A 72,089-nucleotide genomic window follows, 5' to 3' on the forward strand; every position below is an offset into this window, starting at 1 on the left:
GTAGTTATACAACGTTATATATATATATATATATATATATATATATATATATACATATATATATATATATATATATATATATATATATATATTAAAATATTATATGTATTTTTTATTATTATTATTAAGGAGGTTGAGTGTTAGTAAAAACAACAATACAAAATCTTAAAGACGTCGCTAGTTTATCCCATGGAGAACGTTGTGAGGACGTCGTGGTAAAGTTCCATTTTTTCCCATCCGGTCCGCAGATAACTTTCCAGAAAATTGCATTACAAGTACTATCGTAGTAGTTATACAACGTTATATATATATATATATTAAAATATTATGTATTTTTTATTATTATTATTAAGGAGGTTGAGTGTTAGTAAAAACAACAATACAAAATCTTAAATAAAAGTGACACTTGACGTGGAGTGGCGGCATTTTGCACATATGAGCGGGTCGAGCTTCAAAATGAGTTTTAAATTCATGAGATTTTTATTAATGTAGCCTAATGTGTTAGATGTTTATTTATGTAAGAGGTTAGCTTCAGTAAAGTTAGCTTCATTCATTGAGAGAAAAGGTATGACGTGACGTCACGTGCGCCTTTTGGGTTTGTAGTCTTTGTAATTACGTATTTTCACAGTCTTATACCTCAACAGTTTTACATCAAACTGCGACTTTCTTGACTTTCAAATGTATCTTTTAAATTGACAAACATCATATGTGTAATTCAGGGCACAATTCAAACGAGATCAAAATATTTGTTGTCTTTCGCCATTGACTACCATACAATATTTTTCCGAAATAAGGTCCCATGGTGGTCAACCGGAAGGGGAGGGACTTAGGCTCTCTATTCATTTCAATGGAGCGCTGGCGACTTCCGGCGACAAGACTGACAGTGACCGTTGGCGACAGAATGTGGGCGTGTCATGCGACGCGAGACACAGACAAAAGTTCAGAAATTTCAACTTTATGCAAATGAGAAGCGATTTGCGCGAGCGACAACCAATAGAATAGAAGACTTTCAGTGGAGCTCAGCTCACGTCACCGTCTGGAATGCAGGCAAGAAAGAAGAGTTCGAGGGTGATTTCACTGTTTTATATGATTTGACTGTAACCATGCATGGATATAATAAAATGATGCATGGAAAAGAAACTGTCGACAGTCTCAGTGAGTTTAATTCATACATTTATAGTTCGAGTGTTGTAATTTTATGATGCAAGTTTAGCACTGCTGCAGTTCATTTTACAGTTTCCCCTGCATGTTGACTATTAGGGACAAGAAAATTGATTATTTGTCAAATTCGAATGACGTTTAGGTAATTTATTGACAGTATGAGTGAGTTTATAAATAATTATTGGTGATCAAAGATGAGTTTTAAGGGATATAATTATTGACTACAGCTGGACTTTAAAATAATATATAAAAAAATAAAATAAAAAAAAGGTAAATATACAAGTATAGTCTGCTTAACACACAATAATACTTTTTCATGATTTTATTGAACACAATGTCAGCATTCACAGTAGAAGGTGGAAAAAAATACCTGAGCCTTTAAATTTAATGGACTGATTGACTCTCACTTGGCGGCAATGACCTGCACCGAATGTGTCCTGTAAATGCGGTTCGGATCTGCACAACAGTCTGGAGTAATTTTACACCATTCTTTACAAAATTGCAGTTCAGCAGTATTCTTGATTTGTCTAGTGTGTGTTGTGCTCACTTGAGGTCATGACAAAGCATCTCAGTCTGTTTGAGGATTCCAGAAGGAGCATTTTCCTCTATTGTAGATGTTTTGTTGTTGATTTACTCCAGTACTTTGAGTCGTTGTCCTCTTGCATTACCTCAACTTCTGTTTCAGCTTAAATTGGCGGACACACAGCCTTACATTATCCTGCAAAATGTTCTGATAAACTTGGAAACATTTTTTTTTTTTTTTGTCGATGATAGACCCAGACCCTGAGGCAGTAAATCAGAGCCAATGCATAGCATTTTGTCTTTTCCCAAACAACTCAACTTTGTGTTATTTTCTGTCCAGATAAAATTCCGCTGCACCACTGTGGAACAATTTTGTTCTTTAAACACTAATCTTGTTTACCCTCGACAGAGATGTTTTCATCTGCCAGGGATTTCCACAAGTCTTTAACTGACAATCTGCACTTTAAAAAGTTTAACTATGATTTACTCAATTTTTTTGGTGAAACATTTTTACACTCAAAAAAACGGAGTAAATTTTAAAGCTGTGAAATCAATGAAATATACTGTATGAATTGAGTAAATGCAAGTAAAAAAGTAAAAGTAAATCTGAGTAACTGCATCTGGTACATTAAATAAAATTGAGTAGAAATAATTTAACATTTAAACATTTAAAAAACTTTGTAAAATAGTATTTCATACAACCACCAGTATACATGATATTGGCCTTTACTGTCGATGAGTACAGCAATACAGCATATTTTACACAGTTTTAACATGTATACAATATTGCCTACATTTAAACTCATTTAACAAACATTTTAGAAGTAAAAATTAAACATTTAAACATTCAGGTAGCCTAATTCAAGTATAATCAACCAGTCTGTTATCCAATTTCCACCTTATTTATTTTATTTAATGGCTTAGTTATTTACTAAGCCACGTAATTATTTAGAGTGTGAGATTCTTCTCAACATCAAGTACAGTGTGTTGTAATCTTGCAGTCACCTTGGTATAGGAAACCAACTAGCAACAGTTCTAAACTTTGTCCATTTATAGATGCTTTGTCTTACGGTGGAATGGTGAACATCAAGCCTTTTAGAGATACTGTAATCTTAAGTGATTTGAGCTCTCGTTTGTTCTAGGCAAGGCACCAACATCTCTATTCTTATTGATTGGACTCAAGGTTAGCCAACTTCTGACTCCAGTTAACTGTTGGAAAAGTCAATAGCCAACTTTTTTACAGTGTCTTCAATAAAGACATGAAACCTTTTTTGTGTTATTTGTTTAAGCTGACTGTGTTAGTCTTTTATTGTGACTAAGATCCAATTTAATGACCAATACATGTGAAAATCCAGCTAAATACAGAAGATTAACACCTTTTAGAGCCACTATTCTCTGAAATCATCTGCACATCATCACACACACACACACACACACACACACACACACACACACACACACACACACACACACACACACACACACACACACACACACACACACACACACACACACACACACCTGTCATTTTACAATGATCTGAAATAATTGATGCACTTGTGTATTTCTCCAGGAAACGTAACACACACACACATGAAGACAGGACTGCGCACATCCAATTACTGAGAAATTCATTTTTATTGTTAATATCCTAACTGGGGATAAGAGAGTATGAATCACATACTGTAGTGCTTGGCAGCAACTAGGTGGAGATGGAGTATTACGCTTCCATCACTTAAATGAAACTGTTGCGCTATGATACAAGAATCAATATTAATTTCAGGAAAGAACAGAGGCTTCAAAATAAAGGTTTGTAAGCCGCCTATCTGCTCTCTCCTATTGGTTCTTTTTATAAAGCGAAATAACACTCAATCAGCAGGGGAGAAAAAAGCTTTTCACTTCAAAACAAAAAGACATCAGTATATAAAGGTAAAAATATTTTTTTTTAAATTAAACATGGTGTGCTTTTCAACACTAACAAGCAACCCTCTTTGTCAGGTTAAGAAAGACTCTTTTGTTCTGATACAATGAAGCAGACACATTGTTTGCTGGCACTAAGTCAATTTATGTTGCAGTATGTACCAGTGAAAAAAACTGTTATTTAAAGTGAATACAAAACCCAAAACCAAACATGACACCTTTAAAGTGGCAGTTTTATTTTAAATGAAACCCAGAGGGGATTTCATTCTACCAAAAGTGAAATCATTTGTGTTTTTTAGAAAATATCATCAAAATGAAAGATATATGAAAATATAATCTATGAGCAAAACAAATTCTTTTTTTTTTCTTTTTTTTTTGTGATTGAATGCATTTAGGTAATACAATACATAAATATTTCCAACAACCCTCTAAAACATCATGATTCCCAACCTCCTAAATTACTTGTGTGAATGAATTTGTCTGATGTTCAAAGGGTGGCAGATCAACGTGACATCATCAACCGTCCCAATTAAACCGACAAATGTTGCTCACTTGTCACTAATATAATTATTTTGATATCTCTTGAGGTGCTGTTAACATATATCCTTGTGTTCAATCAACACCCTTCCAAGAAACCCACATGTACCTTGATGTGTTATAATCTGCACAATTGTCAACCTCCAATTGTTCATTATGCATCAAAGTTTCTAACAGCTCCTGAAATTTTATTGCAACTAGACTATATGCACATCAAACAGATTACAAACAACTTCAGCGCAGTGCTGTTTTTGCTATCCTCTCCTTAGATGAAGCAAAAAAGCCATTTATCACCTTTAAAAATGTCCTCATGCAAACTCATGATGTGTCAGTATATTAAGAACACTTTCAGTCCGCCCCTTTCTCTGAGAGAAGAGAGAGTGCGACGAGAAGAGAGGCTTACCTCTGAATCCCGGATGGTTGGTGAAGAAACTTTTTAGTGACATATTTAGAGCAATGAATGTGAGTGTGATTCAGCAGAGACTGAATCGCTTCCTTAGAATTCATAGGGCTTGCAGAAAACAATGCATTTGTAGTGCGGGAAAGGGAATTGGGGCCTTGTTATGGAGGAGGGAAGGAAAATATAGCCTCCAAAACACCCACGTGATGCAAGACAAATGTCTCTCTCTTTTTTTTTATTAATATGACCTATATATTACTTAAAGGAATAGTTCACAAAAAGATGAAGATTCTGTCATCATTTACATGCCCTCATGATGATTTAAACCTGTATGGTGGTCTTTTTCACATGGAAGACAAAAAGAGTAATTTAGCAGAGTCAAATTTATCACTAGTCAGTTAGGACAATTAGTAGATGCAGACATTAAATATGCATGATTTACGAATAATCAAATGTTTCGTTTGATTGACAAAGTTGTTACTGGCAGGAGACTGCGGCCCATCAAGACTGAAACCTCACGCCACAAAAATAGTTTCTATCCATCGGCAACTGGCCTCATCAACTCTGTTTCATACACGTTACATTAGTCACATTAGTCTGCTATGCTGCATCTTCAAAGTTCAAACTGTGACTTTTTGCACACATTACACTAATGTACAGTTTATGTACAGTTAAATTTGAAAATAGATGTCTATTTTTTAAAATATTTTGATTCCTTTTTTATTTATTATTTTTATGCACTTGTGCACCAGGACAGATTCCTTGTACAAGTTGTACTTGGCAATAAAAGCTGATTCTGATTCTGAAAGACTATCAATCTTTTAATGATGCATACAGTTACTGATGATTCAAATGTGCATGCAAACAGTTGAAAACACTTTAGAAATACTTGAAAATAAGACAATTCAGCATTTATAACTTCATCTTCAAGGCATCTTCTGTACGCTCGAGCTCTGAGGATCCTATCACTCCTGGTTCTTTGCTCAGTTAGTCAGATGTGCCCAATTTAGTGAACTAAATGACTCACTTCGACTGGATCAATGAATCAGTGAGTTGTTCACTCAAGAATAGCTACACTTGGATCAGTACAATTGAGACAAATGAATCATTCTGTGTAATTTGTGAACTGAATCAACATGATCATCGAAGATAAATGAAGTTTCAAAAGAATGATTCGATCATGAAGTGGACAGCTTTGTTACATTTCGGAGCAGGTTTAGATTTCTTCAGTTCGAAATAACAAGGTATAAAACATAGTTGATTTGGAATGTAGTGAAGTAAAAGTTTCCCAAAATGAAAATAATCTGGTAAAGTATTTGAAATATAAAAAAATAAAAAAAAAGTTTTTGTGTTGCACTTAAGATTGTAATATAGATTTGGAACAACATTAGGGTAAATTATTTTTTTCTTTTATTCATAGTTATTAACCCTAGTAAAATAAGATGTGTTTTTACCTTTCCTTAAGTATTAATTTTGAGTATTAAGTGATTCATGGGTTGGCATTGCAGGGTGACCTGTGTAAAACGATTCCTCTAATTAGAGAGACGTGGAATGTCTGTTCCAGTACTCTGTTGTAGGTCAGAATCTGCAAAGACCTCTTCAGACTGCTCACAGCCTTGAGCTTCTTCTGCAGAAAGCATTTCATCTTATAACAGACATGCTGTTTTGCTTGATTTTGCATTCTTTGTTGAAGAAGCGCCTGACTCAGATGGTGTTTACATGTTTGATGTGGTTTTGGTGTTATATGGAATTTAACATAAGGGATTTCTTTTTGAGTCTGTGCAATGTCTTTGACTGCATAGTAAAAATAAAAGGGTGAAATCCTTTGAAGTCTAAGGCGACTGCATCTATGAGTTTTATGAAGGATAAGTCATTTGGCAGGTGAGGCAAGGACACTGTCAAGTGTCAAATTTTCTGGGGGTAATACATAATAAAATAAAACAATAAAAAAAAAGATTTTTTCAAACTTTTCTCCATTAAAGATATCTAAACATCATTGACCAGCAAGAAAATACACAACATTAAGATTTTTTTCTTGTTTAAAGTCACAAATGTTTTAAAACTTAAAACAAAACAAAAAAACTAGTTGCAAATGGCTAGAGAAGAATAAACTTATTATTTTGGCTAAAATGTATCTCTTTTTATGATGATGTTATAAATGTAAAACAAGAAAAAAAAGAGAAAAAAAACTAAAATATTTAGAGATGTATGGCCTGTACTTCAACGGTCATGGGCGGGGCTTGTGCAAAAGTACGTCACATTGCCCCAGTCTGAGAACGGCTTGTTCTGAGACAGTGCTTATGATTTATGGGGATTGTAAAAAAAAGCACTGGGTGGATTTTTATCATTATAGGGTGGTTGTGTACACACACTGCCAACACACATTTATGTTCAAACACCATGTAAAAGTGAATTTTGCATAATAGTTGCCCTTTAAGTCTGACTGAATACAGAAAATGTAAGCAGTTTATCATACACTGAAAAAAATGTTATGTTGAATTTACTTAATTTTTTTACGTCAAGGGGTTGCACGAAATAAATTTATCTAAATCCAGATATATTTTTTAAGTTGAGTGTACTTATATTTTGTAAATTGGTTGTACTTATATTTTATAAGTAATTTCAGATTAATAATATTCATAATAATATTCATAATAATATTTAGCTAAACTATTTTAAGTTGAATTTACTAAATTTTTTCAAGAATCAGCCTGTGAATCTCAACAATGGTGACAATTATAAAGCATGTTGCAGTGCATTCTGGGTGCTACCAATCAAAACTCATTCATGGCTCCCATCATGCATTGCTGCATGAATAAATAATGAGCTTATGTTCAGAGGTGATCGGTTTCAGTGTTTCAGGTCAAATGACTGTGAAATAATGATTGTTAAAACACAACCAACACCATCAGATCACCTTTTCTCTTTGTTCATAGGCTGTTATAACTCAGGTACAGCAGCCAAACAAAATCTAAAGTTAATGGTTTCAGGGTAAAGAGCCCAACTAAAACACACACTGATCCCCATGATGGTAACTTAAAATTACGGTTGTAACATTACAGTTTTCTCCTTCAGTGATTCTGCTTGTTAACATCAGGTGTCTTCAATGTTGGCAATACAAAATAAATAGTTCTTAATCCATCTTTGACGTCTGTCTGTTATTCAGATATTTTTGTTTAAAAATTGTTAAATGGTTAACTTTTAAGGAATTAATTTTATTAATTATTACTCAATTCTAATGTGTTAAATTTAATTAATAATATTGCTTGTAATCTGCACAATTTTATTGAGTAGATTAGCGTATTCATTTGACAGTGTATATGGAAATTAAATTAAACTTATTTTTTTCTAATTACTTTTAATTGAATGAAATTAACTTGTTTTAAACAAGAGCAGTGAATTTGAAAATTAATAATAAAAAATAAGTAGGATTAAATAACACATTATAATCAGTGAAATTAACCAGATAAAAACATGTAACATTTACAAGGGGTCAGAATCATTTTTTTCAGTGTAACTTTGAGGTTTAGGTTCCACATATAAAACCATACGGAAGGGGGGCCGGTATGCAGAGTGTGTTCGAAACAGTGAATAATTTTACAAAGTAATTAGTAAAATTGACTGGACATTTTAAAAAGCTTAGTTTCTGCTATCACTACCCAGGGGGTACTATATTTTAAAAGAATATTAAAGTAAAAGTTATTATTATTATTTCATTATATTACTGTATTTTCCTATATTTTTGAGCAAATAAATGCTGCCATGGTGAGAATAAAAGACAAAAAAACATTAAAATGTTTACCAACCCACAATTAAATAAATGTTTTACTATAATAAAAATAAAAATGAAATTAAATATACAGTGAATCTATATAATTGATATAAAAATATGCTTAGGCCTGTGGTATGTAACAGGCCTAACTCTAATCTGAACCAAGAGGGGAAAAGGCAAAGAGCATTTATCACAAATATAATAACTTTATTGTCCAAAGTTTCCATTCGAGTTAGTTATAGACACAAGTTTATACAATATATTCAATAATAAATAAGAGATTATTTCAAATTCTCTTTTGATAACTTTTGACAAAGAGGTCTCATTAGCTCCTCTATCAGAGAGACTGATAAAAAAAAGTAAATCGAAATTCGGCTGGCCAATACAGAATCACTGGAATCAGCTGCCCTGTAAGCCACAGCTCTGTTGGATCGCTGTAGGGGGATGTCAGAGCACCACCACAACAGTTAGACAGAAAGACAGCAGGCACACAGAGCCTGTGGCTATCAAACTAGTGACAGAGGCCCGCAGGACAGTACGGAGAGGGTTGGAGGGGCTCGTTCGCCATGGAAGCAAGCAGCACAGTCTGGGGCAGTTAGTGAGGGCGATCTGAACAGATGTGTTCATGGGGCATCTGTGAGATGTACTGACTGTGACGTCCAGGGCATTGGCCTGGCAGAATTCCTGCTAAGTGCTGGTAAATATGTTTGGAAGGAGAGCCAGTAGGGTGACGCTTTTTTTAATGTGATGTTTATCCTATTTTTTCCCCCTCCTCTTAGTCCATGTACACAGAGGTTATAGACTTCCCTTGCTTGGATCATTGCAAAAACACTGTCAACAGTTGAAAGTTAAATAAAACTGGTCACGAGGCACTTTTTATATCAAAGAGGGTTTTTTTTTTTTTTTTTTTTTTTTGGTTCTTTGACTTAAGTATAAGACTTAGAAGTATAAAACAGACATTAAAATGCAATTGGAAAAATTACAATTCCACGTTTTTTCCTAAATAATGAACAGAAGAGTATGCATGAGGTATAGGAAAGGCACATAGCCAGCCTTGTCAAAGTGTCTTTCCCAAGCTACGTCTTCTTCATTTAAAGGGTCAGTTTACCGCAAAATGTATATTTTGCCAACATTTTCTCACCCTCATGTCGTTCCAAACCTGTTTGACTGACTTTCACTTCAATCCAGGGTCCCCGCGGATCCTTAAAAAGTCTTAAAATGTCTCAAATTAGATTTTTTTAAATTTAAGGCCATAAAAAGTCTTAAAAATTATATATTTTTTAAAAATGTCTTCTTTTTTTTCTCTTAAATTTTAGATGACACTTTGACTTAGACTTATCTAAATGCTTTCGAAATTAAAACTGTCTAATTAGCGCTCTTTTTTTAATTCTATCTTGGTGGATTTGCTTGTTCACGTGACAATTCGCGTCACTTACGGCAGTATATTAGCCTACGTCTGTCTCCTGCACGCGAGAGGAGAGAAGAAAACGAGTAAATGTCAGTTCAGTTGTAAGTTCATTCTTTATGTGCTTAGGAGTGTGCGATATTGTCTATGAACTATGATGATATTGTAATCATTGTTTTAACTACGTATGAGGCACTGCGAATGCGAGCTGACATCGCGTTTCTATCATGCTTGCTTTCACTGCGTGATGTGTCAGTTATAGATGTCCCCAAATGAGTTTTTGTCTTATATTTATATTATATGTTGTTATATTAGAATATCACATGAGCAAGAGTGCCGTTTTCCTTTGCACAATTGCAAATGTGCTATTTATTTTATACAACAGTTAAATTAACAATAAAGTTAACATTGTGAGTTACTTTTTGGACACAATATTGTCAATTTTCACTTTATATTGCCGACGAGAATTTCATAATGAAGCCGTGGTCCAACAGATGGATTTTTTTTTACTTAAATCCGCGTTTTGAACGAATAATTTTAACGATTCAATGAACAATCACTTGTTTTTTGAATGAATCAGCCGTTTGAACAAATCGGTTGACTCAAACAACTCGCTTATTAAGACAGCGACTTGCCGCCACCTACTGGTGGTTTCAGTTTCATATTTTCATTTTATCCTTTAATTAAAACGTTAAAATTATAAATCATTTCATATTTAAATATTGAATAGCTTTATTTATGCAATTGTAAATGAAGTGTAAATATAGTAATGCCAGTTTTGATGCTGCTTCTGTGTCACCTCTGCACTGCAAGGACGGATTTTAATTTGATGATTTAATTTGACATTGGTACTGTGTTATTCTAATATAATTTAATTTGAATGTTAGAATTTGACATAAAAGGTGATGCATACCTCCAAATACGTTTAGAAACAATATCCATATGATATATAGGTGAAAATGCCCCTGGAAATCAATTTAAGGTGGCAAATATTGCCCCTTAATAAAAATGTTAATTTCGGTCACTACTGTGAACTGTGACCACTGCATAGAATATAAAAAATAATATGAATATCTTCGTGAGTCTTCTGTCAACAACAGGCCTAAACCAGCCAGGGTACCAGTACAAAAATACAATCAGAAAAATATCATTTAATTATTATCAACAAAACTTTGAAAATATCTAGACATATTTTTGTCAATATTGCGCACCCCTAATATAATGTACGGTATTAATTTTGATTTCTTCAGGTCTTAAAAAGGTCTTAAAAAGCCTTAAATTTGACTTTAAAAATTGTGCAGATACCCTGTCAATCATATCAATAGGAATCCATACGATCAGGAATTTCACGTATGGGCGAAAGATTTCCCCATGCAGATTTCACAATAGGTTAAAGTTGGTCACACAAATTTGACATGTTGACCAACAGAAAGCTGCTTAGTTTGAAAGTGACTTCTGTGTGGACTGTACTTCATACATTGCTACACTACTGACAAATTCTCGCTATTGTGAAATTTAGCCAATTTTTTTTTCTAATGTGACTGCACTTTACACAGAAGAAAGTAAGTCATACAGGTTTGGAACGACATGAGAATAAGTAAACTATGACAATTTTCATTTTAGGGTGGACGATCCCTTTAAGTGCCATGCCTGAAATAAATAAACTTGGTGTTTTTCACAGAGCTCCTTAAAATGCTCTCAGTCCAGTCTGTCCTTTAGTGCCTCAGCATGTGCTTCGTTTTCCACCTTCTCCATGGCCTTACACTCGTGCTCTTTAAATATCCCAGCCAGCGTTTTGAAACGAGGACCCCAGTCACAGAGATTTCTGTAATCCTCCTTGGGTTCGAGAACCCAAGACTCAATGGAACTGAGGGACTCTGCCACCGAACCCTCTCCCTCATATGCATATGTAACCAGAGAGTCATACGGAGGTGTGGAGTTCTCTAGAAGACAATGATGGATGTAGGTTCTGATGTCCTCGCTGTCCTCTTTGGACACGCACGCACTAGCCAGATCAGGCTCATCGTCTGATCTTATTTTTTGCAGCTGCGCCGTCTCTTTGATGCCTTTGGGATTGCGTAACGTACCCATGTCGAAGGCCTGGGTGTCCTCTTCCCCGCCCCCCTCATCATCGTAGTGGATCACATTGTCCCGAACGTCCTCTTTGGATGACATCAGAGTGTCCTTCTTCTTGTGTTTTCTCAGGCCCATATAGAGCACCACCATCACTGCAAGACACCAGAGGCGCATAACTTGTTTTGTGGCGTAATGCACATTGACATACATACAGTACAGGACCTTTGAGTGACAACAGACTAGAGAAAAAAAGGGGTGGACACATGTTCCAGAGCCATTAGCTATTTTCTTTTTTTGTTCTGATGTGGGTTTTCAAAATGAGACTAAAGAGAACGGCAGCCCGAGGGTAGCCATAATGCAGTTTTGACATGCTGTCTGTCAACATCGTAGTGCCTCGGTTGTGTGAGAGGAGGGGAGGTAGTTTTTCTGAGCTTTCATCTCCCTCCTCTGAGGCAGACAGTACTCGCTCGCCCCACTCTGCTCAAAGAAAGATGTGAGAGAGAAAGAGACGGGTAGGCACAGGCGCAGCTGTGAGAATGAAAGATTAGACCTAAAAATTCAGACTTTCAGATGAAGCAGAAGGGAAAATTTGGATAAATCAACCTGCACGTGTTATTAGGGGAAGGTTTTCTCATGTTGTAATTTTCCAGTATTTTAGAACATACTATTTATTATCACATTCGAATCATTATTTCTGCATCAGCTCCCCCAAGTGGTTGCCATATAAAGGAATCTTTTTTTTTTTTCTGTAATGCTGCCAAATAAAAATATGAAGTCAAAGCACATCACTTCACTGCACTGTCTGCTACAGAATTCACTTACCTAGTACTTATTGCAATACAGTGCTTTTATTGCAATTCTTCCTCAGGCGTTTCTCAGTACTCCTGTTCCATTTTTTTTTTATTGTCTTTATTCTTTATTTTAGGGACCATAACCTGCCACATTCCGTACTTAATGTAGTGCATACTTATGTTTATATATGGGTGTTTCTTTAACTATGGACACTTTGGCTCAAAAACCATACTTTCATATCCTCACTGTTTTATTTCATTTGTCCACTAACAATGTCCTACAGTGTATTTGCATATATCACAAAACAATTGTAATTTTTTTTTCCAGAAAGTCATTAACATTTCCACATCTCACGTCTGTATTTAATAGCATGCTGTTATTAATGACAAAAACATGATATTTCCATAAGGGTTTAAAAATAATCTTTTGTTTTGCTGAGGCTAATTTTATAGCTAGCATTTAACGTATCTTAAATGTACAAAATGAAAAAAATATTTTCATGATTTGTAAATGACAAAACGTGCTTCATTGTAAATGAGTGACGTGAAAGCAAATGAAGTACAATACAAGTAATCTCTTAACAAGTTATATTAAAATAGTATTTATACAATTTCTAGATAATGTTCAAAAGTTTGAGGTCAATAAAGAAATTAACACTTTTATTCAGCAAGGATGCATTAAAAGCTTCAGTAAAAAAAAAAAAAAAACTGTTACAAAAGATTTCTACTTCAAATAAATGCTGTTTTTTTATTTTTTTATTTTTTATTTTTATTTTTTTTATTCAGGCAATCCTGAACAATTTTTTATCATAGTTTCCACAAAAATATTAAGCAGTACAACAGTTTTCAACATTGATAATAATAAGAAATGTTTCTTGAGCACCAAACCAGCATATTATAATGATTTCTGAAGGATCATGTGACCCAGAAGACTACAGCAATGATGCTGAAAATGCAGCTTTGCCATCACAAGAATAAATTACATTATAGAAAATTTTAAACTTTAATAATATTACACATAATATCTGCTGTACTTTTGAGCAAATAAATTCAGCCTGGGTGAGCATGAGAGACAGAATCTTACCAACCTCAAACTTTTGAATCTTAATGTATACTGTATAAAGGCATTTGAAAGTCATGTAAGTTCTTTGTGAAAGAATCAGCTAGTTTTAATAAAAATCCACCTCTAGGAGATAAAAGTCACAGAAGTTGAAGAAATACCCATATACTTATATTATTTACTTTTTGTTTTTATATACTTTTTGTAGTTTTGTTTCCATGATTGTCTGTGTCCTTGGGCCAAATAAAATGATAAATAAAAACAATATTGACTACAAAAACGTAACCCCTGCTTTTTTTCTTATGTATTCTATATTTAGCACATTAAATGCATTATTCTTTGTCTTGCCATAATCCACAATATTCTGTTGGACACAAATGTGTATAACTCACCCAGCAGAATGACAATGCACAGTAGTATGGCCATCAGAGCTCCAGTGCTGAGTCCCATGGGAAAGAACACTGCTTCCGCATTGCAGGAAAGGAGGGAGCCGTCTGTGTCGCAGGTACACACCCGCACAGACACCGTCCCAGTGCTGCTTTGGATCGGGTACCCGCTGTCCTCCACGACGACCGGTACCAGGTACATGCTCTGCTGTAGTCTCTGAAACCCCCCTCGCCTGGTCGCCACTCCAGCCGTGTTGTCTGAAAACCGAGAGACCGTCAAAGTATCTATAATGCAGATTTAGTGGAGGCTATAAACGATTCTACTTAGATAATCAGTGATAACCACACTCATGCTCTCAGGGATCATAACCTGCCATTCCAACATTTCTCCATGACAGAATAGTATGAATTCATGAGGTACAGACCCTGGCCTAATTCCAGAATTAAGTAGAAAAATGGATCCCTTTGAAGTGGAAATAAGTACAGAAAAAAGTGGTTCTGGTTAAGGGGATAACAAGCTAACGTGACTTACTCCTGGGAAAAGCATTATATACCTTTCTGAGAAGAGCCTCTGACGCAGCTGGAGTCCAAACAAAACTAGGATGCACAACACTTCAGGCTGTTTTTATTCAGTTTTAATGGTACATTTCTGCCAATAACTCTAATTTGCATAATTTACTATACATTTAATATCATCCTAACAGGAATTATTGGTTAGGTGGTAATATAGCCTTAAGATAAAGCTTTAGGCTGAAAAATTCCCTTAAAAAAAGACCCACAAGGTTTTTTTCTTCTTTTTTTTTTTTTAGCAAGGTACTTAATCCCAGGTTATTCCAGGAGGATTGTTTGCCCCTAAGTGTACTCTAAGTCACTTTGTATAAAAGTTTCTGCCAAATGACTTCTTGCTGACCACTCACTCAAGCTACTCACGCTAAAGCAAAAGCTTTTATTTCCCAATGTCTTTGTAGATAGGCAGTGCGAGATAGCCAGTGCGAGCCAAGGCTAACAACATGTCGGGTAGGGCCAAAAGACTTTGGACCTCAAGCACTGAGTTGTTTCCACTATCGGGCCGGTAGCCCCGCAGTGCTACCCAAAAACCTGCCCTTAACACGCCTCCATAGAAAAATGTCACACAACGCCACCGTTTTAACAGCTGACTGAAAACTAGACAATAGATCGCAAAATGAGCATGATAGAAGTGAACGTTTAGTCTTTACTTAAAGACTTAAGATTCCAGCATTGATATTTGACAAATGTTTTACAATAAAAATGTTACAGTTTTTTTAATTTGTGACAGGCGTGCACAACAATCATGGTGAATCAAACTGATAATTACCATTTCACATGAAAAGAGAACACATACCTATTCAGTTGCACCTGCTTCCATTTATTTACGATCACAGGACAAACAACTCCATTACGTGTTTTAAGTCCAAAGGCTTACACATTTAGAAAAATATTGATCAAATATCATATGGTAAGATCACATTTTCTTTAGATCGCATTTCTATTTCCACGAAATTATGCAATGTTTGAGCGATACCTCCTGTCTCACGATACTGTTATCCCTTCAGCAAGAGCAACAGAGGGAGCTCATGAGAAGAAAACAGGAGTTGTGAGTTTTACGAGTAAACCGGAGAGCATGCAATTTATGAAATGAGGATGCATTTCTCCGGTATCAACAAAGGCACAGGGAAGAAACAGATGAAACATGAAACCAATTAAATACACGATTATAATCATGTATGATTTGTCTACGTTCTTCAAGCAGTCTCTGTAATGTTCCATACACATGTGTATTTATTATCGCAATGGTTAGGAGTAGGCAACTTCGGTCCTAGAGAGCCACTGTCCGGCTGAGTTTCCTTTCTAACGGTCATTTCGTATTGCGTAGCTATACGCAGTGGGGAAACTCCTTTTCCTCGATTTACTGAAGCTTTTATGTAAAACGCATTTGCAGCTGCACAGCTAGCACACTGAGCGTCTGGCTTGCTCATAGGCCGTTCTGCAGCAACTGCACATCCAATGGCGCGGGCGCCTCTGACGTGTAACCAATGAGCATCATCACACGTCAGAACTCCCCAAGGGGGCGTGGCCCTAGCCTATAATAGCCCCCCGAATTCGCCATTATAGCAGATATCACTCCTTCAGCGACAACTTCATGTCTCTGACTGTTTTACTGAGCTTCGCCATTGAACAAGCCCTTCAGCCTGAGCGAGCATCTATTTCAGCGGACTACGCCCTTTCTGCCATTTTCCCCTGACGCTGTCTCACCTGTGGCTATCCGGCGACGACGATACATATCCTTTTTCTAGCAATTTAGTGTTTCTAATATGCCTGGTTCATCTTGTGCCACGTGCGGAGGTAAGCTGCACGAGGCCGATGGACACGCAAGCTGCATTTCGTGCCTGGGAGTTCTCCACGCAAAATGCACTCTCTGCCGGCAGATGTGTGCCACGTGCGGATGCATCTGCATGAGGCCTACGAGCTTATTACATCATGCGCTCGCGGCTAGCTCTCCTTTTGGACAGCAAACCGCCTCTCGCGCTCCCCCCGTTTTCTTCCCTCGTCGAGCCTCGATGGAAGAAGCGCATGGGTAGATGTTCGAGCGGCTAGCTCTCTTTACGACACAGGAGAGCTACCCCGCCCTCTGTTTTGCACGTCACACAGAAGCGTGTTTTCTCTGAAATGCTCTCTCATGCACTTGCCAGCTTCCTTCCCTCATTGAGCAGCGATGGAAGAAGCGCGCGGTCAGATGTGCGGATCGGCTTATTACGTCATGCGCTCGCGGCTAGCTCTCCTTTTTGGGACGGCAAACCGCCTCTCACGCTCCCCCCGTTTCTTCCCTCGTCGAGCCTCGACGGAAGAAGCGCGCGGGTAGATGTTCGCGTGGCTAGCTCTCTTTACAACACAAGAGAGCTACCCCACCCTCTGTTTTGCACGTCACACAGAAGCGTGTTTTCTCTGAAAGTGCTTTCTCATGTGCTTGCCCGCTTCCTTCCCTCATTGAGCAGCAACGGAAGAAGCGTGCGGTCAGATGTGCACGCGGCTATCTCTCTTTACGACACAAGAGAGCTACCGCTCCCTTACATTCTGTTCATCACGCAGAACCTTCTCCGTGATTCAGACACAACAGTGCGGTTTTCATGCCTGGAATCAACCACGCTGAAACCGTTCTCTCTCACTGCAAGAACAAGCTGCCATTCTAAGTATTATAAGAGTTCTTCTGTCAATCCCCCTCTGTCAGTGGTGGATTCTGAGACTCTCACGCCTCTCGGCTGGACTAAATCTTTTCACCAAAGCGAATGAGTTCACGCCGGCTCCACCCCACGTGACTCACCCTCTTTGGCAACGTCTGGGAAAGGGGTTGGTCGGGCTCAACGTTGGCCCCACCCCCCATCTAAACCCAGCAGGAGTGCAATTGGACGAAGCATGGCCAGCTAGTCATGTTAAATCACGATTCTAACAGAGCTATTGTGAAACATACTCAAAAAGAGTATGTTTCACAATCACAACACACAGGTTCACGGTCCCCCTTCACTAGGCGGCCCCCTCCCAGTTGTTACACTGACTTTTCCCCAGACAAAAGCCTGTATAGTCAGTCCAACACTCAGTATGTGCTCAAATCACAATGTAAGGGTATCAGGTCCCCCTGTGTTAGGCGGCCCATCCCAAACTGTGTATCAAACCCTAGCCACATGGGCATGGGCCTGGCAAGCCATCCCCGATGTGTCGAGTTGGGTCATAAACATTGTAAAGCGAGGCTACTCACTCCAATTCGCTCACAGACCCCCAAAGTTTCAGGCGGTTGTCAAGTCTTCAGTGAGAAGCAACGTGGGTCACGTGCTTCGCGCCGAAGTACAGAATTTGTTAGCAAAAGGGGCGATAAAATTAATCCCCCCCGCGCAAAAACACTCGGGGTTCTACAGCCGTTATTTTCTAATTCCGAAAAAAGACGGCGGTCTCAGACCCATACTAGATTGAGACATTTGAACAAAGCTCTCATGAGACGGCCGTTCAAAATGTTGACTATCCTCGCGCAAATTCGCCCGTGGGGACTGGTTTGTCACAATGGATCTGAAAGATGCATACTTTCATATTCAGATAAACCCTCATCACAGGCCATTCTTGAGATTCGCCTTCGAGGGTCAAGTTTATCAATACACAGTTCTGCCTTTCGGCCTATCCCTAGCACCCCGTACATTCACGAAGTGCATGGATACAGCGCTTTCTCCCCTGAGACATCAGGGAGTGCGCGTGTTGAATTATCACGACAACTGGCTAGTGCTGGCACAGTCGAGAACCGAGCTAATAGCTCACAGAGATTTGATTCTCGGCCATTTGAAATGCCTGGGTCTCACAATCAATGTTACCAAGAGCAAACTGATCCCCAGCCAGAGCGTAGTCTTTCTGGGCACAGTTCTAGACTCTGTGGCGATGACAGCGCGCTCTCAGTGCAGACGCTAACAGCCACGTTCAGAGCGCGATATCTGTCAAAACTGGCATCTGTCAAAGAGACGATATGGCACCCTCGAACCGACTTATGGGCCCTCCATGTATGGCCCCTAAACGGGTACCCAGAGACCTTCCTGGGAAGGTCCTAAATACTATCTCTGAAGCCAGGGCCCCGTCTACTCGGCGCCTATATGCTTTGAAATGGTCAGGTTTTTCCAGCTGGTGCTTGAAAAACTGTGTGAACCCAGAGTCATGTGAGGTATCTGTGAACTCTCCTTCCTGCAGGAGCTGTTGGACGCGGGCCGCTCCCCGTCCACACTCAAAGTATATGTGGCAACTATTGCAGCGCATCATGCTCTGGTGGCTGGCCAATCAATAAGAAAAAATGATTTGGTTGTGCGGTTTTTGAAGGGTGCTAGGATAATCAACTCCTCCAGACCCCCTTCTGTGCCCCTTTGGGACCTCTCCATGGTCCTGGGGGCTTTAAAGGGCCCGCCATTTGAACCGCTCCAGTCGGTTGATCTTAAACCTCTCTCGCTAAAGACTGCTCTCCTGTTGGCACTGGCATCTGTCAAGCGAGTAGGAGATCTGCAGGCTCTCTCAGTGAGCCCTTCATGTTTGCAGTTTGGTCCAGGTGGCACTAAGGTCATCCTCAAACCTAGGCATGGTTATGTACCCAAAGTGCTCTCAACGCCGTTCAGAGCACAGGTCATTACATTATTAGCTCTTCCCCTTCTGCTGAGGATGGGGAGGTTAATTTTCTCTGCCCTGTCAGAGCGCTGCGAATCTATCTGGAGCGTTCTGCGTCTTTTAGACAGTCAGAACAGCTTTTTGTCTGTTTTGGTGGCCGATCCAAGGGTGATCCAGTCACTAAGCAAAGACTGTCTAGATGGATTGTGGACGCCATATCTATGGCTTATGCCTCGGTGGGTCAAGTTTGCCCCATAGGTATTAAGGCCCATTCGACTAGAGGCATGGCTTCGTTGTGGGCTTGGTCATCTGACTTTCCCATTCAAGATATTTGTGCCTTCCACATTAATGAAATTTTATAACATGGAAGTGCCTTCTCTACAAGCAAAGGTATTTTCGGTATGATAAAGGCCCGACAGTGTCCAGTCTTGTCTACATTGTTACTGTGCATAACCATTCATACACATATATAAAACCCGCTTGCTGGTTATATTGTATTATGCTGATAGCCCCGACGGTGTCTGGGTTCATTAGTATATTATGTTGGTATTGTTACTGACACATATATATTTATAAGACCCGACGGTGTCCGGTCTGATATATATAATGGTTTCGGGCCTGTCTATTGGCTCAGGGGTCCTGAGTTCAGTGGCAACCAGTTACTTCTGGTGCGGCGTTTTGCATGGCGTCCCCACTGCGTATAGCTACACAATACGAAGTGACCGTTCGAAAGGGAACTACTCGGTTACTATCGTAACCTCAGTTCCCTGAGATAGGGAACGAGTATTGCGTAGCCGGCTGCACTATAGTAACCTGGTGAGTTGTCGCTTCAGTCGTGAAACCTGCTATAATGGCGAATTCGGGGGGCTATTATAGGCTAAGGCCACGCCCCCTTGGGGAGCTCTGACGTGTGATGATGCTCATTGGTTACACGTCAGAGGCGCCCGCGCCATTGGATGTGCAGTTGCTGCAGCACAGCCTATGAGCAAGCCAGACGCTCAATGTGCTAGCTGTGCAGCTGCAAATGCGTTTTACATAAAAGCTTCAGTAAATCGAGGAAAAGGAGTTTCCCCACTGCGTATAGCTACGCAATACTCGTTCCCTATCTCAGGGAACTGAGGTTACGATAGTAACCGAGTAGTTTTGCTCCAACCCTGAAAAAACTCACCTGCCTGTAGCCTTAGGGGCTGTTTACACAACACCGTTTTCAACAAAAACGTACAACTTTTTATTCGTGTTGGCCGTTCATTTACACGACAACAGCATTTTGGATGCCTGAAAACGCAAAGTTTTAAAAACGGGTTTCAAAGTGCAAGTTTTTGAAAACAGTCTCCGTGTAAACAACAAACACGCAAATCTCTGAAGACGATGGCGTCACGCACATGTGCATTACATGTTCAGTCTATAGTGTTTCACCGCTATCTAATGGCCTGGCAGCAGAATACAGCATTTTTAGTCATTTTCGTGGATCCGTGTGAATGTGGATCATTTTGACAATGGTGTCGTCTGTACGCGGAAAACTCGAAGGAAAGAATTTTAAGCATATTGTTGTCGTGTAAACGTACCCTTAGTAATCCTGAAGACATTGATTAGCTTGTTCAGGTGTGTTTGATTTGGAGCTAAACTCTGCAGGACAGTGGCTCTCTACAACCGACGTTGCTTACCCCTGGGTTAGCATAGGTAGCCTTTAGCATCACATATAAATATATTTCTGCCTCACACGGTGATCAGAATCTCCATCGGATCACAAGCAAGTTATTTCAAACTCTCGCTGGTGTCTGAAAGTGAGGTTTGAGCTGAAAATTGTTTTAAAATGTTTTAGGTTTAAATGTTGAAGTTAGCTGGTATAGCCTGGAACAATAAAATGGGAAATGAGCAGCGGTGTTGACCCTCTCCTTACTCAGGTAAACTCTGCCTTTGTTTATGACCACTCCTCAAGCCCCAGTTGGCCGGCTTTAGACCAAGGTATTCGGCGGGCCAAAAACTCCTGGCCGTTGGCCATGAGGAAGCCCCGGAGGTGACAGTGGAAATTCGACTGGCCCTGGCACACACTAGCACGCTCGCTTTGGCCCGACAGTGGAGACATGGCTAATGAGGGCTCTGGAATTAAAAATCCTATTCTCCATTGAGAAACTGATGTTTAATGATTTCATAGACTCATTTCAAAAGAGACCTATTATGAGCTCTATCAGTCAGTTTAAAACGTTTTTCATTAAGAAAAATAAATAATTTATATGCCAAGTTCAAGGTGATGAACTACATAATAATTATCCTGAAGACAAAGCTCCACCAATCAGAGAATCACAGCAAACTAATCAGGATAAAAGAACACAACAGTGACTGTCCTCTACTATGAAGCATTGTGATTGACATTGTGATTTTTTAAAGAAATACAGTAGAAATACAGTAAAAACAGTAATATTGTAAAATAGTATTACAATTACAAATAACTGTTTTCTATTTTAATATGTTTTAAAATGTAATTTATTCCTGTGATGGCAAAACAGAATTTTCAGCATCATTACTCCAGTCTTCAGTGTCACACGATCCTTCAGAAATAATTCTAATATGCTGACTTGGTGCTCAAAAAGCATTTCTTATTATTATCAATGGTGAAAACTGTTGTGCTGCTTAAAAAAAATTGTGGAAGGTGATAAATTTTTTTCAGGATCCTTTGATGAACAGAAAGTTCAAAAGAACATAATTTATTTAAAATAGAAAACTTTTATATCAATATAAATATTTTTTTACTGTGACTTTAGATCAATTTAATGGCTGAATTAAAAAATATATATATCGTTTGGTTTGTGGTTTAGAATTATTTATTGACGTATGTTTTATTGACTGATACATTTAAATAAGGAAAACGGTGTGCAACTTTAATTCTATCATATTTAGGTTTATGTAAAAAATTATGTTACAGATTCAAATTTGAAGCATCAAAGTCAGTTTAGACTACCCTCTTTGATTCAAGTGTCTAGCCAAGTGTTTGTTATGACCCAGAGGAAATTGAAAATACTTTTCATCCAAGCTTGAAAACACAGCAGGTGCCTGTTGGTTTGACGGTGAGGGCTTTGCTTGGCGCTCATAGCACTGAGTCAATGCGTCGAGATACGCTTGTCCTCGCCTGGAAGGTCGACTGACCCTGTCATGAGAGGTTTGTTACGCCTGGGCAGCTGGGGGATTTCTCTTGACAAGGTAGGAGTCATTAAAGCACACCTTGTGCCTGTTTGGCTGTGTAGCCCTGAGTAACCCTGTCTCTGTGAATCACAGTTGAGGATATTCATGTGCTGAGAACACTGTGGACTGAGCATGGAGCGAGGCTCACGTGGCGAATGGATCACGAGGTGATGTGCTGCTCTGGGATGCTACAACTATTCACGTCACAGCACTAGTTCGGTAGCTTAGAGTTGTTCTCCCAGTAGATACTGCTATATATACAATATGTACCTGTATGTTGTTTATCTGAATAATATGGTCTAAAAAAATCTAACTTTTAGTACGACATTTCACATTTCATCTTCCAATGCTATTCCAGGTGATTTTTATAAGGGTATCTACTATTAACATGTTTCTATAGAAGGTGTCTATAGATATTCAGTTGAAAATAACCTTATTGTATTCCTTTAAAGGGATAGTCGCCCCCCCCAATCCCCCAATCCCCCGGAAAAAAAAAAAGAGGACCAACGTTGTTTTGGACCCCATTAACTTTCATTAAATTAACTAAAAATTAAAACTGCTTCTTTAAATTATCTTCTTTCGTGTTCAGCAGAAGAAAGAAAATAAGTCATACATATTTGGAACAATATGAAGTGTGAGTAAATGACGGCACTTTTCATTTTTGGGTGAACTATCCCTTTAAATGACGAGTTATTCCAACTTACTTCCATAGTCCCTGATTGTGAAGTTTCTGTTCCTGGTCTGTGATGGGGATTTGAAGTAGAATCTGTGCTCTGCAGCTGGCATGTCTTTGTCTGTGGCACTGATGATCTGAATCACCTAGAGAACAGATACAGAACTGTGATCTGAATAAAACACCACAGGAAAGAGCTTGAATATTCGTAAAAGCACTTCTAGTGTTCAGAAGACAGCAGTAGTCATTTTGATTGACAGAGCTGACGTGCTTGACTCATCAAACCTCAAAGGGATCATTTGAGGTTGCTAACTGTCTTTATGACTCAACCACATGGGGCGTAATTTATGACTGGTTCGCTGTCAACTTCATAAACCTCTAATGACAAAGTCATACATTCTGAGAGAATGACAGGATTTAACATGGCAGAAAAAAAAAAAAATCTAGAATCCATGCTCTTTAGTTATTTTATATTGTATTATAAATTTGTGCAAATAAAGATTCAGTTTGTACTTTTTGACTACCGTAATTTCTGAATCACCAAACAGTACCGCAAAAGTAATGATTTGTTTCAAACAGGTTTAACACTTTTCCCATCTTTCATAGGTTGGACAAACAGATAGTCCCTCCCCCAAACCCATGCTATTGGCTCCAATGTTGCTGTGCCTTGCTGGTTAGTGTTTACACTTTTCGAGGGCTTATAGTTGTCTCTGCATATTTAACTGGGATAAAAAAAACAAGCATATATTGTTCTATAGCATTTTTTAATTGTTTTAATTTTATACTTACCAAAATTAAGCATATTTAAACAAATTAGATTTTTTTATTTATTTAAATATTTTGTCAGTATTTTCTTTCTTTTTTTTGGGGGGGGGGGGGGGGGGGGGGGTTCAATTTTCCTCATGAAAATTCCATCAATTCATCTTCAAGGGTTTGTGTTGATCAGTAGAAGATCACTTTAGTAGAAATTCTGAAAAGGCTTTGTTGTGTCATCTATTTCACACATTTCCGCATATAAGCAAGGGAACTACGTTTTCTGGTATAAAAGACTGAATAGGGAGACACTGATAGGCAGCGTTGTACTGGGAGTAGCTCTCTTTCAGCATGAAAGGAGAAGATCAAGGCACAGTTCTCTCACATTAATTCACTGCAGCACCCAACAACAGGCCCAGAAACTCAAACTGAAGCACAGGTAGATATTCACACACACACGCATACTTACCTGTCCTACTTTTGCATTTTCACAAACAAACGTCTCATATATAAAGGCAAGTTCTGGAGGAAACTCATTGACATCCAGCACCTTGATTGTGACAGTAACTTTGCTGGACAGCAGGGGGTTGTCTGAAAGATCAAACAAGGTATTGTCCATGAATAAGATCAGTGGAAACTGAAAAATATGAGACGCATTTCATGGAATACATTGTTGCAACAAAAAACAAAAGGAATTTGGCTGGATCGGATTTATATTTGCAGAAAACTTTGTATTTGTGGCTGCATTTCATTAGCAAATCAGCTTGATGTAAAAAAAAAAATATTATGTGCATCTCTTGACGAATCTCTTTAATTTTAGCTGGACTGAGCTTTTATTTATGATTTTAAAAATGAGCTTAAGCCTCTAGAAGTAAAGCACTGTTGTATTTTCATTCTACTCCACTAGATGGGGATGTGGTCTTTAGAAATGTGTTCAACCATCTCCATTTCAATGAACAGTTATAATATGCTGGTAAATCTGCTATGCTGGTCATATTGTATCTGTGTATCTGGATGAAACACAATCCACAATACTTACTAACTTTTGTTGCTACAACAGTGATGTTGTGTTCAGCGTTTCTCTCTCTGTCCAGGGCTTCACTGACAGACAGAGTTCCTTCAACAGGGTCAATGTCAAAGTGGTTTTCAGAGTCCTTTCTCCACTCAATAGAATATCTACAAACCAATGGATCAAAGACAACAACAACAAACAAATGGATCAATCACATTCAAGGATTATTATTAATATATATATATATATATATATATATATATATATATATATATATATATATATATATATATATATATACACATACATATACAGTATATTATATTATTATTATTATATATACAGTATATTATTATTTTTTTATTTTTTTATTACATGTGCATTTCTTTATTTAGCCGAACACAAAAGAAGGTAACCAGTGGTGCCCACTGATTTCCATTGTAAAAAAAAAAAAAAAAAGACACTTTTCAAAATATCTTTTGTATTCCACAGAAGAAAGAGCCATGAATATGCAAATTGGTCCCCGCCTTCACTCAATCACACCAGCTGGATACACTCTCTATAGTAAATTACTGTAGTAAATGCTATGGCAATTGTGAATAGGCTACTCGAGTATTCGGACGTGACAGCAATGACCAATCATGAAAACAATGATCATCGTGAAAAAAAAATATATATATATTTTTACTGATTGGTTAGGAGAGCATGCAGTCCAGACTGGCGAAATAAAGTGAAATGGATTTAATACAGTTAAAGGCCCACTGAAGTGCCTTGAAACGCACAGCTTCATTTGCTGTGTTGATGTAATTTCCACTGAAACAGGAAGACAGGACGGGACATGTCGAACAGCTCCTTCCCTTTCTTCAAATAGCCAATAGAGTTTAGTTTATATCACAGTTCAGCCAGAGCTGTTGAGCTCATTAAAGCCGCAGTTTCCTTCTAACCTCTAACCGTTTCTCCTCCTAATCTCCTCCATATTGCTTTAAAATATGGCATTCTGTCTAGAATTCATTGATTTCTAGATTTCTAGAATGAAAAAATGTATAGTTTTTCCCCAACACTGATAGTAAAATCCTAGTAAAATTACCCCATATAGAATTGATGAGTTCAGAAGAGTAGTCTCTCTCTCTATCTCTCTCTCTCTCTCTCTCTCTCTCTATTTATATTTATATTTGTATTTCTATATACTGCATGTCTATATTTTGCACAAGCTGAAACTAAATTATTCTCTCTTTCTTGATCTTTGTATTAATATTATGTCAATTATTTTTATCTAAATAATGATATTGTTATTAAAATAACTCTAATATCTAAATTTGATTAAATAAGATAAGATCATAAGATCGATCACTAGATGCATGATGTTGTAGAACAGTATTTATGCACTGAAATTCTGCTTACTGCCCGAGTGTATGAACACTCTTGGTCTTTCTGAACCTGTCTGCTACTTTTCAGCCCACTGCTGTGACCCTGTTCCTTAGTACAATCAGCCCAGTGGATCAGCTGAAAAAGAGGAAGTCTGCGCTTTCCCTGTAGCATCAGACCTTTATCAGGGTTACATTCCTGCTCCTTCCTTTCATTCTCAGGTGTCTCCCTACCTGCTCGCCTGAGGTGTCCTGCTATTCAAGCAAAACCTCAGTGAGAGTCTCAACTGGATTCTTCTAGTAAGCACTACTCAACACTAAACTTCAACTTAGTAACTTCATAAAATGAATTCTGTTTTCAAATCACCCCTTATCAAATATTCCATCATCTAGTAAAGTTCAGCAGGTTATACATTTTAAAGAAAGAAAACTTGACTTGAGGGGATCAGAATATAAACCGTTAGTTCTCACCATGTTCAGAAATGCATTATACCAGATCCATACTATTTTTGCACAGAATTGCATAATGTACTGTACTGTATTTCATGCGACACACAAGTATATCAACTACTATACAGTTCTACAGTGCCTGTCCACTTTTTTTTTTTTTTTTTTTTTTTTTTAAAGGCTAATGGCTTCAACAAAAGTATATTCCATTGATTAACAACCTCATAGCTCACAGTTGGTCTGTTGGTCTGAGTTTTCATTAAAAATCTATTCCCCATATGGAGAAAATGAATGGGATTTTTACTTCTGGAACCCATAAGATGTTCAACTTGTTAAATGTAACAGAAGCAATATAATTTTTTTATCGGGCTGTCCAAAGATATGACATTAAGATATGATATTGTCCCCAATAAATTAATTAAAATAACTATTTAATTACAAAACTGTATTTCCATCACTCTTTGATTTAAACGCATGAGGTCACAAAGGCAACAACAATACAGTATACTATACTGTGTAAAACAGCATTATGAGATATTGCTTTTACTCAACAGTGTAATAAACAAGAAGTAAATATTGAGTAACTTACATTTTACACACAATATTAACAGTTATTGTGTGTATTTTTGCTCCGCCTACAAAAGTAAATGCAGAATCAACCGTTGCGTCTATGAGCAACACATAGCATGCCATTCATGAACGAATCATTTTTTAAATGAATTGTTTGAGTAAATGATTAAATAATCATAAGGAAATCATAAAGTCACTGTATCTGGAACGCGCAAACACAGACAAGCACAGTGATATAAACAGTGAAATGCCCCTCTTTATCTTGTTGAATGTCCATCCCACGAAAGTCACTTTGTGTGTAACAACAAACTTCACACAACAAATCTGTATATAACAATAAATATTCAATACAAAATAATCACTACTCATAGCTGAAACAGATACTTAAAAAAAATTATTAAAATCCACAAAATGCAACATTAAATTTAAAGGGTTAGTTCACCCAAAAATGACTATTCTGTCAGTAATTACTCACCCTCATGTTGTTCCAACCCCGTAAGACTTTTGTTCATCTGGGCCTCTGAGTTAGGTCACGTAGTGTAACAGCGCAGCGCTTATGGGTTGTACGTCAGAACGTAGGCTCACTATTGGCCGACGCTGGTCATGTGTGTGATGCTGGCCAATAGTGAGCCTACGTTCTGACGTACAACCCAGAAGCGCTGCGCTGTTACACTACGTGAACTCACTCAGAGACCCACACAGGAGAAAATTAATTCAGAAAAAGTATTCTCGTCGCTTGATAAACTTAAGGTTGAGCCACTGTAGTCACTTGGACTATTTTAACGATGTCTTTACTAACTTTTCTGGGATGGCAGATATCGATTACATAGAAGCCTATGAAGGAGTGAGCCAGCTCTCAGATTTCATCAAAAATATCTTAATTTGTGTTCCGAAGATGAACAAAAGTCTTACGGGGTTGGAACACCATGAGGGTGAGTACTTTTTTTGTTAACAACTGTTTATTGAGTTTTCTTTTTTAAAGTCAAGAAACACAATAATACAAAGCAAAAAGCAACTATAGAGGGTGAGTAATTACTGACAGAATTTTCATTTTTGGGTGAACTAACACTTTAACAAAAAGGAAATGCACTGAGATTAAATATTTAACAAGAGCTGTGGTTTTCTAAATTGCTACCACCTCCATTTATGTACGTCCATGAAATATTCATATTATAACAAATGGTTTCATAAAGACAATGTGCTTGTGTCAAGATCTCAGATGCTTTAAACATGATCAACATTGTAGCAAACACTTTCAGGCGCATAAATCAAGAACTAAATAAAGCAAATGTGCCACATTAAATAATGTCCACGCTTGCAAACTGCACCAGAAGTTTGTCAGAGTGGATTGAATCAAAGCAATACACTCTGTTCAAAACAAGATAGTCAAATGTACTGAACCCACGGGACCACAGGTTTGTTATTGTTTTATGTTGTCTAGTATACTTGGATGTAAAGTGGTTTTGAGTTCCCACAGGATGTTGTCTACACATATACTACACATATATTAAAGGCGAGTAAAATGGTGTGTGCTTCGATTTGACCTACATCTTTGTGTGTGTGTGTGTGTGTGTGTGTGTGTGTGTGTGTGTGTGTGTGTGTGTGTGTGTGTGTGTGTGTGTGTGTGTGTGTGTGTGTGTGTGTGTGTGTGCTGCCCACATACCTTACAGGACTGTTGCCTACATCTAGGTCCTCAGCTGTGATGGCTCCGACGATGATGCCCACTGGTGTGTTCTCGTATGTCTCCATGCTGTAAGACAGCCGGCTGAAGACAGGAGGTTCCTCCACATCCAGAACATTCACTTTAACTGTGGCAGTGTCCTTAAAAGGTCCCAAATGTAGGAATCGATGATCAAGAACTGTGTTTGAAGCCTCTACTTTAAAGGTGTAGGCCTTTCTGGCTTCATAGTCCAAAAGCTGTAAAATGAATAATGAGACATCATCAGGTTAAAAGCCTTTTAATTTACTGATCTCTTTATTTTCTTGTCATTTGTGGCAGCAAAAAGTAAGTGATATCAAATTGTTTGTGGCTGTATATTGTCAAAGAATAACACAACCAACTTTATTCAGGTCATAAAACTAAAGTAAAAATGGTTTCCACAACAGAGGGCTCATGCAGAGATCAGAAGTGAGGGGAGCGGAAAGGAAAGGCTGCTGCTCACTCTACCCTGGAATCACAGGAGGGAGAATAAAGGAAAAGAAGAAGAAAGCAAGGAGAAAAGTCTTTGGCCAGTGGCTCTTGCATCATTGCGCTCATTCAGCCATGTAAAGGCAGAAATTGGCACAGTCACACCTGAAAAGCAAAGAGTTGTGGCATCTAAGCTCACACATTTGATTTCCATGTTTTATGGGGACATTCCAAAGACATAATGATTTTATACTGTACAAACTGTATATTCTATCCCAGTGATATTCAAATGGCGGACATGCTTGGTTCTATCCGGACCGCGTGACATAATTGCACCATTTTACCACTTCTACAGATTAAAGTGAGCAGCGCGTCAAAACAACGGAGCGGTTCACACCACAAGCACTCGGGGTCGTTTACGATAATGATCTTACGGCGCTATACATCCTATAATATTGTTATGTAAAGCCAAATGCGCTTCATTCAAGCCCTTTCCGCAACGTGCACATTGCTTCTCTTCCCTCGCTAAAGATGTAAATAGCCACATTGAGAGCTGCAGGTGACATGGTTATTTTAACAACAGTAGCAGAAACACAGTGAGTGGAAAAATCACTGCAGAAAAAGAGAATGCAGCATATACAATGATTTTTATCTGTCATAAAAAAAATAAAAAATAAACTCTGACCATTTAACTAAACCAGGTTTGTGACAAGTTAATGCATGGGGCCTTTAGACAGTTTTTTTTCATAGCCTCAATAATAAGCATTAAGAACATTTAATAATAAACATTTTGAAAATTATTTTAGAGATGGCAAGGGAAGACAAAAATAATAATAATCTGAAATTACTAGTTAACTTTATGTTGTGCTCATGATGAGAGTTTTGCTTATTAGATTATGTACAGTACATTGCTTGTTTTTAGTAGTTTATTACTTTGAGGAAAATATAAAAATGGTCCATACTTTTCTTGAGGTAAACCCTGCCCCCAGTGTGTTTTCTCAGTCCCAACTTAAAGGCCTTCTATGCGTGCCATGTAGGTGTCAAAATGTAAAATAAAAATAGCATGATAAAACATCTGATCTAACCTTTTTATATTAATATCTAGGAAGACATATTTACTTTGTTTGGTAGATATTTTAGTAAAAATTCTTACACATCACTGCTTCGGCTCCCAGGACCCAAGATTCTCATCTTTGATGACCATTTTGAGTGTTTAAGATTTTTTCCTTCTGTGAAGGAAATATAGAGACCAGACCTCTTGGGACTTTAATTGAATGAACCTGTTCTATCACCTACCCTAAACCTATGAAAACTTTCTGCATTTTTACATTTTCAAAAAACATAATTCTGTATGATTGATAAGCTGTTTTCCTCATGGGGAACAAAAAATATCACCACAAGGCAAAGATTTTTGATTTAGTCATCTTCGATTGCAATTCTACGGAGCCCCTAAAGGGACGTGGTGGTGGAATTTTTTTTAGGATGGGAGTTTTTTTTTTTTTTTTTTTTTTATCTTTTGCGTTCCCACACAAAACTTTTGCGTTCCCTCGCAAAGTTATTTGCGTTCCCACGCAAAACTTTTGCGTTCCCTCGCAAAGATATTTGCGTTCCCACGCAAAACCTGTTTTGAGCTCGGACAGACACTTCCTGTTTAATGTCCCGCTGGCAGTGTTTCAGAGCTCCGTACGTTAATGGAGCGTTTCATAGTGTTTGAACTTGGACTCAAATATAAAGAAATGCAGTCAGTGCTTAACTCAAGGAGTTCAGTGAAGTTGGCAATATTCACATAGGCTATTCGAACTTCCATATTCTTGAGCTAAACGTTGTTAAAACACAAACGACACCTATTTACAATCACAGTAACCTAGACAACGAGCTACAACCCGATTTGAAGTTGAACTACTTCACTCTTTCCCTGCCGTTGACTGAATTTTCCGGCTATCCACATTTCACTGTTATACTGTTCTGTACTTCTGAAAGAGTAAAGAATCTCTGGATCAAAACGAGGAAGCAGAAACAAGTGATAGTAGATTGCTTACGCAAATGTAAAATAACGCGATCATCAAACAAACAGCATAAATAAAAACTGCCTAAAGTTACCCGAATGAAATGTGCAGTTGAAATTGCAGTTTGCAATGAAACCCATGAGGAAATGACTGTGAAGCTTTGAGGGTCATTCTGAATCCAATCCAGACGTAGGCTACTGTATATTTGACCAAAAATGTCTTAGCTTTTTGTTTAAAATGTAGTTTTTTGTTTTTTGTTTTTATAAAACTTGACCACATTCAAGTGTTGATTAAAAAAAGATGCATGAAGCTACAATTAAATGTTTTTTTTATTTGTTTTATTATTATTATTTATGGAAAGTTAGGCCTAAAGAACAATTAAAGGTATATAACAAGTATTAAAAAATACCTAAATAGGAACATACTTAAGTATGTAAACAGTAAACTATATTGTTATGTTCACTTAAAGAATATTTACAAGTATACTTGCAGTAGTATAAAACTACTAAACTAGTAGTTTACTGAGATATACTTCAAAGTGTACTTTCATAAACTAAAATATGTGCCACAAGTATTTGACTATTAAAACGATATTATAAGTTCACTTGTATTGTTGCAGTACAAACAAAAAACTTAGTTGTAAACTAGTGTACTCAAAGTTTACAGTTACACTTAAAGTATAATATAATATAATATAATATAATATAATATAATATAATATAATATAATATAATATAATATAATATAATATAATATAATATAATATAATATAATATAATACATAAAGTACCGGTATACTTAAAAATATAATTGAACTTATATTCAAGTATATTCAATATTCAAGTCTCAAATATTATTTTACAATTGCTCAATCACCAAAAAGCTCCATAAGAGAACAAATATAAATATTGAAATAAAACACCATTTAATCTGAATAGGCCTAGTTCTTGTTTTGCTCATGGAAGTTTTTGTATTAGCAACAGAAGCAATTCTTTGTCTACATTTTTTGACATCACTAAAAATGATAGATATTCAGCATCTACATCAACAGATTTTAGATTTGTAAAAAAAAAGAAGAAAAAAGAAGAATTCATTTTCAGCACACCTCTGTATAAACCATTCCAGATCAGAGTGCAGTGTGTTGATCTGAAAAGAGAAACTTTTAGTGCACTTGGGTTGCTTAATGAGTGTATAAAGAACAATTTATGCCAGTCTGTTGAAAGCCAAAAACAATACACATAAGTCTTCCAGAACAGCTCAGGGTATATCATTCCTCAACAATGTTAAAAGAGACATTTTCATAAAAATAAAAAATAAAAACTTACTGTTGTCATTGTCAGCTAAGAATTTTTCAAAGACCTCAGTGTTACTCAAAAAGCATCAGCTTCATGTCTACATCACCGCTGTTCTGCAGGAGGTCTTGTCATTGGCGACAGCACGCAACAATTATGTCTGCCATTGTCATTTCAAGCTAGTGTTGAGGTACGTGTCTGCCTCGCTGTCTGCAGACTGAGCTAACCATAGTGCTGACCATGCTGAAAGAATACCTCAGACATGACAGGACAGAGACCCAGCTGGCCAATCAGAAGCACACAGAAGCCTCATATACTGACGCTTTTGAAATTTCGTCTACATTCGACGCACATGGCACCCTTTAGCGTCAATATGAGACGCAGATAAATATGGGCCAGAAGGCTCCTCGCGGTCTCATTCATTTTAGTACAAACATGTCCTGTTTCTGGTTGTTGTGTCCTTTTATACCTCTGTTACAGAGATTACATTGGACACCTTTAGATGCCACTGTTAGTTGTTTCAGAGTCTTCTGGCTCTTCCTCAGAGAATCAACACAAATACCCTTTTCTCTATTTTGGATCATTTCCACTCAAAAGAGTATGCTAATCAGATGCTAGTCCATAGAGTTGTTTTGTTATTCAATACAGTGCACATTCCAAAACTTTCATTAATTCCCCTACTAATTGACATTTATTCATGAATTTTTTATTGCACTTCTACACAGCAAGTTGTGAAGTATTCAAAATTCGTTCCAACTTTGAATACTTGTTTCTTCAAAGAAAAATTATGCAAACTATGCTGACATGTAAAATTGTTTCATTGAGGAATGAATTACTGAGTGAACCTTTAACATAATCATATGTTGAAAGAACAAAGCCCACCTTTCAATCCTGTTGATAATATAGAGACATTTATCCCTTCAACCCATTACCTCAGTAGATCCTCTTTATGCTCAAACCAGCACTGAGCCCATAAAGCCATGAGACCCCAAATGTTCAGCCTTAGCATTTCAGAAAAAGCAGGGGCATGATGGAACAGCTCATCAAAGAGAAATCAAGGGAGAGGGAAGTCTGTTATTGAGGACAGAGGGAAGAAGGGTTCATTGTCATTGACCCTCCTCCATGCCCCACGGTGAGGATCCCACATATCCATTTCCAGACTTTTTTTTTGGGTCACCAGATATGGCACACCCATTTTGCAATGTAAGGACTATGTCTCTTTGTCCTGTACAGCCTCAGCCTGGGGAATAAAAAAGTGGAGATAAAAGACAGAATGAAGGACGCACTAATATTTTCATTGTGCCTTTTATAATTTACTGTTGATGAAATTTATGAAAATTATGAATTATGGGGCCATTTCACAAAAAGGGTACAAAAAGAGGATGGATGGATGGACAGATTTATGTAATTGTGATTAATTGATCATTCAAATTTGTATATATATATATATATATATATATATATATATATTGCCTATATGGAATGTACTATGAAACGAGGCATAGTCCCCTAAAATGCTTTTCTATTCTTCATATGCATCTCTCCATCTGCTGCAGAGATAGATGAATAGCAGCAGTGGCCTGTCTTTATGTGTCCACAGACTACACTAGCTTTGAGTAATGAAATAGTAACCTCTCTACTCCCTGGAGGATGAGAGCACTCCAGCCTCATCCACACGCCTTTACCAAGGCATTTGTTTCAGCTAAGCATTTATAGCCAGCACACCTATGATTGGCCATGCGCATCTGAGGGGATTTCTACTTGTCGCATCATATCAAGATGTAGATGCTCTGATGGGTGCACTCATGTATTCATGTCCACTAAATCTAAAAAATATTGGGCACTTTCTTGGGGAAACTCAAACAATGTATTGAGAGGTCAGCACCCCAATATATATATATATATATATATATATATATATATATATATATATTTTTTTTTTTTTTTTTTTTTTTTTTTTTTTCTTCACATGTTGGCAAAACAGGAAAGGGAAAGTAATGTTCTAAGGACAACCACAAAGAACATAAAGAATTGATAAGTCCAAGAGCAGGCATTGCGTGGTTAAGCATTCACACTTTTATGGCTTTATGCATTATTCATAAAGGATGCTTTGGATGGCCATCCAGTAATAAGATATGACTCACCTCGGGTAAACACACACAAGCCCCTGAATGAAGGAGCACAAGGGGTTATTGCTATCATCCTTGAATTCACGTGTGTGAAAAAGAGATGGAAATGGAATTGTGATTTGCATCTGATGTCACCCGGCCTTTGCCAGAATATAAATATTGCCTAAACAAACATCCAAATGCTGTCAAAGAATTAACTTCCTGTGTGGTAAAGGAGCTACTGGTTCATGGGCAATAATGCATAAGCTACATATGAAACTGCATGTGCTATAATATCGTGCGCTATATTATTAGTCAATAGATTTGTATGAGAAAGAAATTTAAGTCATTATTCTCTGACAATCTATATCCTCAGTACAAGTTCCGTCCTCCCTATATGCAAAGTATGCAAGTTGCCCTAACCACCAGGGGGCCCCCTTGCTCTCAGATAATTTAATAACTAGTGATGTGATAGTTTCAGTTTTGATTTTGGCTTCCAACTATTCTGAAAACATGATGCCGCATTCCGTTCCTTTCCTTTAAAGCGGTACGCTGTCGCCCCTTGCATAACATCCATATCAGTCAAATCATGTAACAAAAGACAAAGAAAAACAAAAAAACAGGAACAACAAAAATCTAAAAGCATATTGAGCTGCGAAAGAAATGCTGCTCCCCAGGCGGCTTTCTGTCCGTGAGATCCGAAATGGAGCGAAACACAGACAATGGGCTACTTTGGGCTTTGGGTGTGTGCTTAAATTGACAAATGCACTCAAATATGTCAAAATGCCTGTCTTGGTAAGTTTTCACCAAGTTTTTCAGTTGTCTTAAGTGAACATAAACAGTTGGGTAAGTAAGTAATCGAATGCTTGTCAGTATATTAGATCTGTACATTTGGTCCCAAAGTGACAGCAGCCTAACCTGCTGTCTGTGCCATTTAGTGTTAATCAAATGACAAAAGAAAACAAGAGTTCAACAATTCACTGCTATTTACTGAATAACTTTAGTAACTTTATTAAGAATCAATGTATTTTTATAGCCTAAATATGATTATACAGACTTTTATTTTTACATTTGATACTTTATTCAATTTCTGTGTAGGCTAATATTAGTTTGTATTAATTTGATTTTTTTTTTTTTTCCTATTGTATTTGCCCTATTGTTTGTAATTTTTATATAGTATTATTACTGACTCACAGTTGTTTGTTGACTGAAACTGCTCTGAAAGATCATATTAAGGTGTTGGGGGTCATTTAGTTTTTTTTTAATGAATGACAGGGGCCCCCTTATAAAGGTTTGCTTAGGGCCCCCAGAAGTCCAGAACCGGCGCTCTATATCTCTCAATCCTCATTCATCTTCACGTATATTTAAATACAAACAAAAGAAGAAAGAAAAAAAATCTGTTGAAATACATGAAAAATAAATCAATATAAATATTATCAAATGTTAATAATAAATAAATGTTCAATACTGTTCAAAAGGGACCGTAAGATTTTTAAGGGAATTAATAATTAATATTCAGCAAGGATGCATTCAATTGATTAAAAGTGACAGTAAAGACATTTTTAATGTTACAAAAGATTTCTGTTTCAAATAAATACTGTTCTTTTGAACTTTCCATTTATCAAAGAATCCTGGAAAATATTAAGTACACAGCTGTTTTCAACATAAATAATATGATATGTTTCTTGAGCGCCAAATCAGCATATTAGAATGATTTCTGAAGGATCATGTGACACGGAAGACTGAAATAATGGCTGCTGAAAATTCAGCGTTGCCACCATGAGAAAAACTGCATTTTAAAATAAACTTCTGAACGGTAGTGTAAATATACAGTAAAAGACAGCCACATACCTAATCTTACTTTTCTGAGACCGAAAATGACTACAAGAAGCCATACTCTACCTTTTTCAGTATGACTGTTCCTTCTTGTGTGTTCTTATTGCTGTAAATATCAAACATGGAGCTCCCATCACCAGCAACAATGCTATATTCCACTTCAGCATTCTTCCCAGAGTCAAGATCATGAGCTTTGATCCTTCCCACTGATGAGCCCACTGGTGAAGATTCAAGAACACGCAAGTGAAAGATACCTGTTGAAATTCACAAACAACTTTATCAGTGATCAAATTAGGAATAGTCATAACCCTCTCTACATTTAGACATCATAGTTAACAATAATCATCCTCTAATCACTTCAGGAGCTCTGGAGATCTGGAATGCTAATCACATTTGCAAAAATAAACTCTATGTGGTTGTTTGTGTTTGGCAAGAGCCCTTGAGGTCTTAATCATGGCCAATTGTAAATCTGAGGTTCTTCTCGGGTCATGAATTACTGTTCAGTCCCTGTTTTTTTTAAAGAAAGCCCCTCTCTGCTATCAGTGACTGCCATTAACTGAATTAAACAATTCAAATAATGGACTCATGTTTAAGGTTTCCACAGAGCAAACCAGATTAAATTCACATTAAGATAAACCCCAGGGATAAACTGCTGCTGATATAGAAATGCTGACAGTATACTGTAAGCCTCAGGGTGTTCTATAATAATTCCTGAATCTAGAAACATCTGTTTTTGAGCATACTTTTAGAAAACCGCGGTGGGTTGTCATTGACATCACGGAGAGTGATATTGATGGTAGTGGTTCCAGCTAAGCCCCCAAGCTGACCGCCCATGTCCTTAGCCTGTATGGCCACCTGGTACATTTCTTTAACCTCCCTATCCATATTAGGTAAGGCAACTCTTATGACCCCTGAGACAGAAAAAGAAAGAGAAACAGAGAGATGGCATGTAAGAACATACAAATTTTAGCATGAATAAAATGTCAAGATAGTGTAACGGTCACCAGCTGGAGTGCCTTTGAGAGCCACAAGAGGGCACTCCACACCAGACTATCATGATTCACTCACAACTACATTTCCCATAATTCACTGCCCGGACTCATCATCCCTGATTATCACATTCACCTGTGTCTCATTATATTGTTTAGTTCACCCTATATAAGCCTGGTTCACATCATTATTCCCTGCGAAGTCTTGTACGTTATTCCTCTGCATTTCTGAGCATTTCCTTTGTTGTCGCTATTCCTGGTTCTTGATCTCTGCCCGTGTCTTGGTTTTCCTGTTTTTGCCTCACCCTCTGGATTTGTCTGTTTGTTGGATTGCCTGCCTGTGTATGACCTTTGCCTGGATTTTGACTGCGATTCTGAATAACACTTTAAATAAACTGCATTTGGATCCTCAACCTTCGTATCTCGGAGCAGTTCGTAACAGAAGACTTCGCCACATATGGATCCAGCAGTTGTCAGCAACCAGGCCCTGAGGAAGTTCCTTTGTTCTGTGTTCCAAGATGGCCAGCCTATTGAGAGGTATGTGAGGGACTTTTTGTCTTGCTGTCATCTGGGAACGTTAAATGACACCCAGCTCATGGACCTGTTTTTGAGCGGGCTGGATGATGATGTTGCTCAATTGATGCCGGAGGACTATACCGGCTGGACCCTAGAAGGGTATGTCGACCTGGCCCTCTCCTTGAGCGGTACGACATTTACTGTGGGCTTGGCTGATGAAACACCCTGCAAGTTCACAGTACCCCAAGAGCCCTCACCGCTGGCCGCGTCCAGTCCAGGGTCTTCACAGCTCCACGTCCAGTCTGCCCAGCCAGAGTCAGTTCACGTCTTGCCCGCCCGACCTGGGAATCATCACGTCTTGCCAGCCACTGGATCGGTCTATGGACGTACAGGACCAGTTTCCAGCGTGGCCGATCCCCCGCTTATGTCTGCACGCGCTGCCAAGAGGGCCATCGTTCTAGGGTTTCGTCCTGCCGAGTCTACACATCACGTCACGTCTGCCAAGAATGCACTTCACGCCAGTCCAGCCGAGCCTGCACTTCACGCCAGTCCAGCCGAGCCTGCACTTCACGCCAGTCCAGCCGAGCCTGCACTTCACGCCAGTCCAGCCGAGCCTGCACTTCGCGCCAAATCTGCCGAAGCCAAGGCAGTATGCGTCATGCCCGCCGCCCCTGAGACTGAGAGCGTCATGCCCGCCGCGCCTGAGACAGCAAGCGACATGCCCGCCAAGCTAGAGCCTTCACCGCTGGTCCCGTCCAGCACAGAGCCCTCTTCACCGCTGGTCCCGTCCAGCTCAGAGCCCTCTTTGCAGCTGGTCCTGCCCAGCTCAGAGCCCTCTTCGCTGCTGGTTCCGTCCAGTTCAGAGCCCTCTTCATCGCTGGTCCTAACCAGCTCAGAGTCCTCTTCGCCGCTGGTCCTACCCAGCCCAAAGCCCTCGCCGCCGCTGGTCCCGTCAAGCTCAGAGTGCCCTGATCCTGATCCAGAGACTGAGCTTCACGTCACGTCAGCCGATCCAGAGACTGAGCTTCACGTCATGTCCGCCCGTCAAGAGTCTCATCCCGCCGAGACTGAATCTGTTCCTGAGCCTGAATCTGATCCTGATACTGAGCCTGAATCTGTTCCTCTCTCCACGCCTGTGTCTTCGGACAAGATGGCCGACTCCACGCCTGTGTCTTCGGACAAGATGGCCGACTCCACGCCTGTGTCTTCGGACAAGATGGCCGACTCCACGCCTGTGTCTTCGGACAAGATGGCCGACTCCACGCCTGTGTCTTCGGACAAGATGGCCGACTCCACGCCTGTGTCTTCGGACAAGATGGCCGCCGCATCCTCTGAGCCCGTTCCTGTCCCTGAGCCGGTGTCTGTTCCTGTCCCTGAGCCGGTGTCTGTTCCTGTCCCTGAGCCGGTGTCTGTTCCTGTCCCTGAGCCGGTGTCTGTTCCTGTCCCTGAGCCGGTGTCTGTTCCTGTCCCTGAGCCGGTGTCTGTTCCTGTCCCTGAGCCGGTGTCTGTTCCTGTCCCTGAACCGGTGTCTGTTCCTGTGCCATGGTCGCCTCCCTGGCCGCCTGAAGGGTCGTCTCCGCCCTGGCCGCCTGAAGGGTCGTCTCCGCCCTGGCCGCCTGAAGGGTCGTCTCCGCCCTGGCCGCCTGAAGGGTCGTCTCATCCCTGGTCGCCTGCACAGCCTGATCCGCCCTGGTCGCCTGCACAGCCTGATCCGCCCTGGTCGCAGGCACAGCCTGATCCGCCCTGGTCGCCTGCACAGCCTGATCCGCCCTGGTCGCCTGCACAGCCTGATCCGCCCTGGTCGCAGGCACAGCCTGCTCCGCCCTGGTCGCCTGCACAGCCTGCTCCGCCCTGGCCTTCCGCTCTGCCGGAGTCTTCAGGTCCTCTTCCGCTGCACGGGCCTGGCCCTCCATCCCGCCCCCGGGTCCGACTCCGCTTCACCTCCCTCCTGGACAGTTTTAGGAGCGTCTGGAATCCGCTCCTTAAAGGGGGGGCTATGTAACGGTCACCAGCTGGAGTGCCTTTGAGAGCCACAAGAGGGCACTCCACACCAGACTATCATGATTCACTCACAACTACATTTCCCATAATTCACTGCCCGGACTCATCATCCCTGATTATCACATTCACCTGTGTCTCATTATATTGTTTAGTTCACCCTATATAAGCCTGGTTCACATCATTATTCCCTGCGAAGTCTTGTACGTTATTCCTCTGCATTTCTGAGCATTTCCTTTGTTGTCGCTATTCCTGGTTCTTGATCTCTGCCCGTGTCTTGGTTTTCCTGTTTTTGCCTCACCCTCTGGATTTGTCTGTTTGTTGGATTGCCTGCCTGTGTATGACCTTTGCCTGGATTTTGACTGCGATTCTGAATAACACTTTAAATAAACTGCATTTGGATCCTCAACCTTCGTATCTCGGAGCAGTTCGTAACAGATAGAGAGTTAATAGGTTAAAAAAAAAATCAACGAAGAGTTTATTGTAATCAACCAGTATAGATATTTATTTAAAATAGGCCTACACATGAAATAAATAATAAATAAATCAATAAATAGTATTTCAGTCTCATTTACATTCATGAATAATATGGTTTAACCATTTGCTAATTTTATTTTTAGTGTTGCTTTTGAGTTTGTTCTCATATTTAGTAACTTGCTATTAGGTCTGTTTGCAGTATATTAAAGTATTTAATGAGTGTGCATGTGATGTTTTCACACAGAACATGTTTTTGCTGTTAAACTCGAAAGGTGTAGGTCAGTGGAACGGAAAAAAGCGCCAGATTTTTTTAATGAAAAGTTGAAAAGTACCGCGTTTATAGAACGCTTTCACGCTGCAAGAGACGGTAGACTCGAGAACAACAGTTCTACCAGAAAGACTTGGGACATAAACTGATGTAACAAAAGCATATATTTATTAACAGCCCAGCAAGCAAATATTTATAAAGTTCTTTGGCGTAGGCCCCCGTCCGTAGCGCGCAATCTGCATTTCCTGCCTGAAGACGAAGGCAGGGGCGCAGCCAACCCCCAGGAGGTATGGGAAGGGACCATCCTGGTGGTGGTGGGGAGGATGAAGGTAATTGTTTGCGTCAGCATCTGCGAACTCAGACATGTGTAAGTACCGATCTTTTATACTGCAAGTATTAGCACATGATTGGATAGATGTGAAGGTAATAAGTAACGTAACGATTGAGTCTTCCTGGCAGAACTTACGCTAAAGCTTTCATTTTCACGCCCATCTAGCGCGTTTACTTTGAAAAACAGTGGAAAAGTAGCGCAGTGGAATGGAAAAACACATTATGTATGAATGGCCCCAAAAAGACAGTGTTATCTTGCATCTGAATATTTCTACACTACCATTAAAAAAGTTATAAAATTTTTTTTATTAACTTTTAAAATAACAGTTTTTTTCTCAATCTAATAAGTTTTAATCTGAAGGGCTGGTTTTAACTTCCAAGAGACCTTAGTAACATCAAAAGTGACATCAAATCTAAAACAAGAATAGTTTTGAGACTGTTTACATTTCGAAACACAGAATAAAGTGACATTTACTAAATAATTAAGTTAACTTGAGCTCAATGAAACTTTTGCCCTCGGTTCTAAGAACAGCACGATTCTCTTCTGATGGACCTGAAAGACCTACAGCGATATGAAGAATTAAACAGGCCTTCATTAATCTGTGCTGCAATGCCTTTGTGAGCTGTATCACGAAAAGGCGAACCTCTGACATTCTTCAAAAGACTAATCAGTCCTAATAGCTCCCCTCTCAAAGGAGCTACTTTTTGATCAGAAGATGATGGCATGACACAAGGTGAATAAAATACCAAAGGCAATGCCGTAGAAAGGCTTTGAGCAGAGCGGTGAGTTCAACTCACTAGAATGCAAAAGACCATTTGTTAAATATAACAACCACCCAAAAATCAACTACCGGTATTCCTCACCTGTCTTGGGGTCAACAGAAAAATAGGGCTGCCCATGAAGGATGCTGTACACAATCCGTGCGCTGTTTCCATAAGTGGGGTCATCAGCGTCAGTGGCGGTTATTTGCGTCACACATGTGCCTGATCATGAAAGAGACCATAAGAATTTCCACATGCAAAAAAATAATGATGAATACAGACTATATTACTAATCCTGAGATACTTCCCTTAAAAGAAAAGCTAAATGATCATACTGCAGTTGTAAATAGGCATGTATTGTGTAACAGATTTATGGTTTATGTTTGTCTCAATTTGTTTAATCATGTGTCAGCCAGAGGAGAAAGGACTCCTTGCTGAGTCTTGGATCCTCCAAGGGTTTCTTCCACATCAGCTTAAATATCTCAGAGAGTTTTTCCTTGTCAGTGTCACTTATGGCTTGCTCACTGGAAGCTGTAAAGCAGTATACTTTGTAAAGCTGCTTCAGAACAACGTTTATTAAAAGCAGTATACAAAGATAAATAATGATAGGTTTTATATCTTTAATATACATTTGAACTTCACATTAGATTCCACTATGATGTAAATATGAATATATGAAGAGCAGAAGAATGACATAGCACAAAGGCATTTGCTCTCATTCTTTGCATTTGTAGTCCAAATGTTGCATTTAATGTTATATGAAATTAAGTTGGTATGATTGACAAAAAAAAAAAGTTTTTTCTTCTTCTTTTTGTGACCTCGTAATGTTTAAGCAAAATGTCAACTCGACCTTCAGGAAAAAACAATTATCTGGTGATGTATACCAGACTTCTCCAATCATTTAGTTCGCTTAAACCCCAACCCTTCACAATTGACTGTAAGCTTGCAGTCTTTTGAGTGCAATGCCCACATTATAAAATCAAATCAACAATTAATTGATAGAACCAAGTCCTCACCCATTTTTTTCTTTTTTGATAATTTGTAACACAGATGTGTTGCTACTTCTTTTTCATAACAAATTTAAAGCAGTAGCCTATACATTGCTTATTTGTCATACTTTTTTAACTAACCAAATCATATATTTTCTTGCAAATGTACACTATTAAAAAAAACGTGAGTATAGGCTGCATAGATGTTCATCTATTGAACTAGGGTGCTAATCTAAAAATGGCCTTGAAAGTGATCAATTCAGAATGTTGTTAAGAAATATAATAGTCAGAATAATTGAGAACTGTGAATGCTTTCCTAAGGGGAAACGCGGTGTTCAACAGCATTTGGGATTAGTTGTCTGGCCAGCTGGTCTCCCAGCCTGGACAGCTGAAAAGTGCCCAAAAGCCTTCTAAAACCATCAAAACAGACCGGCTTAACTAGCTTGGCCAGGCTGGGAGACCTACTAGCCACCTTAGGCTGGTTTAAGCTGTTTTTGCAGCAGGAATAAATCATTCAGTGCAGTTAATTACTTGCAGCAACAGACTAATGTCTAACATCTTTCACTGACCTTGAATATGTATGTGAACAATAAAGAAGAAGAGTTCAGATCATCACATCAAGACGTACTTAAAAGCAACATGCTTTGAGGCCAGGATTTTCCCTCAGTATCAAACACCCAACCATCTGGGACATAATGAGAAGTAAACTCACCGATGGGTGACATCTCTGGGACGCTGGCCGAGTATGGGCCCTCCAGGAACTTTGGCTCATTGTCATTGATATCCTGGACTTTGATAATAAACTCCGACTCGGGCTCTAAGGGTCTGCCCGTGAACACGTCCACAGCCTGTGCTCTCAGTGTGTAATAAGGCTTCTCTTCTCTGTCCAGGCTCCTTAAGGCATGGATGTCTCCGGTGCTCGGCTCGATGGTGAAAATAGAGCCAACTCCTTCACCTGAGAGAGTGTACTTCACCATACTATCTCCCTTATCCAGGTCAGAGTGAAGCTGAAATGTGAAAAGAGACGATGAGAAATCTCACTGGGAGCTGGTGAGTAAATTATTTCTAATTACCATAATTAAACTGTAAACAAATGTAAATATATGCAAATACAAAATCAGCAAACAAAAGTAGGAGACATTTGTGTTACAAGAAATAATCATTTTTAAACACATTTTATTTTAATCCATTTACTTACAGTAAATCAGATTTGGCCTAACCAAACCAATCCTATTTCAATCTCTGTGACTACATGTTGGCTAACATGTGGGTGGCATATCATTACTCATACAGTTTGAGCATGTCCAAAGAGGACTGATGTGGATAACCTTCATTATTTATTTTCTGTTAGCGGCTCAACAACATTGATTTATTTACAGCATGGATATTCTTCAGCTGAAAATATAATGGCTTTACTGGAAGTTTTATAGAATTTTCTTTTTTCAGACAAGATAAAAAAATAAAATAAAAACTACTAAATAAAAGATTACAAAACATAAGGATCCTAAGATAATAGAGTGTTGAGGGAAACCCTTATCTTTTCAACTCAGAAGAAGCGTAAGGAAACACCAAATTTATCAACTGGCGAAACAGAGTTTGATCCTCTGACTGGATAGGAAGGATAGTTTGAAGTTATCGAATGAATACTCTGAAGTAAAAATAAATCACTGATGTAATGTGAAAGGATGCAAAATGATCAAAATGGAAGAAGAACTCTGTACTGCTAAATCCTGCCATGTTCCTGCATTTAATAAAAGTACATTAGATCGGGAACAGGCCATCAAATGATTCACATTAGCAGATAGTAGATAATCCATGAGCTTCAACCCAGTATTGAAAGAGCTAATCTGTGTCAAGTTATAGTTCATTACAGTTCAATATCACTAATCTTTTATGAATGCCAATGAGGCCAATACATTAAGAATACACTATCCTAAAATGGTGACCGCCAATGGCTGTATAACAGTACATGGTCTCACAAAATGTGTTTAGAGGTAAGGACAATCCTGAGTGTTGACAGAAAAATACCCAGAAAAAAGTCAAGGCTATCAAGAAGAGTTATTTTCGACTGAAAAGGTCACACTTGGAAAGAAAATGTGACAGTTGGGTAATATATCCTCACTGCAAAGGGCAAACAAGAAGTGTTCCATGCTTCACTTGGAAAAATAAAGACAAAAAGAAAACTTGCAGACACATTTGATATAGTAAATTGGTAAATTTGTCAGCAATAAAGAAATGTCAAGAGTTGAGAAATTCTCTGATTGCTAGAATTAAAAAGATTGTGATTCTTAATCCACTTTAGTGTAATTGTTGGTGTATCTGCAATAATAATTGTGATTTATTCACAAAATAATTGTAGCAACTCTGCAAAACATTCAAATTAGAATCCAATTAAAGGCTTTCTTGGATTCTGCACCACATTATTTGACCACAACCATCAAATAGGCCGTTCGGACTGTTACACCATAGCACACCAAGTTATATGACCAACCATTTATTCAGACTGACCCATTCATTTTTAATCAGGATATAACTGCATTGAGTGAAGCCTATAATGGACAATGCACAGTGTAAACACAAAGCACACAATTCATATTTCCCCACATTTCTTTTCTTTCTTGCTCTAATTAAACTTTTCCTGTCATGTAACTTTGATGTAACATTTCATGTGTGGTGTCACTTTAATTGTGGCAGCAGCTCAAACATCATGTGATGGAATGTGTTATAATTTCCCATGGTGCCAGCTCTGATCACAGTCTTCTCTTCCCCAACTAATAATTACAGCTATGGCAGGTGTGAAGCCACAATTGCAAAGTTTAAAGTGTAATGAAAATGTACTGGGACCTACAATGTGAAGTTTGCAGTGTGTCAGGCAGTGAATCTAAATTTCTGTCACACATCAGTGCTGGGAAATAAATAACACTACTAAATTAACTGCACAAATGTACCTACATTTTCACAACAGTTATTTAGGAATCAAAATTAGCTTTACAGCAATAATCAAACAGGCTCTCTTGCATTGTTTCATTTAACAGACTGTTTCATCTTAATGAATTTTATTCACATGGTTGAAAATGATAACAATTTATCTTTAAATAGCAGCTTGCTCATGTGAAGCCAACATGTGCATCATCCATGCAATGCATAAGTAGCCTGTAAGCCATATTCTTCCAGTGACCCAAGTTAAAGGAGGTAATAGCAAACAAACTCAATGTATAGTGACAGGCTAACATGTTTGTTTGCAATTAAAGCTTTATTAGCTCTTTCTGCTGCTGTTCTCAGGTTATATAAATCAGAGGTTACAGGCAAGGCTCTTCCATGACATTTGACTGATCTTGAGTGAAGAAGAGCGAGTTGTTTTTCAATGTGTTGCAGCCACAGAAGTAGAGGTGGCATGTGGTTGTGAACGTCTGTGACAAGCCCCAGTCTCCCGATGTACATCCACACAGACAGCTCTCAGTTAGGCCACACTGATTGCACTGGCATTGACTGCAGACTATTCAATTTAACTCTGATCCCATTTAAGCTGAAGGTGCTCAATTCCAACCTCTTTTGTAGAGGACCTTGATATTGAATTTTCATCCTGGGATCCAATAAGGAGCCCTTTCAACCTTCTTCCTTTGCTGTGAATACTAATTAAATGGTTTCAGATTATACCATCCACATTTTTATGTTTGACAATGTAACAATTTTGTTGCATAAGAAGATGTCCCATAAACAGAAAAGATGATGTTGTGGACCCAATTCCACAGACATAAGATTGTCAGTTTGTTTGGTTGGTGTAAAATCAGTTTTCCGAAATTTAAAGGGTTAGTTTACCCAAAAATGAAAATTCTGTCAGTAATTACTAATTACTCATCCTCATGTTGTTCCAACCCCGTAAAACTTTCGTTCATCTTCGGAACACAAATTAAGATATTTTTGATGAAATCTGAGAGCTGGCTCACTTCTTCATAGGCTGCTAGGTAATTGATATCTGCCGGCCCAGAAAAGTTAGTAAAGACATCGTTAAAATAGTCCAAGTGACTTCTTGGATGTCCGAATCGTGAGAAACCAACAAGAAAACGTAAAAGTGCCTTACCAATGCCGCAAAATGAATGGCTTACCTTTCACACTTTCCCATCAAATGATCGTGAGCGTCATCTTCTCAGTTCTCGCGCATGCATCGTGGCGCTCTCGTGAACTCACGTCAGAGGCCCACACAGAAGAAAATGAATGATTGAATAAAGTCGTTATTTTTGTGTGTGTTTTTTGCACACAAAAAGTATTCTCGTCGCTTGATAAACTTAAGGTTGAGCCACTGTAGTTACTTGGACTATTTTAACAATGTCTTTACTAACTTTTCTGGACCGGCAGATGCAATTAGCAGCCTATGAAGGAGTGAGACAGCTCTCAGATTTTATAAAGAATATCTTAATTTGTGTTCCGAAGATGAACAAAAGTCTCACAAGGTTGGAACAACATGAGGGTGAGTAATTACTGACAGAATTTTCATTTTTGGGTGAACTAACCCTTTAACTTCCGAAGTGAACCACTTTGGTCAGGGCAGTTCATGTGTTGTGAACTCTGGTACAGTTTGCAGTTTGGTATGAAACATACATACTAACTCACGGAAGTTGGTGTATGTTAGTCACACCTACTAAAGTTTAATGCATTACTCCGCAGCTTTGAATAAATTACCTTCGGAAACCAGCTAGCATTCTTTGCTTCTCTTGCAAATCTACGGTAATCAAACCATGTTGCATTTCTTTTTTTTACATTTATGTAACAGGTTATATAAATATAATATAAAGGATTAATACAAATGTGTATGTTTACATTTAAGATTCTGTCAATTTATCCATTTTGTATGTTTCAGCATAAATCTGAATATAAAAATTCATGTAAACTTTATGGACAAATATGCAAATTTCAATGCATTGCTAAAAAGTTCTCCAACATTATGTTTATTTTTATCTTTTGATAAAAATAAAAAAAGTATCTATCTCAATTGCATGATCTGGTTTCTCAAACCATGAACCATGTTATGCGGTTGAGAATATTTACTTTCAAGCAACCAAAAGCTGGTCATGAACATAGAAGTGAAGATAAAAGAAGAATAAGAATAACTAGAAGCAGCGAGTTCTAGTTCAAGCCTTTGAACTCCCCCACAGTTTTATTCTCAATCTATTCTCAATACCCTTGGCCAAAAGCCTCGGCTCTGAGAATATTTTTTTTCTTCTTACCTTTCCGACATACTGTGGATCAGATCCCATGTATTCCTCCAGAACAAAGAACTGGTTCCACACCCATCCTCTCTTGACTCTGTGAACTCCCATCATGCCATGTTTCCTATGTGCCATCAGGTTCCTGTGCTGCTCCTTCCCCATCCTGCTCTGGGATGAAGAGTGGAGGGGAGAAACAAAGCTTTTGTCTAAGAGGCACCAGAGGAACAGCAGCAGGCAGTTCCCCATGAGCATTGGAACAACCTTTAGATGCAAAGATGGACACAGGTGACTTTTATGATGAAGGTAAAGACGTGATGAATCCAAAGCCTTGGTGGCACACAACAACTAACATCCATGGAATTCCTGGGGTGCTTGAAATTTTTGTTAACCACCTGCAAGAGAAAAGAAGCAACAGAACCTTAAATCAATGAGATTATGAGGATTTGTAGGCGTGTCTGCGTATCATGTTGGCATGCAATGAAAGCAGAAGAAGGTCACACTGTCTGTTATGTTTATCTTTGCAGTGTAAATCTTTGTCTGTTCAGCTACAATGTAATCTCACTTGAAGGGCTTTACAAATACAGGGAATCTGAGTAAATTGGCTCACTCGAGTTCGTTTAGCACATTTAGCACTGGGAGGTTTGAGAAACAAGCGTGTAAAAGAGACTGCAAGAACGAGGGAGTTTGGCAAGAGTTGAACAACTGTTGGCAGACCTCCAGGAGTATCCTGGATGTGCAATTCTGTGCTAATTTTCAGTGCATTAGTCTTGAAAATGAGGTGGTCCCACTTGAATAGTAGGGTTGTTTTTGACCTGGCAACACAGATGTTAAGTCACAGGAAGCACAAGCCAGTCCAGATGCTTAGGGTCATAAATCAGACAACTTTTCTCTTAATCACCCTCTAAATGGAAAGATCTTGAATAATTATGTACCATCACTGTTGTACCAAATGTTATGAGAATTAAGACAGTATATTAGTTGGCCACTGTAGAAAATGCAACCAATATCTTTACAATTTTGATTGGGTATCAGATGGAATTAATTTATGCTAATTAATTTAATACTGTGTCTGGAGGAAATATATAAGATGAGGCCACTTTAAGACCTTGCCACTCCTTTTTAAACAAAGTAGGAAATCTTCCGCTGGCTCTTAAGTTATTAAGCGAAGCTGTTCAAATCAGTGAATCAATAAAAGTCTGCAGAACAAATAACAGAGCTTATTCTCAAATATCAAACAAGAAATAAGCTATAGGAGACCCATGTGAAAATTACACATTCATCAAGTATACAATATATAGTACATCCACTATAATGGCTATGGGTAAATTATACTTCCACCACCACACACTTTAAAATAAAGCCATAGTTAAATGCTTATCTTCACTGACTCTTTCCGCAGGTTGTATTGGTACGCCAGTGAATCAATCACTCTAGCGATTTGCTCTAAAACACGGAATCGTTCAGGAACGAAACAAGGGACTATGCATGGGATACCATAATACAACTCTTGCTATATTTTATTTAGATACGGTAGGAATAGTAGACCTATGCTATAGTGATACACTATTTCGAACACATTTAATCATTCACACACAGATTCATAAAAAAAGAAATTAATGTCTTTCATTTAGTTTAGTTCTGCTATGGACAATAGACAAAGAAACTGGCAATATTGTGTCTAAAATGTGACTTACTCTCTGTTAACTTTTTGTTTAAACAACATCACACAGTTATAGTTACAAATCATCCCCTTGGAATTATAAGGTTCTGTCTGACATTTTTGTCAAAATTTAGTTATTCACATATTCTTATTCTGTGACCACTTCTTTACATTATGTGATGTTGTTTTTTAAGTTGTGTACATTTTGGAACTTTTTATTTAGAAAATAAAATGGTTCTTTCTACACAGTCGAATGGAATGCAAAAACTTTAAAGCTCAATATCTCAAAACTGCTCAGAACACAGATAGAACCTTATAATTCCAAGGGGACGAAATGTTGAAAAAAAAAACTCAGGAGGAACCAAACTCAGATGGGGAATCTGCCACTAGAAATACCATTAGTGTATATACCAACAGTAAATAGAATGAGTAATTCAATATGTACATTAAATAAATTAAATTAAATTAAATTAATTCATTTTTTATTTACAGCAGTTAGTTGCTAGCCTATTTGAACTGTGAGGGTAATACATAATTAGCCAAATTCAGATCGGTAGGATGCAATAAAAAACAAAAAACAAACAAAACCAAAAGACATGAGAAGCACATTGCAGTGATTTCACAACACTATTATCCCCATACTCTCAGGACTTATTTTCTCCTGCCCCTGTTAGAGGTAAATACTGTGCCCCAACTGAATAAAGGCTATTGATTGGTAATGCTTTAGCTTACAGCTCGGAAAGTACATGTGTAATTAAAGCGATTTTACAGTGTAACTTTATAGTAATTATAGTGTACCTATAAAATACTTACATGTAAGTATAAGGGAACAATATGTAAAGTTTGGGGAATAAAGGGGTAACAACCAGGAGAATTAAAAAAAATATTTATACTGTAAGTATTATTTAACTAAGGGGTACTTATTCTACTATTATGATACAACAATCTTACATTTGGTAGCAATTTAGCAAGAACATACACAGCGTACCTTTTTGTAATAAGGTGTACCAATACATATTGTGTATAGGCTTTTTAAAAGTTACAGGGTACTTATCTATGCATTTATACAGGAATCAAACAAAAACAACAAAAGTAACAAAAGTGCACTGAAAACAAACTATTGTAAAAACAAACAAAAGTGCTCTGAAAACAAACTATTGCAACTTTTGCTTAAATATTGGGGAAAGATACTCTTGTTTCATGTAGTGGTGCTTGTTTTGTTTCATGTAGTTACAGGGTAAGTACAATAAAAATGCATACACAATCTTATTCAGAACCCTTTATTTGAAAAACAACTTAATTCAGAACACTTATTCTTCGTTTAAAACTGCTATTTTTAATCAACAATTAATTTCAAATGCTTAAGCCTTGACAGAAAGTTTTATACCCCATTTTTTTCTCTTGCTTGGCTTCTTCCTCTTGTTCCTCTTCTTCTTTTTCTTTCTTTCCACTGATGAATGTTTTATTATGTATTAAAAGAAAATGCAGTACACCCAGAAATACGTCCTCACCATTTACTAATCTTTTATCCTCATGCTATCCGAGATGTATACGACTTAAAAAAAAAAAAAAAAAAAAAAAACATCTCTGGGAATACCAACGCATTCTCATCCTTGGGCGTCATATACTGACGCTTTTGACATTTCGTCGACATCGAACGCACATGGCACCCTTTAGCGTCAATATGACACGCACAGAGCTTTGTTCAGTTATGGGTAGGTTTAGGTCTAGTGTAGGGTTAGGGTTAGACCACTAGGAGGCGCCTTCTGGCCCATTTCTATCTGCGTCTCATATTGACGCTAAAGGGTGCCATGTGCGTTCGATGTCGACGAAATGTCAAAAGCATCAATATATGACGCCCTAGGATGAGAACGGGCATAATGCAAGCTCACGTGTTCCTAAAAGTTGGAGCATCAAACAGCACATACTGCAATAACTGTGGTAATCCATACGACCCCAATGGATGGATCAATGTCTTCTGAAGGGAAACGATAAGAAAAATGTTTGTAAGAAAAATTACAATATTTTAAACTTTTTAAACTGTAGACTATCTCTTCAGACCAACTGTAATAAGTTGTTTTTCAAATAAAGGTTTCTGAGTCAGTGATATTAGATTGTATGTATGTATTTTTTATTGTACTTACCTTGTAACTACTGTACATGGAACAAGAGGGTAACAAACACCACTTAAATTTACGGCCTGCAATGTCACACTTACCCTGTAACTATATGAAACAAGAGGGTAACAAGCACCACTTAACCTTTAACTACATGGAACAATAGTATATATCTCAGTATTTTAAAAAAAATGCAATAGTTTTAGCTTTACTTGACTTGAAACATGTAAGCCCAAACTTAAACATCTGCACTTTTGCTATAAAAAAAAAAAACTGTTTAAATGCATAGCTATATGTACCCTGTAATTTTTAAAAAGTTACATACTTACAGTATGCATAATCTTTTAGTTCTACTGGTTGTTACCCCGTTATTCCCCAAACTTTACATATTGTTCCCTTATACTTACATGTAAGTACGACTATAATTACCAAAAGTTACACTGTAAATTCGTCTTATTTGCACAGTACTTTCCGGGTTGTAATCTAAAGCGTTACCTATTGGTTTAATATTTCTACAACATGCACAAGTCTGACAGTGTGGGAGATGAAATTTATTTACATGTGATTTTATGCTGCAACATGCAAAACATATGTAGATAAAGAGGGCAGGATAACAAATAGTATAAGCTAGTGCAACATCAGTTGCCAGACAAACCACCAAGCAGAGCAAATGATTGCAATACGAATCCCTGGAGACCTCTTGTGTGCCGTGGTAGTGAGATGTCTTATGGTTGGCAGGACATTGTGTCTCTGCAGCAATTTTATTATTCCCAACGGAGAAACCTCAGCAATTGTCTCAACACTTAACAAGCTCAAAGACCTCAAGTGCAGTGTACCCAGAAAGAGCATTTTCAGTGTCTGTACAGAGGTCATCACATAATAAAAACTAAGCCCTCATTATTTTAAACTTTACTTTTTTCTTGTTGACTATGATAGTTTATTGCCAGTCTGTGGCAAATGAATGAACTGGTGTATTCTGGCTGACGTGATGTAACGTGATGTGAGTGAACTTTACTCTCTGGGTCTGTTGCTGAATAAACTTGCAACATTCTAGCATGCATCACCCAGCAGATTCACTGAAATTGCGCTGTCATATCACGTTAGAAACGGAGGGCTGTTAGCAGAGGCTGAGGACACAGAAACTAGAGACACACAACCGACTGATGTTTCAGAGAAAGGACAGGGAGACACACACTTGCATATCTCCACCGAAAGTGGTAAATATATGAAATGATACTCTTAAATATGTTTCTCGGTACTGCTTTAAAAGCCTAAAAGAACTGTGCCTCGGTTCTTTGGAGCAGAGACATATATGCAAATGAAGGAAATCATATAATTAAATCTTAAAACTTTATTCAACAATGTAAAGTTGAAAATTCCCCTGTGATTAAAGGGGATTCCAATTACAAATCATGTTAGCTCCGTAAAGCTCATCCAATTGAAAGCCTACAAGTTTAGACACATGGATTAGGCTACAGTAGAGAGAGGATATTGTCTGTAGCATGTGTCTTGTCATTGGTTAATTGTCTGATCATTGTTCACAGGTGTCCCTTGTCTTGTCATTAGTCTGTCTATTTAAGCCCTCATGTTTGCCATGTATCTTTGTCAAGTATTGTTTCCTGTAAACCACTGTTGTGAGTTCTTTTCATGTTCATGTTTTTGAGTTTTCATGCCACGCCATGTTTTTGTTTCATGTGTTTGTTTGTTTTTTATAATAAACTGCACTTGGGTTCTCATTTACACTTGCCTCCAGTGGATACCTTATTACAAGAATATCACAGCCTCATGTTGCAATACAGTATTTCTTATTTGCAAGACATTCAGAGGATACTTTATCAGTAAATGGTAAACTAACCTGCAACGTGTGTGAGTCTGAGGGAGAATAGTGGTGATTTTTCATCCAAAGCACTATGATACTCAAGTGTAATAGACATTAGTCAGGGTAAACAGCATATTTCATATGACACAAGCGGGAAATAAGGTTTTGAGGGATAGATAAGAGTCAGTATATTACTGTTATGTATCAACCATTCAGCCAGAGAAATGTCAAATGTGTAGTTCTGCATGAAAACATGAGTTGTAAATATTTACAATTTACTTTATAATATAAAGACAAAACAATTGAATCCATTAAATTAAAAATGTCATCTACCCTGAATAAGGTATGTTGGTGCTTCACATTTGTGTATTGTGAGGGAAGGCATCAGTGTAACATGTCAAATTACATTTAAAGATCTGCCGTTGTTGATTTTGCTTCACTGTCAAGATTGAAATGGATAGCTAGGCTATTTCTTTCTTTTTTTACTTTTTTTTTTTTTAATCATATTTTGGATTCATTAATTCATTCTGCCCTGACACCTTCTCTGAAATTGGATAAGCTGCCTCATGTATTAACTGCCCTTGGCTGACTTTAGCCCCTCAGAGAAAACATTCAAATCCCTTTTTCATTTGTGCTCAACAAGAGGGCATGGCAGGCACAACATGGCTAACCCAGCAGAACTTAGAAGTGCACTTCACAGGGCCAAGTCTTTTGATTCTCAGGGCATTTTGAAAATAGATGTGTGGGTGTGCATGCAAGTTGTGCATTTCGTGACTTTAGAGCACATGGGTTTCTGAACTCGGTGTTATTTTGCTATATAACTGTATGTCTGCCCTCTCATGCTTTACTGCTCTTTTTTGCATGAGTGATTGTCATATTAAGAGGTTGCATTAACATTTACCCATAGGGATGAGAAAAATGAGATTACGCAATAAGGTTATTTGGACAGATTTTTTTTTTTTTTTTTTTTAATAGGGTGAATTACTAACTACTAATCCCCCAGATAACACAGGAATACACTGTATATACACACACACACAACAAGAACATAGACATATGTATGTCATAAATGCCATTATTTTAGCATGGTTAATTAGTGAATGGGGAGGTGAGGTATGATTTATTACAAACTGGAGTTGTATGATCAGTATATTATTCAACCTTGGCCAAACTTCTGATCATCTCACTTCGGTGTGTGTGAGCCTTCACTGATATTTAAACCCTCACAAATTGCTTAACTGTGCCTGTAATCCATTCACAATGACCATCCTTTTTCACAATGAGACTTTTGTGAACATCAGGATATCTATATCTATATAGTTATAAATAAAAGTGCCCCATTATACTTTTTCTGATATTACCTTTCATGTAGTTTGTAAGCTGTTTGTGAATGTAAAAGATCTGCAAGGTTTCTAAGATCAAGATGCACAATAAATGGAGTTGTCTCCCAAAAGAAAGGGAGATCTTCACTGGCTGCCCACGAACAATGTCTACTTTGACCCGCCCTCAAACAATGTAGTTGAATCTGAGGCCTGTGAGAGTATGGTTTGTGTTGTCGACATGTCGAGAAGACACTGTTTTCTATGCTGCAAAAGCAAGTCAACTTTGCATGCACAATAGGATGAGGACTTGATATGGTAAAACCGATGCTGTGTATCACTATGAATACAAGGTCTAAGGAAGCGTCCTGGAGCTGAAATTCTGATTATTTCATTTCTGACACATGCTGTCAGTGGTAGACCAATCACAACAGACTACTTGGCCATCTGACAAATCAGAGCAAGGTGGGATTTTGGAAAGGAGGGGTTTGGAGAGAGCGAATTCTGTGAGAAAACAGGTGATGCTGCAATGCAATATATATTATGAGAAAATTAAATTGTTTTTTGATCTCTAATGCATGTTAACCTGTTGTAACCTCCAAAAAAAAAAAAAAAAAAAAAAAAACCTTTAAAAAAAGCATATGGGGCACTTTTAGAAAAAGTTATGCATTGGAGAAATCTTATGGTCCATAAAAATGCTTCTCGCTGCTACTTATTTTTTCTCTCTGATATCATGTGCTGGCCAGAACAGTGTGGTCTTTCCTCCCCAAGGCTGAATGATTTTCAGCACCCACACTCGCAAATATTTTTATTTAACTGAGCTTCTAGCTGCTGCAATGTTTGGATATGATAATGAATATCTTATTTCTATGATGTGAAATATGGGTTTTTGTTATTTTGTTTTTGCAGTAGATGAAAGTGTTTTTTTCTCTGTGTCACTGTACACAAAGATGTGTAGGCCTATATGTTTTTCTGTTTTTATTCACATGAATCTTAATCTTGAAAGTGAATTTACATTAAGTGAATGACTTAAAAGTTATTTGCACATAATGTGGCTTTTATATAGCTGCATTTTTTAGTGATATTAAATATGAACATGAGTGTGGGTATTTTTTTTCTCTCTCTTTTGCTTTAATGACAGCGTTTGAGCTCCATAAACTCCATAAGTTTGTGTGAAACCTGATGTTCTCCAGCATGATTTGAGATGATCAAAGGAGCATCAAGAAGCTTCAAGGAGCTTCAACTTCTGACTGTCTGTACAAGTTCACAAGATCAATATAACAAATTTGATTATTAGATTAGTGATCTGACACATTTATTGTTCTTTTTACATCATACCCTTTTCATTTTCCGGTTTAAATTACATTTTGAATCCCAGATTGTTTTTTTTTATTGTGGTCAGACATTATGGCCACCACATCTGGGAACACAAAAATAAACTACAATGTCTACTTGTGTAGTTATATAAATTGCTATTAAAAATACAATATATGTTGTAAATATGGCTTTTGTTGGTTATTTCACCAGTACAGGACAGTATGGGTGTATTTTTGAAAAAAGTGTTTGTTCTGACAACCTGGTTATGATTTAGGTTGATTTGAGCATGAATTCCCTCATGGTTTTGGAAGAGCAGACATTCATGGCCCTTGAAAGATATTTGTTCCATATACACCCTGCACAGTGTCATGATGATTTCTTATTCTGTTGTGTTTGGAACAGTAGAGTGATTTATCATATCTTGAGTTTCACGGCCGATATCGAATTTCAACCAACATCCAGTAAAAGACTGAGTGGTGCTAAGACCTAGTTCGTACTTAACAGTTTACCCCAAAAAAGTGAAAATTCTGTCATCATTTACTCACTATCATGTCATTCCAAACCTGTCAGTTTCTTTCTTCTGTGTAAATATATATATATATATATATATATATATTAGTAAATTGTAAGATGTTATAAAATGAAAAAAAAAAAATCTAAAACATATACAGTAAGCATATTTTTAATATCTCTTTTCTCCATCTCTTCCTCATGGTGTGTCTCTCATTCTGTATTTAGCCACCACATTAATGCAGGCTGTGGTAAATAAAGAGATGTGTTTAATTGTGCTATTGTCCTCTGAGTCTGAGATCCAATGAAACGCTGTGTCTAATCTCATATTCACAGAGTCATTGGCCCTTCCAGATGAAGCCCAAGAGAGCAAACTAGACACTGATATACTGCCGTTTGAAGGTCTGAACACACATAGCTGACGTTAAGACCATGAACAATGGCTTTCCATGGACTATTATCAGCTGAGGTGAGATGTTGAAAGCTGTGCCATTGGGAAATGGAGAACAAATGTTATTGTGTGTTAATTTAGCGGCGAATCAATGTTGAATGGATTCCTTGTCAAATGCAGATATGTACATTCCACTCTTTTTAATATGGAAACAATGGGGTAATTATGCAAACACACAGGAATACAAAACAATCAAACACAATAACAGTGTAGTCCATCTTAGGGGCCATTTCAAACATAGAATCATCCATCATTGTTCTATGTGGCATGAGACAACTCAGATATACTTATGCTTGGGCAGAAAATTGTGATTCTAATTGTAGTTTACAGGAAATGACTGAAGATTTCAGGTTGACTTAGTTTATGGGATCTGTCTGCACAGTCTTTTTTAACCTCCGGCATGTGCAGTGTCATTATTTGTTAAGTTAACTTCTCTGTTTGATACCTGAAACAAGGTTCTGCACTGACAGTATGAAAGCACAATGATCATTGTCTGCATTTTTATTCTGAATTTGCTTTCCATCCCCGTCGCTCTGAAGATAAAATGCCTGATGTTAAAATTCATGAAGAACATCTTTGAACCATACGCAATCTTTCTGTGCGAAATCTTAAAGGGACAGTCCACGCTAAAATGAAAAGTCATTAACTCACACTCATATCAATCCAAACCTGTATGAGTTAATTTCTTCTGTGGAACACAAAGATTTTTTGAAAGTCAATGCAGATTTAGAACAACATGAGTAAATGATTACAGAATTTTCATTTTTGGGTTAACTATCCCACGACATATATAAAGTAGTTTATTCTTAAATATGGGAAGAAATTCATCGCAAATCATTTCTTATTCATAACAGCACTCACTTACGATAAATAGTTTTACCTATCACCAGTGCATCATCAAGAGCTGACAGCTTAATGGCCGCAAGCTGCCCATCACATGCTTCAGTTAGATCTCAATAACACTCACACATTACGTATATCTACATGAGCACTTGTCTTTTACAGGATGTCTCATTCCAGAATGATAATAAAAGGGGTAGACTCACATTTCAGTACTCGTTTAAGTAACAACCTCTAAATGATGATCGCACAACAACTGCAGGAGCTCCCCATTGGCAATAACATTTTTGGAATTTCTATAGTTTGCTTTCACTTCACATTTAATCTAAAAGAAATTATCTTTGTGGTCACTTTAAAACAGGCTGTTTAAATACAAAAATGTGCATGTACCTTCCAAACGTCCCACAAAGTCTCCCAAGGATTAAAGCGGCACAATCCAGACCTCCAGTCGCTATTGCAATAAACTCTTCGGTCTTGCACACACGCTCTCTTTCTGGTATTCTCCTCAATCACTCTCTGTAATGCACTCACCCTCTCGCTCTCTCTTTGGCTCTCTTTAACTTGCCCTCTCTTTCTCTTACACACTGTCTCTCCCTCTCTCATCTGAGAATTGTGCAGAGCTCTGTGAAAACAGAATGAGGGGGAGAGCAAAGCGCTTGCTGAATTCAGTATTCACCCCTGCAGTGTCAAGGGGACCGAGGAGAGAGAGAGAGAGAGAGAGAGAGAGAGAGAGAGAGAGAGAGAGAGAGAGAGAGAGAGAGAGAGAGAGAGAGAGAGAGAGAGAGAGAAGCTGGCTGCTGTAATGCACATGTGCGCTCAGGACTGATGCTCACGGTACAGGGATACTGTGGGTGTCAGAGGCTGCTCGTCCAGCTTTACTTCCCTCCCAGAGATTGGATCTCCTCCCCCTTTAAAATGCCAGATTAATGTGGGTCCCACTAGTGCTAAACATAGTCGGCGTAGTCAGCTTTGCTGTGTTACCCTCAAGGAATATAGAGCTTTTCAGTAAGCGAGCCGGCAGATTTTTGTTACATTGACTTGTTTTCACCTTTCACCTCATGAACGTTGAATAGCCTATTCTTGAAATCTCGCTAATTCAATTTTCCTAGTGTTTGGCTTACTTCACTCTAACTTATGTGTGAATCCCTGGATGTGTGTTGACCCAATTTAAAAGACTTTTAAAAGTCTTTATGATGGGGGTGGGGGAGGCTTTAAGGTGGAGGTCAGAGGTCCTGGTGGTGCATACATGAATTTTTGATTACACTTGTGTTATCAGTTGTTCTGCTTATCCACAAAGCAATTGCTTGGACTAACCAATATGTCGTTCACAAAGTTTTACAGATCACTTGCCTGTAGAGTTCTTGTTTAATAACATTTTATGCTTATTATACATGAGGAGCGCTACTTCGTTCCAATGAGTTTTCAGTGTGGAAACTCATTGGAAGCTTGAGGATATCCATGCCCAAATAGAATCGTTTTATGCAATGGCAGCAGTTTATGGCAAAAAATATTAATATATTAATATTAATAAAATAACTAAATATAAAAAGTTCTTAGCAGTGAAGAAAGTTTAGGGCAAAAATGAAAGATACCTTGTTGATTTATCTTGTCATTTTTTATTAGGACACTGTGTTATGGTGCTTTTCCACTGCATGGTATGGCTCGGTATGGCTCACTTTTGGGGGGTTTTCCACTGTGCACAGTACCTAGTACCTGGTACTTTTTTTAGTACCACCTCGGTTGAGGTTCCAAACGAGCTGTACTGATACTAAAATGTGATGTCTAAACACTGCAGATCAGTGATTGGTCAAAGAGAATCGCCAATACCAGAGTCATTGGATTTGCCACATGAGACACCAAATCCGCTAGATTTAAATAGTCAGCAACAGCCACTGCAGTATCATTTGTTCGCACAACTTTTTTAAACGACTTGCATTAAACAACCATCGCACGCAACTTGAAAAAATAAATGACTGTATGGGGGTCAGTAGACGAGGTGGCGGCGCAAATATAATGATCAGCCTATAATCCCACCCACTTTGAAGTGGTAAACTTCAACTAAACTGCAGTGGAAAAGCAAACCGAGCCAAAGTAAAGCGAGCTGAGTCGTACCACGCAGAGAACACAAATATTACATTTATTTTGTGCATTTTTCTTCTTTTTTTCTCTCTCTCTTTTTTTTAAACACCCAATGTGGTACAAGAATTTCAACTCAACCATACGTACATCATTCATCTTGAGCAAGTAAACATATAAGGAATTGCTTGAGGTGAAGACAGATTAATGTTCAGTGTGTAAACAGCTAAATAGGTTTTAAAGCCATCTATGCTTAAAGCGGTGCTATGCAGTTTTGGCAATTTCTTGGCTGTTTTCTCGCCTTTTGCTCACGGGTTTCTCTATAGAGCTCCCCCTACAGCTTCGGAATAGATATTTGACAACACTGTTGTAAAAACTCGTTGGCGACTCTCCCCCCCCTCCCATCTTCTCACTCTGGTCATGTGCATTTGTTTTGAAAGAAGCCGGCGAACGCACTGAGTCATGTCCACTGAGGTATGTATGATACACAGAAGGCTAGCATATAAATGTATGTGTGCAGTGCCGTAAAGCAATTTGTTACATCGCGAGACCTGATATTACATGATACTTCCTGACGCTGAGGCGGCCCGCCGGCCCAAAGTTGCAATGGTGGTTTTTCCGCTCACAGGCGATAGAGGGAAGCGAGATGGCCACCATTCAACCCGAAAAAAGTCATATAACCATTCCAATGACTCCGAAGCTGTTCAGTTAAGGTAAATTAAGCTAAAAAAAAACTGCAGTTCCCATTTAATATTGAGTAAAAGTGTGCTGACTTTGGGTAGTTTAGACCAAGATGCAACACAATCAAACATCACACATACACACACAACCACTAAATAGCTCTGCCTACAACCTAGTAAGTAGCTAAACAAGACACCATTATCTTCTGTAATAGGACCATCAACTGAGACTCTAATTCTGGTCTGGCTTTCCATTTACTTACAACCTACGGATGCAAAGCCATTAAGCATGTTAATGGTGTGGCTAAAACGCACTGGGCATACAGAGTGTTGTTATTTGTGTTTCTGGGTTTCCTCATCACTTTACCTTAATTTACTGCTGGTCAGGCATTGGCGTGAATCCCCGAGTCTGATCATCCTCGGAGCAGATGGCATGGCAAGCTTCCATCCGGAGTTAGACTAAGAGATAATCCTCACAACACATGGTGGGCTATAACAGAGAGACTCTTTTTTGAGTGAGGGGGGTCCAAGTGTGGGGGTAGAAAATCTCTAAAGTTCTGCAATTTTCAGTAGATGCCAAACCATTAAGGCGTTGAGATCATTCAGGCCTCCAGGTGTGAGACAAGCTTCTACTGGATACGGTCTGTGATCACTAAACTACTCACACACATAGTGTACTGAAAGAGACAGATGTTAAATCCCTTCTTACACCTGGTATTATCATCCAGTGAATCCGATCACAGCGAAAGTTAGTAAAGGAGGTACAAAATGTTGTATGATCTAATCACTGAAAACGCATTCAGAGTGTGTGTGTGTGTGTGTGTGTGTGTGTGTGTGTGTGTGTGTGTGTGTGTGTGTGTGTGTGCGTGTGTGTGTGTGTGTGTGACAGTAAGAATATCTATGTTACAAATGATTTCTATATTTTAAATGAATGCTGTTCTTTTGAACTTTCTATTCATCAAAATATCTAGAAAAGAAAAACATTTATTTTCCACAAATATATGAAGCAGCAAAAATGTTTTCAATAAAATTTCATGTCAGTATTCATATTACAGTTTATGAAAATTATTTCTGAAGGATCATGTTACACTGAAGACTGGAAGGATTAATGGCTGAAATAAATTACATTTTTAATTATGTTAAAATAGACAAAGGATATTTTAATATTACTGTTTTTACTGTATTTTTGATTGAGTAAGAAGAGACTTGTTTCCAAAAGATCATACTGTCTACAAAAAATTTAATTTATGTACTTTCTTATATTTATTTCCTTATGACTTTATGGATTAATGTTGAATAACACGTTATTTCCCAGAATGCATTCATGTAATTCTAATTCAGAATGTGGCCAATGGATCCACTTCTTTCTTTCTTTCTTTCTTTCTTTCTTTCTTTCTTTCTTTCTTTCTTTCTTTCTTTCTTTCTTTCTTTCTTTCTTTCTTTCTTATCTATTTATGCCTAAACCTGCTGGACAGGAGATAAAAAGTATAATTATATCATTAAAAAAAGTCATTGAAAATGTCCACCAAAGGAAAACAAATGCGTAATAGTTTTGCTTAGGGAATATCGTAGGACTCTGAGCTCTACCACAATAACAGGTTGTTTGGCAGTTATCCTCATCCATTCACTTATTAATGAACATTATTAAATGCTTTATTGTGCAGCAAAGACTTCAATGTCAAAACTGTTTCACCATACCCGCTGTGGGGGATTCAGCATACAGTTGTGACAGATGGTTAGGGATATCATTTCAATAAGGGTATTTGAAAGACAATCCGTTGCATTGCTGATGAAAAACCCCATATCATTTATCAGACAGGAGAGGGGAAAACACAGTAATTTTAAGATTTCCCCTGTGCTCCTTCCATCAGATGGCATCTGACAGCGATGGTTCATTTCTCTAGTGAGCGGAGATCCATATGGAGCTTGCTATGATTCAGTTCCTTTGTGAGAAGAAAGGGCTCGGAGTCCAAACGCAGTATCTGAGAGGCACAGGGGGAGCAGAGGAAACCACCTTCAGACCCCCATCAACCCTGCCGTGTGTGCGGAATGGTCTGCATCCAGTCTGATAATGTGACTGCTGAGGTGCCATCATTGGAATGCATAAAAGAAAGTCTATTTTCTCTGCCAGTCTATTTTCCTTCACTCTCTTTACATTGAGAGCTCTTTAATTTGTTTCGGCTTCGTCATTTCACACACAGTCAGCCTGCTTCTTCTCATTAGATACACGACCACAGCACTTGACCGTGCTTGACCGTCTGAGTAAGGTGAGAGACCTGCTCTCACAAAGTCGATTTGCTGGAACTCCATGGTTCTTGGTGCGTTCTATCCACTCATACATTGTAAATTGGTTTTTGTAGAGGAAGAGATTTCACCTGACCCCATTTCTGGTCATACAATTGGTTTATGGGATTAGATCGGGGGGCTGAAATCCCCTGAGCTTCATCCACTACTATTTTACATGACGCTCACCTGAGAGGAAGCTCTGTGATACTTGAAATCACATGTATTAAATGTTCTCTGAGATGTTTATGGGGCTGAATAAAAGTTAGGGCAAGCACAGGGGAAACGCTGGCATCAGTTGTCAGAATTAGCTATTTTTATAGATTCGGTCTGCATGCGAGAATGTTAATGTGTTGAAGTCTGCCACTCATTGTGATGAGGTTAATAGAAATCAGCATATGGCTTCACTTTCCTTTTCGAGGCAAAACTAATAAAACACTTTTGAAAGATGTAAAAAGACCAGAAAAAGCAACTTCAAAAAAGTTCCCTAATGGATTGTACTAGGTGTTAGACTGACAAGACCTGATGCAGACTGCTGGGATGTGACTTGATTTACACCAAGAATAGAAAGCAAACCACTCTCAGGCAAAAGCTTCATGACATAATCTTTCTTTGAAACATATGAAGCGGCTGCAGCAGTCAGGCAAAAAAAAATAAAGTAGATGATTACTGAGAGTTAACCTGTGTTTGTGGGTTGGGCAGTAAGCTTGGCTAGTTTGTGACATAAAAAGCTAAATACAATTTTCAAATTAAACCAGAAGATAAATAAAAAAATAAGTAATTATATGTCCTGTACTTTGTTTGATCCATTCTTTAATCAGTTAACATTCAGATGATTATTGTGTCAAATTTTTCCAAACATATATTTTTTATTATTATTATTACTTTGTTCAAGATTGTTGCAGACACCCAGGTGGGTGAGGTTTAATGAATACAAACATACTTCAATAAACATGATGCCTCCAGGAGAACTGCAGCAGGACTGACATGTTCAGTAACCATTTCTTTCTCCCCCTCTCTCTTTCCTTCTTTCTATGAATAAACAATGAAAATAAATCCGACATTAAAAACAAATGATTATGCATTCTAATAAGTCTGGGTATCGATATAGAATTGAATGGGAATTAAATCAGTATTCTAATTCACAAGTTGTGGATTTGATTCAGTTTAAATTTGTATTTGATTTTATTCAATTCAGATACATTTGGACAAACCTGAGTTATCATTTTTTATAATATGAAAGAAATTCCTGCTCATAAAAGTCGTTTTTCAGTCATTGAGCTGTATGTTTTTGATTCATTAAAAAGAACCGATTTAAAAGAGCTATTTATTATGTAACCTGTTATGAATCAGACTAAACTGGTTGCACTGTATGTTTTTGATTCACTACAAAGAACCACTTTAAAGGGGTGGTATAATGCCCCTTTCCACAAGATGTAAAATAAGTCTCTGATGTCCCCAGAGTGTGTATGTGAAGTTTTAGCTCAAAATATCCCACAGATTATTTTTTACAGCATGTTAAAATTGTCCATTTTTGAGGGTGAGCAAAAACGTATTGTTTTGTGTGTGTCCCTTTAAATGCAAATGAGCTGCTGCTCCCTGCGCAGAGGGCGGAGCTTCAAGAGCTTTGTGTGTTAGCAGCTCCGATTACCTCACGCAGACAAGCACTAAAATGTCAGAAACTGTTCTGCCTTTTATGAAGTGAAGTGACTCAAGAAGAAGTGACAACATGTAGAATGCAACAGGACGTACCTGAATGGTTAGTTGATGAATTTATTTTGCTGATGTGGAGTTAACTGTCTTCAAGTCTTTGATTAGCATATTCTGTCATGATAATCTATCAAATCGCCACTGTGGGAACTGTTGTAAGATGCCTACAGAGTGAGATGCTATTGCATTTGTGTTACATACTGTATTGCATGTGAAAAGCTTGAGCAGACTCTTCCTCTTCTCAACATGGATTTATTGCGTGTTCCCAGGGGCGGGGTTTATGTAAATTTTAGGGTTAGTGATGTAACTAACCCGGGAGGAATCTCATGTAGTCCCTACCAGCCTTTTATTATAGTCCTTAAAAAACAATTTCTTTAAAAGCAAATATCTTCCTTTGTTTTGAACTTTGAGCGTTGTAACTTTGCAGTTGTTGTTTATGCTCAAACAGCAACATTACACACTAACTAAAGTTAGAAAAGTGAAATCATAATCAACCACCCCTTTAAAAGAGTGATTAGTTCACAAATTGGACTACACTGATTGTGCTGTATGTTTTTGATTCACTAAAATGAACCAGTCATTTGTTTGTGAACTGGACTTCACTGTATCCTTATTGCATGCAGCCTACAAGCACATTTTTCATAGTACATTTTCTCTTAACACATTACATTTTTACAAATTTGAGTAAATTATGCTTTTCCTTCATTCAGCTGTTGTGGCATAGATTAACACTCCTACTCACAATTAATCAGAAAAACTATATTTTTACTCAGACCTACAGTTGCAAAAAAAGGCACACATGTATTAATTTTCAGCAGCAGTTGGGTGGGTGTATGAGGCTGTGTGTCCTGCAGGGGTGGGGTGGCAGGTTGGTGATGGTACAATGCTTCTCACAGAGCACAGCAATCAGGAGGTGACCAGAGAAACCGTGGAGACACACCACCTCTTTCAGTTGATGCATTTAGCTGATGCATCATGCATCACAATCAGCCATTCCAGCAAAGAGACGTACAACATCACCAGCATATAGTGCCAATGTATTTGCACAACACATTCTCTGCAACAATTAGAGAACATTGAACAAACTGTAGACCATGACATGCCAAGAGGCATGAGGCTAAGCTTAGATAATTGCCTTTAGCTGGCTAAAGAATAAAGACACATCAAACACCGCGGGGGGACATTGCAGTGACTAAACAATTAATTCAGCCATCTTGTCACCCTTTCGCTACTGTGCTTTACACATTAGATTACCTTACATTGTGTACTGGGCTTACATTGTGTAACACTGAGTACTGGAATGGGCTTTGGTTATGTGGGCATAATACTGGCTGCTGACTGTGATGAACAGCCAAAAGATTCAAAATTCAGGGTGTTCAGGGCTATCATTACGTCATCATTCCAAAGCGAAATTAAGCTTATTGCCGTGGAAATAAAATTACTCTGAACCTGTTTGTTTTAGGCATCTGTGCACTATGGTTATTCCGATGGTGTCATCAAAGAGAAAGTCTCAGAAAAGCAGTGAGGCATTAGGAACAGTTCATTCAGTGGGTTAATATCACATCTGGCTAGCTAGAGTTGAGTCCCAATTATAAGCTGTAGATTTGGACTGGCCTGATTTTCTGCTGTTAGAAATTGCACTAGTAATGAAGTAGGGAACATTAAACAATGTCAACTGAAGAGACACTAGCAAACTCTATATAAAATATTGATATCAAATATTGTGAAATATTATTACAATTTAAAATAACTGTTTTCTGTTGTAATATATTTCAAACATGAATCTATTCCTGTAATGGCAAAGCTGAATTTCCATCAGCCATTGCTCTTGTTTTCAAAAGTCACATGATCTTTCAAAAATCATTCGACTATGATTCTGATTTGGTGCTCAAGGAACATTTTTATCATTATCAATGTTGAAAAGCATTGTGCTGTTTAATATTTTTGTGGAAAAAAAATTAACTATTTAACTATTGTCTTTGCTGTCACTTTTTATCAATTTAATGCATCCTTGCTCAAAACAAGTTTTTTTTTTTTTTATCAAAAAGAAATGATAAGTGAACAGTAGTGTGTGTATGTGTATATATGTGTAACGTAGGCCTGCAAGTAAAGAGCGGTGCAGGTAAACCTCACTACCCTGGCCTCATGAAGTACAAAAGAGACTAAGGCTGGAGGCTGCGGTCTTTAGTGTCCTTTTTAGTGTGCCAGCCTCCCATGCTGTTAACGCCGCTTTGAATCCCGATTGGCGTGGGTACGAGTAGGACCAGATACAGTGGTATGGTGATTTGGATGGGAATGAGATTTAGGAGGGTGAGTGTAATGGAGGCCAGCTAGTAAAGAGCTGTGCAGGTAAACCTCAATCTCCTGGCCTCCTCCTGGAGGCTGTTGTCTTTAGCATCCTTGTTAGCGTGCCTGCCTCCCATGCCATTAACGCGGTTCGAAACTTGTCAGCGAGTGTGCGAGTAGGACCAGTAACATATGTGTGAAATCTGTGAGCTTTTTTAAAACTGGGATTTTTTTCTGTTCAAACCAGGAAATAAACAAAGATTCTACACTATTTCTTGGTTAAAATTGTGTTTTAGTGACTATGTAAATTAATCTATACAAAAAGTCATGATATAGAAGCGTTTCTGGTCTTAGTAACTTTTGCACGGTGACCGAGAGAGCTCAATGCGCTGCAACTAGGGCTGCACAAATAATCGCAATGAAACCGCACGCGATTTGGCAAAGGCTGTGATTATTTTATGCGCAGTTTGTCAGAGCAGCACGGCTGGATCAGTAGTAAATGCTGCTCCATCTGAACGCCAGAGGGCGCTATCACGCAGACACCCCAAATATGCCCTGCTATGAAACTTCCCCCAAAACTAACATCACAAGTGAAGCTAACACACTGGCAGAACCCGGTGTCCTGTTACAGGACACATTGGGGCTGTTTACTGGCCACTTCATGCGTTTTCTCAGATCGGATAGCTATCTGATTTATCAAAACGATTCCATTTACACCTGGTCACATAAATGTGTTTTTGCGAAACGGATTTAAATCCGATCTTCAATTCCCGCGCTATATGCAGATTTAATGGAGTGCCTGTCACTGAAAGCAACAGATATGAGCTGCATTTTATTGATCATCAGCTAAAATGTCAAAATCAAAGACCGTAATAAGAGAGAGCGGCAACAGCCCTGGTAAGATCATTTCGTTTCTCTACTTTTAATGATGATGATTGTGTGTTAAGCGTCTCACTTTCACGATAGTTTGCACGTTGGCTTAATGAATATATGCTCAGCTTCTCATCTGCGGTGATGCGTGTTCCAGTAGCGTCGTCATATCTGGCCAACATTACATATAGCCTATAACACGCTCTCACACGTTTATTTTTTTAGCATTTTTGGGAGGAGTACAATTTACATATGTGGTTTCAACAACCAGATGCATTTACACTTGTCCAGTTTCGTCTGGAATGCGGCCCAGACCACCTCCTGAAGTGGTTTGAGCGATCGGATTCAAATCCGTCTCGAATGCATTTCAGAGGGCATTTACACCTGGTCTTTTCACGATCGGATAGCTATCCGATCTGAGAAAACGCATGAAGTGGCCAGGTGTAAACAGCCCCATTGAGACTGATACGAGTTTTACGACCCCAAAAGAAATTTCCAGAGAGCTGTGACTCTCACTTAATTCTTGCTGAGAAGGAGAAATAAACCCTGTTAATCCTATATATTCTATATATATAACCACTTGAGAAATATATAAACATGTATCTAATTTTCCCATCTCATGATTTTCCTTTTATGTGGTTTGGCTTATGTATTCTTGTAAACTCTATTGGGGTTAATATTTCAGACTTTGCATACTATGGTTTACCAAAATCATATGTGTGGCATGTTTGGTCTCTATAAACTCCAGTCTTTGTTTCCCATTTGTTAATTTACATTACATTTTGCTAACTTTGTGACGCATTAGCATTATAAGAATCTTGAAGATTCTTTTCTTAAACACCCAATGATATTACATATTCAAATGCCCTGCTAGAACACAATGGGTCATACAATTTTCCTCCAAAGGGAAATCTTCTCATTGGCTCACACACCTTCAGAGGGTGTGACATCTTCACGCTTTAAAAATCACTGATCACAAGATCAGCTCTCTTAGTCCCTTTCTGAAATGCTGACGTGAAGATGATGCTGAACTAGAAGTTTCTAAGGACCCCCAAGCTTGTGCCAGGCTGCGGCCTTGTCTTTCCATTCACCAAAGATCCTCTGACTACCACTGGTTCTCTCTCATCAAGACCACATCAGCAAAGATCAACTGGAGCCTCAACAAATTGCATCAGGACAGTTTAATTCAAATGGGCGAGACATGCAAGTATCAAACTTAGTCTCATTGTTTGATACTTTAAGTATCCTTACCCCTTTTAAAGAAGGGCGTGTTAGAACTAAACTGATGGTTTGCTCAAGGCTGTTGATCTGCTGAATTTCAAACAATGCTATAACTTCTTGCTTTCCTGTATTCTGCTTCAGCTCTCTTTCCCTTGGTAAACTGTTTGTATGTGTATGTTAGAGTAGTTTACGTGTTTAGTCTAGTTAATAAAGTCTTGTTCATGTCACACGTAAAGTTGTCCGTGTCTCAAGCTAATATCTGGAGTCTCTAATCATAGATCTTGACTACTTGCTCTTAGTAGTACTGTAAAGTAAGAAAGACATTTCCCATGCCCCGGAAATGTAAATTTCTTAGAATTAATAAACAATTAACACTGAGTGTTCACAGGACAAACAGGTTAATTGATTGTAAAATTAATTTACAACATTAAGTTAATTGTATTAACTGATCCAAATATTAATAATCAATTATAACCAGTTATTATTGATTATTAATATTTCATAGAGCTAATTTGCTACATATTAAATGTTGTCTTTTGTTGGACAGCGAGCAAAAAGTCGTCCAGAAGACGTCTAAAAGACGTCATTCTTAGACATCCAGAAGACGTCCTCACAGGAGCCAGAATGAAAGTTTTTTTGACGTCTTTTCTGGACATTGTATAGACGTCAATTAAAGACGTGCTAAAGACGTCATTCTTAGACATCCAGAAGACGTCCTCACAGAAGCCAGAATGAAAGTTTTTTTGACGTCTTTTCTGGACATTGTATAGACGTCAATTAAAGACGTGCTAAAGACGTCATTCTTAGACATCCAGAAGACGTCCTCACAGAAGCCAGAATGAAAGTTTTTTTGACGTCTTTTCTGGACATTGTATAGACGTCAATTAAAGACGTGCTACAGACGTCATTCTTAGACATCCAGAAGACGTCCTCTCAGGAGCCAGAATGAAAGTTTTTTTGACGTCTTTTCTGGACATTGTATAGACGTCAATTAAAGACGTGCTAAAGACGTCATTCTTAGACATCCAGAAGACGTCCTCACAGAAGCCAGAATGAAAGTTTTTTTGACGTCTTTTCTGGACATTGTATAGACGTCAATTAAAGACGTGCTACAGACGTCATTCTTAGACATCCAGAAGACGTCCTCTCAGGAGCCAGAATGAAAGTTTTTTTGACGTCTTTTCTGGACATTGTATAGACGTCAATTAAAGACGTGCTAAAGACGTCATTCTTAGACATCCAGAAGACGTCCTCACAGAAGCCAGAATGAAAGTTTTTTTTACGTCTTTTCTGGACATTGTATAGACGTCAATTAAAGACGTGCTAAAGACGTCATTCTTAGACATCCAGAAGACGTCCTCACAGAAGCCAGAATTAAAGTTTTTTTGACGTCTTTTCTGGACATTGTATAGATGTAAATTAAAGACGTGCTACAGACGTCATTCTTAGACATCCAGAAGACATCCTCACAGAAGCCAGAATGAACGTTTTTTTTGCGTCTTTTCTGGACATTGTATAGACGTCAATTAAAGACGTGCTACAGACGTCATTCTTAGACATCCAGAAGACGTCCTCACAGGAGCCAGAATGAAAGTTTTTTTTACGTCTTTTCTGGACATTGTATAGATGTCAAGTAAAGACGTGCTACAGACGTAATTGTTAGACATCTAAAGGCAGCCAGAATAAAAGTTGTATTAGACGTGTTTTCTGTAGTAGAAATGTCAAAGACTGTTAAAGACCCATACTGACATGGAAATCCCATATGTGCATTTTGCAAGGATCCAACTTTAAAAAATATTTACTTACAAATATTTATAAAACAGTGGTTGAACTTGTGAGTGAGCTAGTTCTCACTGAGAAAAACCCAGTTACTCCTTGTTAATGGTTGTCGTGTCATGAAACTGCAGACACACAGACCATAGACCTAAATAAGATTTTAAAGAATATTGATAATATTGTATATTCAATTGAATAACTGTGGTGTATATACTTGCATTTGTATATCTTAACAATATAACTAATAAACTGCTTACCATTTTCCTGTAAACCAAACTAATCACTCCAAGAAATCAACTATTTAAATCTCAAGATATATTTTTATTACTATTTTAAATCTTAACAGCCGAAAGAGTAAAGTATAAATTAACACAATAAAACTTAAAAGACAGAACAGTAAAGTTGTAAATTAACACAATTTCCCTTTAAATAATCTATAAAATGTTGTTAAAAAAATATAACATAACAGTTAACAAAATATGGCTGCTATAAGGTTCACAAGCTTCATTTATAGCAGCAAGCAGTTCCAGATGATCGGCTACAGACTTTCTTTGGGCCTCTGTTGCAGCTGGGTCCCATTTCATGACAGCAGCTACAATCAAAGCAAAAAAATCCACATGTAAAATAAATAAATACAAATGCCACTGTTGTGGTTTAGCTTATAGCAGAGATACATAGTTGAAAATTTGAGTACTCGAATCAATTAAATGAAATAAATCACAAATCAAGTAAAATTACATCAAGCCTGATATAAGGCATTCCACACACACACACACACACACACACACACACACACAGGGGCCATTTACAACTTCATGCGATTTTAGTGATCGGATTGCTATATGATCTTGAAAAGACCAGGTGTAAATGCCCTCCGAAACGCATTCGTGACGCATTTGAATCTGAATGCTCAAACCACTTCAGGAGGTGGTCTGGGTCGCATTCCAGAAAAAACTGGACATGCATCTGGTTGTTGAAACCACATATGTAAATTTTACTCCTCCCAAAAACGCTCTAAAATAAAGGTGTGAGAGCGTGTTATAGGCTATATGTCATGTTATAGCCAGTTATGAC

The 72,089-nt window shown here is 38.1% G+C and overlaps 1 protein-coding gene across 1 annotated transcript; it reads right to left on the reverse strand.

Annotated features, from left to right (window-relative positions):
• Window positions 1–8,507: 8,507 nt before the first annotated feature.
• Window positions 8,508–58,632, reverse strand: cdh12a (cadherin 12a). The gene is made up of 12 exons (XM_084118877.1): window positions 58,504–58,632; window positions 48,099–48,472; window positions 43,586–43,880; window positions 41,987–42,106; window positions 37,288–37,455; window positions 36,611–36,798; window positions 28,838–29,091; window positions 24,821–24,957; window positions 24,251–24,372; window positions 23,060–23,174; window positions 14,037–14,288; window positions 8,508–11,945 (listed from the first exon to the last, which is right to left on the reverse strand). The coding sequence occupies exons 2-12, from the start codon at window positions 48,330–48,332 to the stop codon at window positions 11,416–11,418; spliced, it is 2,415 nt and encodes an 804-aa protein (XP_083975003.1). The 5' UTR covers window positions 48,333–48,472; window positions 58,504–58,632; the 3' UTR covers window positions 8,508–11,415.
• Between the last annotated feature and the right edge of the window lie 13,457 nt (window positions 58,633–72,089).

This window comes from Abramis brama (assembly GCF_963993115.1).
Source record: "Abramis brama genome assembly, chromosome: 7".
Taxonomy (NCBI): domain Eukaryota; kingdom Metazoa; phylum Chordata; class Actinopteri; order Cypriniformes; family Leuciscidae; genus Abramis; species Abramis brama.

What these genes read in the sequence shown, in the direction of transcription:
- cdh12a (XM_084118877.1), bottom strand. Translation starts at nt 48,332, where the DNA reads ATGCTCATGGGGAACTGCCTGCTGCTGTTCCTCTGGTGCCTCTTAGAC. An exon ending in TTCTGTTGACCCCAAGACAG is followed by an intron (nt 37,456 to 41,986) that starts GTGAGGAATACC and finishes TTTCTGTCTCAG; the next exon opens with GGGTCATAAGAGTTGCCTTA. An exon ending in CCCACCGCGGTTTTCTAAAA is followed by an intron (nt 36,799 to 37,287) that starts GTATGCTCAAAA and finishes GAATTTCAACAG; the next exon opens with GTATCTTTCACTTGCGTGTT.